Source organism: Pelodiscus sinensis, chromosome 30, assembly GCF_052426305.1.
Source record: "Pelodiscus sinensis isolate ZL-2025 chromosome 30, ASM5242630v1, whole genome shotgun sequence".
Taxonomy (NCBI): domain Eukaryota; kingdom Metazoa; phylum Chordata; order Testudines; family Trionychidae; genus Pelodiscus; species Pelodiscus sinensis.
In genome coordinates, this window is record NC_143081.1 from 13,641,128 (window position 1) to 13,711,795 (window position 70,668).

The 70,668-nt window shown below is 48.2% G+C and overlaps 4 protein-coding genes across 4 annotated transcripts; all 4 read left to right on the top strand.

Moving 5' to 3' along the window:
- The first annotated feature begins 7,061 nt into the window (after positions 1 to 7,061).
- Positions 7,062 to 8,000, top strand: LOC102449011 (olfactory receptor 5BS1-like). The gene has a single exon (XM_006135650.3). The coding sequence runs from the start codon at positions 7,062 to 7,064 to the stop codon at positions 7,998 to 8,000; it is 939 nt and encodes a 312-aa protein (XP_006135712.3).
- Positions 8,001 to 18,169: 10,169 nt separating this feature from the next.
- Positions 18,170 to 19,102, top strand: LOC102449254 (olfactory receptor 5V1-like). The gene has a single exon (XM_006135651.3). It carries the CDS (start codon positions 18,170 to 18,172, stop codon positions 19,100 to 19,102), a length of 933 nt encoding a protein of 310 aa, XP_006135713.2.
- A 13,009-nt stretch (positions 19,103 to 32,111) lies between these two features.
- On the top strand, positions 32,112 to 44,489 carry LOC142821304 (olfactory receptor 11A1-like). The gene is made up of 3 exons (XM_089774412.1): positions 32,112 to 33,070; positions 40,809 to 40,891; positions 44,431 to 44,489. Exons 1-3 carry the CDS (start codon positions 32,112 to 32,114, stop codon positions 44,487 to 44,489), a joined length of 1,101 nt encoding a protein of 366 aa, XP_089630538.1.
- Positions 44,490 to 55,278: 10,789 nt separating this feature from the next.
- On the top strand, positions 55,279 to 70,484 carry LOC142821187 (Fc receptor-like protein 5; the record flags this gene model as incomplete). The annotated part of the gene is made up of 7 exons (XM_089774322.1): positions 55,279 to 55,837; positions 56,673 to 56,975; positions 61,395 to 61,700; positions 63,437 to 63,757; positions 64,476 to 64,586; positions 65,986 to 66,098; positions 67,797 to 70,484. Coding segments are annotated over 7 exons (1,851 nt in total), but the record flags the coding sequence as incomplete, so codon positions are not given.
- Between the last annotated feature and the right edge of the window lie 184 nt (positions 70,485 to 70,668).

The window sequence follows — 70,668 nt, forward strand, 5'->3', positions numbered from 1 at the left end:
ACGCACAGGACAGCGTAGATGCAATAACGCCTTCTGACAACAGAACTCTGTCGACAAAAGGCGTTATTCCTCGTTGAATGAGCTTTACCGCTGTCGACAAAACTGCCAAATTCTGTTGACGTTACGTTGACAGAACTCAGCGGTAGTTTAGACGCAGGTATAGTGTTGTTGACAAAAGTCCACTTTTGTCGACAAAACCCTGGAGTCTAGACACACCCTAACAGACCGACAAAGGACTTTTGGACAACTAGCTTTAGTCAAAATCAACCCAGGGAATTCCTTTGGTCCAGCAACCAGGCAGGACCTCCTGTTTCAGGGGAGCCTCCATCACTCCTGGCAGGAGTTGGAAGGACTTTGTTCTACTGATGCTCCACAGGTGACCTTTGGTAAGTCTGTCACATACAAATAGGAAATTTGATTTCTCTGTGTTTTTCTCCATAATGCTTTCACCTTCAAAATAAATGTACTTGCTTAGAAAGCGGCGTGGTGCCTTTTAACTGCTGTCAGTGATGATGCTTATAAGCAATTGGAGGGAAAGCAAAGCACAGACGCAGGCTTGCTTAGGCAGCCTGGGAGTTTGTATCCAAGGGAGGCAAATGACAGAAATTGGACCCAAACAGGGTTACGCGCTGGACAGTTCCCTCTCCTCATTCCTCATAAGGTAGAACATAAGAACAGCCGTACTGGGTCAGACCGAAGATCCTTCTAGCCCAGTGTCCTGTCTGCCGACAGTGGCCAGCACCAGGTGCCCCAGAGAGGGTGGACTGAAGACAATGATCAAGCAATTTGTCTTCTGCCATCCTTCTCCAGCCTCTGACAAACAGAGGCCATGGGCACCATTTCTATCCCCTGGCTAATAGCCTTTTATGGACCTAACCACCATAAAATTATCTAGCTTCTCTTTAAACTCTGTTATAGTCCTAGCCTTCACAGCCTCCTCTGGCAAGGAGTTCCACAGATTGACTACGCGCTGTGTGAAGAAGAACTTCCTTTTATTAGTTTTAAAGCTGCTACCCATTAATTTAATGTGGTGTCCTCTAGTTCTTCTATTATGGGAACTAATAAATAACTTTTCTTTATCCGCCCTGTCCACACCACTCATGACTTTATAGCCCTCTATCATATCCCCCCTCAGTCTCCTCTTTTCTAAACTGAAAAGTCCCAGTTGCTTTAACCTCTCCTCATAGGGGACCCGTTCCTAACCCCTAATCATTTTAGTTGCCCTTTTCTGAACCCTTTCCAAGGCCAAAATATCTTTTTTGAGGTGAGGAGACCACATCTGTACACAGTATTCAAGATGTGGGCGTACCATAGTTTTATACAGGGGCAGTAAGATATTCTGGGTCTTATTTTCTATCCCTTTCCTAATAATTCCTAGCATCCTATTTGCCTTTTTGACCGCCACGGTGAATCCGTAGGCGGTGTGGAAGAGGAAGGGGCATTACAGAGTTAGAAAGATGTTGGGAGACGTAAGAGACATTCTTGGCTTTGCTGTGCAATGTTCACCAGGTTGCATAGGGCCAGGTTTTCGAGGGTCTCGGAAGTTGCCGGTAGGTGCCTGGTGAGGTTTTCTCATTTGCCAGCAACCAGATTTAAGCACCGAGAGCCCAGTAGGATATTTAAAGGCATCCGAGCAACTCAACAGCGTTAGAAACGGGGTCACTATGTGCTTTTGCAAACCTGCCGAGGCACCTCGCTGCCTTGGGAGGGGAGGTGCTCGGGTCCCGCCCTTGGGAAGCTAATACAGGTGTCTGCCATGGACTGGTAGGCGTGTTTTGAGGAGTAGGAGTATGTCTACACTGCAGCGAGCCCGTAAGCTGAGATGGATGGTTCAGCCCAAGCCGTCCGTCCCTGCCACCCACACCTAAGTCACTTTGGCCTTTTTAAAACCTGCTGCCTATTCATTTCATGTGGTGACCCCTAGTTCTTCTATTGTGGGAATAAATAAATAACTTTTCTATATTCACCTTTTCCACTCCCGTCATGATTTTATAGACCTCTATCCTATCCCCCTTAGGGTACGTCTACACTTGCTCCCTATCTCGTGATAGAGATGCAAATGTAGTGTACCGAAATAGCTAATGACGCGGGGATTTAAATATCCCACGCTTCATTAGCAAGATCTCACCCGCTAGCTCGAATCACAGTTGATTCGAACCAGGAAGAGCGCTCTGAGAAGAGGTAGCTTGAACCAAAGCCCTTTGAGGAGTAACATTACTCCTCAAAAAATCTTCTCCCTTGTTTCGAAAGCTTTTATTCTGACATAGAAATGCCACTTAGTCATTTCCCCCCGTTCCTTAAGCCACATTTATTTATAAGTGAAGATTAAGCCTAGGTGGTCCTGTTTCCTTCTTGTGGCCATTATATAGAGGATGGGTAGAAGGTACAAAGTACCTTAGGGGAGGTGACATGATGTGAGGTTGAGGTGTCTAGCTTTTTCAGCCGTTTTGAGCCTAATGTGCATAGGGACATACATTTGCCCAATGAGCCCAACTACATGCTTTCTTATTGGCTGTTGCTGAGGTTGGATACCAAATCCTGTGGTAATCCAAGTCTCATTGCTCTTATTCTTACGCATTACAGAGCCCAGCCCAGAGTGCATGGGAACTTGTTATAGAGCGTGAACTTCTGGGATCTTCTCCCAGGGGGACCAAAACAGCACCTAAAACGTTCTCAGGAAGTCAACTCTTTGTCTTATAGTCAATTTCTGGGCTCTACTTCCACAGATAGCCCTCCATACCCAGACTGGCTTCACTTCAGGGTGTAGAGGTTATATCCATCGACTCATTAGATGATATTCCACAATACTGCATTGGGTGTTCCAGGCGCAGACCAAGAGACCAGACAGACAAATCAATATGTAGGTGGAGAAGGAATGCCGAGAGAAAGTCACCGATTGGAAGAGTCTCAATATAGGTTCGTGTATGGTTTTTATGTTTAAGTGGCAGGTGAGTAGATTAATAATTTTATTCCTTTTGTGTCTTCACATTGGAATTCTGCCTGTGTTGATCCTCAGGCTCAAGATCTCACTGGGCTACGTCTAGATTGGCATGATTTTCCGCAAATGCTTTTAACGGAAAAGTTTCTGTTAAAAGCATTTGCGGAAAAGAGCATCTAAATTGGCACGGACACTTTTCCGCAAAAGCAGAAAATTCAAGTGGCTAGTGTAGACAGCTGGCAAGTCTAAACTTGTCAGTCTAGATGCAGCCACTGGTGTGTTTGTCTGAGGAGTGAAAATTAGGAAAAGATTTTGATTGAGACTGAACGTAGTTTTCACACGGGCTTGACTTCCATTTCCACTAAAAATCAAAACAGCCACTCACTTTCAGATGGCAGGAGAGATTCTCTTATATATGGAATTAGGAGATTTACCTGACATTGCTTGGGTCCATAATACAATTAAGTTTTTTTTTTAATTAAGGGAAAATGTACATGCTTTATTTAAATGATTGCATTTTTTCAAAACCACAGTGTTATTTTAGGAAGTTAATTGTTATTTCTGATTTCTTTAAAAAAATTGGTAAAATTTTTCCATTTAGTTTTAGTAATTTTTTAAAATGGGAATTCCATCAAGTGATTGTTTCCTTCAGTCCTATAAACTCTTATCATTCACTATGTTTGAACAACAACAAAAAAATGACTAGAGCCAATTTGGTTTCCAATAACATTTTTTTCTAGTTTTCAAATTGTGAGCTTTGTTTCAGCTGTCCCCAAACAGCAGAGCGCTACTCCAAATTTCTGTTTTTTCTCTTTTTTCTGTAAGGTCCATTGAGAAGCAATCCCATTCCAGACACATCCCATTATCTTGGCAGAAGCAAACCCTCATATTGTTTTAAGCTGTGATTGGAGTAAGCTGCTTACCGCATTTGGTGGTATTAGTTCTTTCCGGTTCGGAGGAGTTCTTGATCAAAAGAGACAAACGGACAAACGCTCTACAATACATAGTACATTCAGAATTCCCAAACACTGCGTCCATAGTCCCATTGAATGAGTTTTTTCAAAGTAATTTAAGTGATTTAGGCACAAAAATCCCATAAACTCCCATCAGCATTGTAGAGGATGTTTTCTGGACAAAGTCCTTTATTATAATTCGTATTATTGTTCCTCCGTATTATATAAGGAGGATTTAAAAAAAAATTGTTAACAACATATGAAAACTTTCAGCTTAAAAAGGAGAAAGCTATTGTCAAAAAGGTATCCCCGTGAGTTGCATTTAAATCCCGGCTGAATCGACCGGGTAGGTTTGGGCATTCTGGTTTTTTGTGAAACCTGCTGCCCAATTCCTGAATTTTAGATCCTCAACTTCGTTCATCTGCCTTTCATTTTCCTTCACATTCTTACACTGCTGAAGAATGCTATCTGCCGGAACTCACTGACCATGATGCCTTGCACTCTTCAGCTGTTCTTGAGCTCTTTGTCCGTCCGTCCACATCCTCTAGTCACTGATGGGATTGTCCTTGTTCTGGTTTTCAACAACTACTCCCATCCAAGACGGAGTTATTCACATTCTCTGTCTTCTCTCCAAGGCTACGTCTACACTGCAATTCTATTTTGAGATACAAGAGTATCCCAAAATAGCTATCCCGTGGCTTAACAGCAAGGACATTATTTCAGGCTCAATATTCAACGTCCCTGTAAATCTCGTCCTATGAGAAGTAACCACCCTGACTGGTAGGAAGTTTTTCCTAATGTCCAATCTAAACCTCCCTTGCTGCAGTTTAAGCTCCTTGCTTCTTGTCCTGTCCTCAGAGGTTAAGGAGAACAATTTCCCCCCCTCCCCTCGTTCTCTCTGTAACACCCTTTTAGACACCTGAAAACTGCTCTCATGTCCCCTCTCCATCTTCTCTTTTCCAAACTAAACAATCCCAATTCCTGCAGTCTTCCCTCATAGCCCATGGTTTATAGACCTTTAATAGTTTTGCTCTTCTCTGGACTTTGTTGCTCTTCTCTGGACTTGTGTTGCTCTTCTCTGGACTTTTTGTCCTTAAAGTAGGTCTTACATGTCTATAATATTCTTTCTTCAGTTTTTCTCTTGGTTTCTTTTCTTGTAATCCTGACTGTCTCTTGATGCCAAGGCATTAGTAGCGTTCATGCTGAGCTTTTATAGATAATTACTTCATTACTGTGTATTCCATAGGATGGTTTCACTCTGGCTCTCTTTAGAGATGCTGATACATCGACAGCTAAACTAGTTGGTCACTTTATTTCTCCACCAAAATTTTCCACACATTATCCATCTTCATAGCCCCTTCTCATGACTGCTCCAATTTTTCATTCCTCTCAGTATGGGTATGTCTAGACTACAGGGTTTTGACGACAGAAGTTTTGTCGACTGATACTGTCGACAAAGCTTCTGTTGACAAAGAGCGTATAGACTACAGCCAGTTCTGTCAACAAAGCAAGCCGCTTTGTCGACATCACAGTGTGGACGCAAAGGACAGTGTAGATGCAATAATGCCTTCTATCGACAGAACTCTGTCGACAAAAGGCGTTATCCTCGTAGAATGAGCTTTACATAAGTCGACAAAACTGCTGAGTTTTGTCAACATTATGTCGACATAACTCAAAGGCAGTGTGGATGCAGGTATAGTTTTGTCGACAAAAGTCCACTTTTGTCGACAAAACCCTGTAGTCTAGACACACCCTATCTGACCAATTTATTTAATTGATTATTTGGTTGCTTCCCTTGTGGTGGTGTTTGCACTATGTTTTCCACTTGTTTTTAATCTGGTTCATTGTGTGATTATGTTCCACACTCTCAGACCAGATTTGCTTCCAGTAGGAGGATGCTTCCACATCATTTATTTGCCCTCTATTTCTGTATCTAACTTCCATCAGAGCAAAGAATGTCCTAGAGCAACAGTTCTCAAACAGATTGTGACCTGGCTTGACCAAGCTCTGGCTGGGATGATTGAGTTGGGGTTGGTCCTGCTTTGGACTTCCAGCCCTAGGATCTGTGATTCTCTGATTCCAGACTGCTGCTGTAGGCAGCACAGCATGGGGAATGGGTGGAGAAAGAACAGGTTAAGGACTATTTAGAAAAGCTGGAGGTACGCAAGTGCATGGAGCAGATCTATTGCATCTGAAGCTTGTTGAGGGAGTTGGCTGATGTGATTGCAGAGCCGCTGGCCTTTATCTTTGAAAACTCGTGGTGATCGGGGGAGGCCATGGACAACTGGGGAAAGGGCTAATGTAGGGCCCTTCTTTAAAAAAGGGAAGAAAGAGAATCCTGAGAATGACAGGCCTGTGAGCCTCACCTCACTTTCCCCAGAAAAAAAAAATCATTGAGCAAGTACTCAAGGAATCCATTTTGAAGCACTTGAAAGAGAAGAAGTTGGTCAACATGGATTCTCTAAGGGCATGACCAGGCTCTTTGCCTTCCACGATGAGCTAACTGGACATGATATACCTTGACCTTAGCAAAGCCCTGGCTGGGTTGGTTGAGTTGGGGCTGCTCCTGCTTTGGACAGGAGACTGGACTCGATGATTCCTGAGGTCTCTCCTGACCCTAAGATGCTATGATTCTATGATTATAGCCCAACATCTATTTAAAGAAACAGTAAGAACAAGAATGACTTTATAGGCCGGCATTGGTGCTTGGTCCTGCCGTGAGGGCAGGGGACGGGACTTGATGACCTTCGAGGTCCCTTCCAGTTCTAGTGTTCTATGAGTCTATGGTTCTACAATTTAAGGCAATCTCCCGCTGGTGCATCATGTCAAATTTACAGTCCCTGTGTTCCAATTTTTAATATTTAGCCACAGTGGAACAGCTTCCAAAGGAGATACTGGAAAAGTCTGTCATCGGGGTCACAGCTGAACAGGGTTGTTCTGAATGTGCAATCGGGCTTAGATTCTGGGATGTAAGCGCCTACAGTGGTAGGCAGCTGCCGAAGTCCTTTTGTGTAGCTAGCTCCTTTTGTCTAAAATACACACGTTATGTTGGAGGCACTCGGCCTTGCTTTATATCCATCCTACTGATCGGATGAGTTCCACAGACCACTTCAGTGTGCTTACTCATGTTAATTGCATTATTTTTTTTCTCCTCAGACAGGTCAGCACCAATGGAGAACAGAACCAAAGTGACTCAGTTTATTCTCCTGGGACTTTCCAATGACCCACAGCTGCAGATGCTCCTCTTTTTGGTGTTTTTAATTGTTTACCTCGTCACACTTTTAGCCAATGGGGTGATCATGCTGGTGGTAAGGGCTGATTCTCACCTTTACACCCCCATGTACTTCTTCCTCTTCCACTTAGCCTTCGTCGATATCTGCTATTCCTCAGCTGTTGTTCCAAAGATGTTGGTGAATTTCTTATCGGGGCACAAAACCATTACTGCCAATGGCTGCCTTGCCCAGATGTTCTTCATATTCCTCCCGGCTGTTACTGAAGTTTTTATTCTCTCGGCCATGGCGTATGACCGCTACGCAGCCATCTGTGTCCCCTTGCGCTACGTAGAAACCATGAGCAAAAGGACCTGTGTTCTGCTAGTGAGTGGCTCATGGACCATAGGGTTCACAGATGCTCTGCTGAACACGGCTTTGTCCCTCCGGCTGCATTTCTGTGGGCCCCATCACATCCACCATTTCAGCTGCGAGCTCCCGCCTCTGCTCCATCTGTCCTGCACGGAGACCACCACCAATGAAGTGGTGCTTTTCACTTCTGTTGTCATCCTTGGATCAAGCTCCTTCCTCTTCACCCTCATGTCCTATATTTACATCATCTCCACCATCCTGAGGATGCGGTCTGCCGAGGGCAGGCGGAAAGCCTTCTCCACCTGCAGCTCCCATCTCATGGTGGTTGGTTTGTTGTACCTGACGGGTTTCTTCCAGTACACCAAACCCAGATCCATCTCCTCTGTGGCTCTGGATGAAATGGTCTCCATCCAGTACAGCATCTTGACCCCCATGTTAAATCCCATCATCTACAGCCTGAAAAACAAGAAAGTGAAAACAGCCATAGGGAAAATGTTGGGGAAATTCATGTTTCTCAAGTACTGCTGATCTTAGTTTTAAAAAAATGTGGGTAACTAATGTTTGGAGAGTCCCATTAGGTATCTCCACCCTTGTCTAGAAGGCTATGTCTAGACTGCAAGCCTCTTTCGAAAGAGTCTTTTTCGAAAGATACTTTCAAAAAAGCCTCTTTCGAAAAAGAGCATCTAGACTGCAAGCAGTACTTTCGAAAAAGCAAGCCGCTTTTTTGAAAGAGAGCACCCAGGCAGTCTGGATGCTGTCTTTCGAAAAAGCCCTGTTTGCATTCAAGAATGCCTTTTTTCGAAAGAGCACTTTTGAAAAAAGGCGTTCTTCCTCGTGAAATGAGGAGTACCGCCGTCGAAAGAAAAGCCACGTTCTTTCGATTTAATTTCAAAAGAACGCGGCTGTAGTCTAGACGCAGGTGAAGTTTTTTTAAATAAGGCTGCTTTTTTCGAAAAAACCCTGCAGTCTAGACACAGCCCAAGGGAGTTATTTCGAAATAACCGCCTTTTTTAAAATAAGTGGAACGTCCACACTCTCAAGCCCTTTATTTCAAAATAACGGGCTGGTTATTCCGAAATCTGCGCTCTTGCTGTCCTTGGAAAAAAGCTTAGCCCTAAACATAGAATTCAGAGTTTATTCCCCAAGGACAGCAGGCCCTAAACATTTTCCATGGTGAAAATCAGCCAGCTGGTGGAAAGCAGATTAGCTCCACTGATAAAACAGGGCTACACTGGTATATGCCAGCTGAGGATATTGGTTCTCTAATAAAGTTACGCCTCTGAATCCACCTGTTATCAAAATGGGACCGATAGATCTGTGGTCTGGTGTCAATGAAGAATCAATCCATGACCTGGAATTTTCAAAGAGTTAAGATCAGCACTGGGCAACCCAGGTTAGTAAATGGGCCAAAGGAGTGGCCGTCCTTCATCTCCGTGGGTCTCAACAATGTCATACCCAAAACGATATTCCGGGACAGGGTAGTTTTGTTGATTGTGCTTGTGTACCTAGAATTTTAGGGCACGTTGATTGAATTGTAGTAGCGCTGTGATTGGCTGCAGAGGGAGCGCGTGGCTCTCGATGGCAAAGATCTGGGCAATGCATATGCACCTCACTTCACGTGCCCTGGCTGAAAGTGCGTGTCACTTGCGTAATGCTGGTCTTTTTTCTATATGAAGGATAAAATGTAGTCTCATTAACATGCCCAAAGATGGCCAGAAAGTCAGAGGAATCCTAGAATCCCAGGGCTGGCAGGGACCTCAGGAGTCATCGAGTCCAACCTCCTGCCCAAAGCAGAACCAACCCCAACTCAATCATCCCAGCCAAGGCTTGGTCAAGCCAGGACTTAACCACCTCTAGGGACAGAGATTCCACCCCCTCCCTAGGGAACCCATCCCAGTGGAGAACAAGACATTGATGCCTGATCTCTTCCATCCCTGCCCCTAGCTGAATCATGTTATTGTTCCCCTGGAGGTCCCATATCTCTTCCCATGCCGGCCTGCTACTGACCGAATGCAGCCCAGCTAAGGAAGACACCACTCAGTTTCAGTGGGAGACGTTCTTCTTTCACAAGGGATGAATAGAGATGGTTGAGAAATTTGAATATTCTCAAGAAAATCCATCTCCCTCTTCCTCATCAAAATTCAACCCTGGAAACCATTGATTGCCTGGAAAATGCCATGATTTAGCTTCTTCCGTTTCTTGCTTTGGCAGGGCCCCTGCCAATTAAGCATCACCCTGAAGGACAGTAATTTTTTAAGCACAGGAATGATGCTTCCTGCTCTGTCAATTCTGAAGATTAAGCAGGAAAAAGCGGCGTCATAACCAGGGTAGAAATTTTCTTTTGGAAAAATCTGACGTTTGAAGAAAAATGTTTCCTTTTTTGGAGGGGATGGAATTTCATTTCAATGTGATGTCTCAAAAATACACTACAACAGCTTGGACCTCCCTCGTCCGGCACCCTCAGGATCTGACCAGTCCGGAATGAGGGGATTTGCCAGACCAGGGAGGTCCCTCCCAATATGATCCATGATGAACCACTGCCTCCTGCTACTGCCCAGCCACAAGGCCCAGAAATCCCTGTTGTGCCACCCACCCCTCAGTGCCACCTGCCACTGGGTCCCCAGCTGTGTCTCCCCCACCCACTTTGCTCTTGCCCCATGCCCTGACCTCCCTATACCTGGACTCTATGGTCCAGGAACATCCGTGCTTCTGCCAGACCACGGATGTCCCCAGTCCTGGTTAAGGGAGGTGCAATCAAGCGCAACTACTAAATAATGCAGCTTCCCACCTGCAGCCTGTCTGGGGCTGGTCCTTGGTTCCTGGCCCCAGGTTCTGCTGAGCAAGGGGCTCCTGGATGGGACTGATGGGACCCAGGCAGGGAGATTGGGGGGAGTGAGTATAGGGGGGAACCAGGGCCTGTAGGCAGAGGTGGGAGTCATCCCGTGGGGTGGTGAATGGGTGGGTGCTTCCCCCCAGCTCTGTTTTAAGGCAGGGGGGCCAGGTGCCTGCTCCATTGCAGAGCCCTGGCCCCAGCTGGCCACTCTGTTACTGGTGCAGCTGCCCCAGTGGTCTATACTGCAGTATAGCTATCCCCTGCGCGTGCTGCCCCCAGTGGTGACTGTGCGTATTACATCACTCCTCCCTTTGCCCCCTCCCTTTCCATGTTTTGGAAACCAGTCCCATTCCTGGCACTTCCTGTTTTCCTGGCACAACCACACCCTGACCTTGCATTTAGTCCAGGTAAGAGGAAGCTTCCTACTGAATTTGGTGACCGGAGGTGTACTATTTAAAGATTCGTTTTTTATGGTTCTTGAGTATGAGGACTATTGACCAAGGGCTAAGTAAAACTCCCCAGCCTACAATGATGAAAGCCATGCATGCTTCCTATAAAATGTAAATGAATGACTGTGATTTGCTTGGGAATCACTGTCTCCTCCCCCCTCAATGGGGAACTGCCCCCCTCAGCCAGAGGGGCTGCTGTAGCATTTGCTGGGGAGACAGCTCTGTCCCACCCCCGCTCATACCTGCCTCCGCCCTCACATGTGGAGGGCCTCCCACCCTCAACATGTAGATGACATTGAAGTGCTTGATGGTTTTATCTCTGAGTAATTGGTTGACAGCAGGAGGGTCTCTATCCGAAGAAGTGAAACATAATGATCAGTCTAGTGTCATTGGCATTTTAGCATCTTCTAAGGCTTCAGTCTGGGCAACAGGATGTCCATGTGGCAACTAAGAGAAGAGTATTCAGTCTGGTAGCAATGGCAACTCTGTTATATGGAGCTGAAACTTATCCACCGAAAACAGCTGGGGAGAGGGGGAAATAGTCAGTTTTCACTGTGAACATAATGGAGGAATGCTTTGGGCAGGGGGCTGGACTCCAGTGGGTGTGTCTAAACTAAATGGCTCCATCGATGGAGCCATGTAGATTAGGCTGATCGGCAGAGGGAAATGGAGCTGCAATTTAAATAATCGTGGCTTCATTTAAATGTAAATGGCTGCCACGCTGAGCTGACAAACAGCGGATCAGCTGTTTGTCGGCTCAGCGCACTAGTCTGGACGCTCCCCTGCTGACATGAAAGCCCTTTATCGACCTCCCTGGTAAACCTCATCCTAGGAGGCATAATGGGGAGGTCGATAAAGGGCTTTCAGGTCAGCGCGGGAGCGTCCAGACTAGCGCGCTGAACCGACAAACAGCTGATTAGCTGTTTGTTGGCTCAGCGTGGCAGCCATTTAAATTTAAATGAAGCCGCGATTATTTAAATCGCGGCTTCATTTCCCTTTGCCGATCAGCCTAATCTACATGGCTCCATCGATGGAGCCATGTAGATTAGACACACCCAGTGACTCCTGAGGTCTCTTCTAGCCCTAGATTCTATGAGTCTATGATTCAATGGCTCAGTATTCTCATAAGCAAGGACATGCTTCTATGACCCCAGAAAGTTGCAGTCTTGCATCAGTTGAGAAGAAGACGGCCACCATGGTGGGGCCATGTCCAAAGAACAGAAGCGGGTACGCTTCTACTGAAGGGTTATAAACCTGGGGACAAAAGAAGTAACAAAGGATGGTCAGGAATAGAACGGGGAGTTGCAATTTTGAGGATTTTAGGAAACCTAAAACCTCCTCTACTGACTCTTGTGGAGGTAGCAAGTTTCAGAAGGGGTCATGCAAGATGGAAATCCATTCTACATGCACCATAGTCTCTGCTACTGCTGTGCTAAACTGTCTCCTACCGATTTAGACACTTTGAACAGCTTCAACAGGAAAGCTAAGAAAGTTCCGCCTTAACTGATTTTATAGCCTGAAGATTAAAGTATTTTCCCAAGAGATGGGAGATCTACCTACACATCTCTTGTCCACAGCAGACAGAGGTGGGAAGTGAATGAGTTTCTCCCCCATTCGAGTACCCCAACCAATATGTTACAGGTATTGAGAGTGGGTCTTAGGTTTCCATATGTTGAGATGTCATGTTAGACTTAGCCAACACTGGTTCCTTTTTGGTGAAGACACTATAGGGTATGTCTAGACTACAGAACTCTTTCAAAAGAGGCTTTTTCAAAAGAGCTCTTTCGAAAAATATCATCTAGGCACTTTCGATCTGCTTTTTCGAAAGACAGCAGCCAGGCAATCTGGACACTCTCTTTCAAAAGAGCCCTTTTTGTATTCAAGAACGCCTTTTTTTGAAAGCGGTCTTTTGAAAAAAGCTGTTCTTCCTCGTAAAACGAGGTTTACCGCTGTCGAAAAAAACTGCCGCGGTCTTTCGATTTCATTTCGAAAGAACGCAATGGCAGTCTAGACGCAGGTGACTTTTTTTTCAAAAAAAGGCCACTTTTTTCGAAAAAACCCTGTCATCTAGACATAGCCTTTCTGTGTAAAAAAAAGAATTTTGTCCACCTCTGCAAAGAATAACTCTTTCCCCCCCACCACCGCCTACAGTCTATTTGCTCCTCCCACACTCATTAGCATCTTCCAAGGAACGTTGGTGAGATGAGGTTATTTACTTCTGGGGTGTCTAGCTCCTTGGGAGCTCTGCAGATTAGAGCCTAAATGTGCATCTTTGTTATTGACTGTCACTGCGATTCGGTTCCTCAATCCCTTGGGTTCGTTTGGAAATCCAAGCTTCAGTCTTCTCTTTCTTATGCGTGGTAAGTTGCTGTTTAAGGACTGACCCAGACGGGTGTTATTGGTTGCTTGTTACAGAAAATGAACGTCGGGGATCTTGTCCCAGGAGGGAGAAGACGGCATTTAAACAGCTCTTAGGAATCTGTTTTTAGTCTAGGATTCAGATGAAGAAAGGCTTTGTGCCCCAATCGCAGGGATAACGGTATCGGCCTTGTCAGATTTAAGTGTCGGGAGTAACGAGGAATTGGTATCTTAAGACACTGGGTTGCAGACAGACAGATGAACCAATCAGCTGAGAGGTAAATGGACTGAGACGACAGCAAGAGAAAACCTCGCGCCGGAATGAGCTCACCATTTTTATGAGCCACCGTTAAACGACAGGTGAGTTAACTCATATTTTTATTCCGCTTGAATCTCATTTTACCCTTTTCATTTCAAACAACCAGATTCGCCACCTGGAAACAGCAGTCTGCTTACACAGATTCAAGGTGGGGAGGTAAAATCTTTAATTGGACCAACTTCTGTGGGTGAGACCACATGCTTTTAACCCCCTGCCCCCCAGTTCTCTCTCACTCACAGAAGATGGTCCCGTGGAAGGTATTATCTCACCCACCTTGTTGCTCAAATATCCTTGGACCGAGACATTAACAACTACTCTGTGAACATAAGAACGGCCATACTAGGTCAGTCCAAAGTTCCATCTAGCCCAGTGTCCTGTGTGCCAACAGCGGCCAATTCCAGGTGCCCCAGAGGGAGTGAACAGAACAGGGAAACATCCAGTGATCCCTCCTCTGTCGCCTATTCCCAGCCTCTAACAAAGGCGAGGGACACCATCCCTAGCCATCGTGGCTAATAGCCATTGATGGACCTTTCCTCCATGAATTTATCTAGTTCTTTTTGAACCCTGTTCAAGTCCTGGTCTTCACAACTTCCTCTGGCAAGGAGTTCCACAGGTTGACTGTGTGAAGAAAATCTTCCTTTTGTTTGTTTTAAGCCAGCTACCTATTCATTTCATTTGGTGACCCCGAGTTCTTATGTTAGAGGAAGAAGTAAATAACTTTTCCTTATTCATTTTCTCCACACTGGTCATGATTTTATAGACCTCTATCATATCCCCCTTAGTCTCCTCTTTTCTAAGGTGAAAAGTCCCAGTCTTTTTCATCTCTCTTCATACGGGACCCATTCCAAACCCCTCATCATTTTTGTTGCCCTTTTCTGAACTTTTCCCAATGCCAAGAGATTTTTTTGAGGTGAGGTGACCACATCTACACGCAGTATTCAAGATGTGCGTGTCCTATTGTTTAACATAAGGGCAATAAGATATTCGCTGTCTTATTCTCTGAACCTTTTTTTTCATCCTGCAGTGTCCCCGGTAGACCTGATGCCTGTTAGTTTCATCGGGCGACCCCTAGTTCTTGCATTATGTGGAAGAATAAATAACACTTCCTTATTCACTTTCTCCACAACAGTCACTCGGTTTAGACGTCTATCATATCCCCCCTTCGTCAACACTTTTCCTAGCCAGACAGTCCCAGTCTTTGAAATGTCCCTCCCCACCCGATACAGAGGCTATTCCATACCAGAACCAGTTTGGTTGTGCTTTTTCCAATTTGAATACAGGCAGTCCCCGGGTTACATGGATCTGACTTACATCGGATCCCTACTTACAAACGGGGTGTAAGTAGCTGCTTCCCCCCAGCAGACCAGGGAGACGCGGAGCTAGCGCCCCCCCCCAGCAGACCAGGGAGACACGGAGCTAGCGCCCCCCCCCCCCCAGCAGACCAGGGAGACGCGGAGCGGCTCTTCTCAGCAGACACCTCAGCTTGAGAATAAAGGACTGAGGGAAGTGAGGTGTGGGAGAATAAAACTGAGCTCTGGAGAAATGTTTGGCTAGAGTTTCCCCTACAATATGTACCAGTTCCGACTTACATACAAATTCAACTTAAGAACAAACCTACAGTCCCTATCTTGTACGTAACCCGGGGACTTCCTGTATACCATTTTTGAGATGGAACTACCAGAACCTCCTGGTGTCGGCACACCATGAATTTACATACAGGCATCATGAGACTTTTTCTCTCACCATTTCCTAACGCTTCCTAAGCATTGCCTTGGCTTTTTTAACTGCCGTTGTACATTCAGCAGCTATTTTCAGGGAACTATTGGCAAAGCCTTGAAGAGCTCAGTCTGGTTGGCTAACAGGTAATAGAGACAGGCTTGCGTGTCTAGTTCAGAATATGTTCTCCAATGTGATTCACTTTGCCTTTATGAGCATTTAACTTCATCTGCCTTTTTCTAGCCCAGTCACTCTCTTTTTGAGATTCCTTGGTAACTTTTCAGAGTTTCCCTTCTATTTAATTATCTTGAATTATTGTGTATCCTCGACAAAATTGCTACATAATTATTTAGCCCTTTCCCTGCTCCATTTATGGTTATGTTAAAAACTACCGGTACTGGATAAATCCAGCTATTTACTTCTCTCCACTATGAGTTCTTCCCTTGCACAGAATGTGTTTACATTAGCATTTATATTCTGTTACAAGCTACATCTCTTTTTTTCTTCACTCAGTGCACAGTCAACCTGTGGAACTCCTTGCCAGAGGATACGGTGAAAGCTAGAACTTTAACAGGGTTCAAAAAAGAGCTAGATAGATTCATGGAGGTTAGGTCCATCAATAGCTATTAGCCAGGATGAGTAGGAACGGTGTCCTTAGCTTCTGTTTCTCTGGAGGTAGGTGACAGGGGAGGGATCACGTGAGGATTACCTGTTGTGATCCCTCCCTCTGGGGCATCTGGCATTGGCCACTGTCGGCAAATAGGACACTGGGCTGGATGGACCGTTGGTCTGATTCAGTCTGGCCATTCTTATGTTCTGTGCTTTGGTATGTCTCTCTGGGTCTGATAATGGAGGAAAGGGTTAATTTGTCTCTAGAGTCACCTTGGACATGAACAAAGATCGGACATTAGTGAGACTATTAAAATGGAGGAAAAAAGTCACTTGCTTCCAGTAGGGCAGAAAAAAATGTGACACTCAGTTTTACAAATCAATTAATCAAAGGTGGCTTTTCATAGGAGCTTAAGTGATGTAGGAAAAAAAGGCCATTGAATTCCTGTCTCTTTTCAACATGTTCTCATTCGGACTGGAGAATATTTGCTGGGCACATTCCTCTTCATCATCGTCTTCGTCTTTGTCTTCGTCTTCTCTTTTTTCTTTTTTCTTACGTCTTTCTTTTTGTCTTTTCTTTTCTTTTTTTCTTTTCTTTTTTTCTTTTCCTTTTTTTGTTTTTTGTTTTTTTTATTTTCTTTTTCCTTTTTTCCTTTCTTTTTTCTTTTTTCTTACTTTTTTTCTTTTCTCTTGTATTGTTTTTTCCACCTTTTTTCTTTTTTCTTCGGATCTCAGAAGACTAGGGTTGGAAGAGACCTCAGGAAGGCATCAAATCCATCCCTTCTTCTTCTTCTTCTTCTTCTTCTTCTTCTTCTTAGAAGATTAGGGTTGGAAGAGACCTCAGAAGGTTATCAAATCCAACCTTCTTCTTCTTCTTCTTCTTCTTCTTCTTCTTCTTCTTCTTCTTCTTCTTCTTCTACAGCTATTACTACTACTACTATTACGATACTAGTGAGTTTAATAGGAATGAACCCAATAAGTTACTACAGATATTAAATTAAATTTTCAAAAACATAGTCTAAAACACTAGATGGAATCTAATAAACAAAGTGTTAATGGACCAGCTCCCCAGTCGGTATAAACCATACAGTTATTTTGGTGTCACGGGGCCAGATCCTTTACTGCTGGAAATTTGTTGTGGTCCCAACAAAATTATTGGGCCAGATAAAGGGAGGTTAGGATAGAAGGAGTGGATGATGTAGAAAGCGAGAGAGAAAATGAATAACTCGCCTATCGCCTCCCAGCTAAAGCGCTTATTCTGCAAGAGAAAGACCCAGTATACAATAGGAATGCTCCATTTCTGGTCTATTTCTTGAGCTTCAGCTTCAAGAGCAGAGATAGAGGAACTTCTCTTCAGTCTGTCCCACCATCCCAGCCGAGTGAATCCCATCTGTGAATCCTGGGGTTGATTCTGGGTATTGGACATCTATAATGGCAAAGTTTGGTTTCTAAATCCATCTGTATATGCAGACATTTTGTCTATTTCAAATTAACAAATTCCATCATAAGAATATAAGAATGGCTGTACTGGGTCAGACCAAAGGTCCATCTAGCCCAGTGCCCTGTCTGCCAACAGTGGCCAAAGCCAGATGCCCCAGAGGGGGTGGACGGAAGACAATGATCAAGTGATTTGTCTCTTGCCATCCTTCTCCAGCCTCTGACAAACAGAGGCCAAGGACACCATTTTATCCCCTGGCTAATAGCCTTTTATGGACCTAACCTCCATAAAATTATCTAGCTTCTCTTTAAACTCTGTTATAGTCCTAGCCTTCACAGCCTCCTCTGGCAAGGAGTTCCACAGGTTGACTATGCGCTGTGTGAAGAAGAACTTTCTTTTATTCGTTTTAAACCTGCTACCCATTAATTTCATTTGGTGTCCTCTAGTTCTTCTATTATGAGAACTAATAAATAACTTTTCTTTATTCGCCCTCTCCATACCACTCATGATTTTATAGACCTCTAGTCGTTTTAACCTCTCTTCATAGGGGACCCGTTCCAAACCCCTAATCATTTTAGTTGCCCTTTTCTGAACCCTTTCCAAGGCCAAAATATCTTTTTTGAGGTGAGGAGACCACATCTGTACACAGTATTCAGGGGCAGTAAGATATTCTGTTTTATTTCCTATTCCTTTCGTAATAATTCCTAGCATCCTATTTGCCTTTTTGACTGCTATGCTGCCATCCACTCACCCACCTCTCTGTCTGTTCATCCATCCATCCTTCCATCCTTCCATCCTCTCTCTGAATTCAATCTATGTAGAGCACTCTTTTCACAGGAAGGAATAGGGTTCTCTTTATTTTCATGCTACTGATCAGATTGTATCAACATTCTATTCGTATTTATCTTAATCATAAATATTCAATTGACATTTTTTTCTCATTTCCCAGGCCACAGTTTCCCTGACTACACATCAATGGAAAACCAAACCACGGTGACTGAATTTATCTTCCTGGGACTTTCTAGTGACCGTCAGATACAGATTTTCCTCTTTGTGGTGTTTTTCATTATTTACCTAGTCACCATGCTTGGGAACATAGTGATGATGGTGCTAATAAAAGTTGATTTTCACCTTCACACCCCAATGTATTTCTTTCTCTTCCACTTGTCCTTTGTTGACATCTGCTATTCCTCAGTCACAGTTCCCAATATGCTGATGAACTTCCTGGTGGAGTCTAAAACAATTTCTGTCAGGGGCTGCCTTTCCCAGATGTTCTTATTTTTCCTCTTAGCTGGCACGGAAGTTTTCCTTCTCTCAGCCATGGCTTACGACCGCTATGCTGCCATCTGTGACCCCTTGCATTACGTGGACGCAATGAACAAGAAGATCTGGGTTCAGCTGGTGAGTGGTGCATGGACCACAGGCTTCTTTTACGCCTTAATTAACACTGTTTTTGCCCTTGACTTGCACTTTTGTGGACCCAATGAAATCCAGCATTTCAGCTGTGAGCTGCCTCCTCTGTTAAGACTCTCCTGCAGGGACATTCTCGTCAACCAGGTCGTGCTTCTGTCTTCTGTTGTCGTACTTGGCTCAAGCTCCTTCCTCTTCACCCTTATCTCCTACATCTACGTCATCACCACCATCCTGCGGATGCGGTCTGCCGAGGGCAGGCGGAAAGCCTTCTCCACCTGCAGCTCCCACCTGATTGTGGTTGGTTTGTTGTACCTGACGGCTTTTTTACAGTACACGAAACCCAGATCCATCTCCTCTGCAGTTCTGGATGAAATGTTCTCCATCCAGTACAGCATCCTGACCCCTATGTTAAACCCCATCATCTACAGCCTGAAAAACAAGGAGGTGAAAACTGCCCTAAGGAGTATATCAGGAAAATTCAGGTTTCTTAACTAGCTTGAAAGTTCTTGTGGTTTTTTTTTAGAGAGACCATCGTTCCAATGTTTAGAACATTCTCAGTTCAGACATTTGATTGACCCTTTGGGCCAAGTCCTCCAGTAGTGTATATCAATGTGGATCCATTGCAACCAATTGGCCAGATCCTCAGCATTTGTAAATCATCATAGCTACTCCAGAAGAAGTAGATTAAACTGGGATTAAAGTATCAAGGGGACTTGAACAGGGAAAACTGAGAGAGATTTCCCATATTTCAGTGGTCTTGGAACACATCTGAGAGGTGTTTAAATCATTTCTCCTCTTCAAACACATGGGCACATCTACACTACACAGAAGATCGAAGCTGCCCTGGTCAAAATTCTGGGGTTCGATTTAGCAGGTGTAGTATAGACCCACTAAAACAAACTCAAAAGGTACGCCCGTCACCACTGGTATTCCTGCTCCTTATGAGGAGTAAAGAAAGCCGATGGGAGCATTTTCACCAATCAACTTCCCATTGTGGGGATGGTAATTTAAGGTAGGTTGACTCCAGTTATATAATTAACATAGCTGGATTGGTTTATCTTCGGTCAAGCTTCCACTATAGTGTAGACCAGGCTTTAAAGTTGGAGTCTGCCATTTTCCATTTGGCTAGCCAAACCACTGGGAAGAAAGTTACGGGGGAGGTCCAAGATAGTAACATCAGTATTATTTGCCTGAGAGAGAATTCTAGGGTTTGGTTGCCCATTTGATTTTTGATACTTTTTAGCCTTACTAACATGTGTAAACAAAGGACAGAGACAATGGCCGTGTCCAGACTCAGGGGTTTTTTCGGGAAAAGTAGCCTTTTCCCGAAAAAACTTCCCCTGCGTCCAGACTCAAGCCGCGTTCTTTCGAAATTATTTCGAAAGAACGCGGCTTTTCTTTCGATGGCGGTAAACCTCGTTTCACGAGGAAGAACGCCTTCCTTTGAAAGTTCCTCTTTCAAAGGAAGGCGTTCTTCAATGTAAAGAGGCCGTCTTCGAAAGAGAGCATCCAGACTCGCTGGGTGCTCTCTTTCGAAAAAGCGGATTGCTCTTTCGAAAGATCCGCCTGCAGTCTAGACGCGATCTTTTGAAAGAGACTCTTTCGAAAGATGCTTTCGAAAGAGCCTCTTTCGAAAGAAGCCTGCAGTCTAGACATAGCCAAAGTGTTGCATCTGCCCACAATCAGACAGGGTGAGAAACGGCGAGGAAGAGCGTTAGTGTTGCTAGGGATGGTGGCCATGTAATATATAGGCATGCAGTTGAGGATACCTTGACCCCTCTCCCAAGCCAATGTCAATCAAGTTAGGAAGGGCAAAGCAGAGAGGCATGAGAAACACTAAAAGCTAAAGAAAAATTAGGCCTTGGCTAGTACATGATTTCATTCTTCACCCCTCACGAGGCTACGCAAGAGGAGGTTTCAAAGCCCCCAGACTCAAGACCCACCCAAAAGGAACATGACTATACATTGAAAAGGGTCATGACAAGATAGGGCACTATAGATACAATTATTCCTGTTAAGAAGAGGAAGGAAGAAGAGGTAAAAAAAATGGACTATAGTACAGAGGTGTAAATATTCTTGTTTCACTAACCCCAGTAAATCCTGAATTGCCTGCACTTTGAACTCTGGTCTTCTGCTTTTGTCTGCATGTAAAGAACTAAGGGAGAGCAAAGAGAAAATCCTATCAGTCGACTGTCTTTGCCTTGTTGGCACAAAATTAAATGGGTATAACAGGCCATGAAGAAATTTCAAGGTGGAAATTAGAAGATGGTTTTTCACCATCAGAGGAGAACGTTCAGGAATAACCTTCAAATAGCACTAGTGCTAAGGATGTGGACACATTGGAGAGCGTCCAGCGGAGGGCAACCAAAATTATTAGGGGGCTGGAGCATATGACCTAGGAGGAGAGGCTGAGGGAGTTCAGTCTATTTAGTCTGCAGAAGAGAAGAGTGAGGGGGGATTTGAGAGCAGCCTTCAGCTTCCTGAAGGGAGATTCCAAAGAGAATGGAGAGAGGTTGTTCTCAGTAGTGATGGATGGCAGAACAAGGAGCAATGGTCTCAAGCTGTGGTGAGAGAGGACCAGGTTGGATATTAGGAAAAAGTATTTCACTAGGGGTGTGTCTAGACTACAAGGTTTTGTTGACAAAACTATACCTGAGTCTACACTACCACTGAGTTCTGTCGACATAACGTTGACAGAACTCAGCAGTTTTGTCGACGACGGTAAACCTCATTTGTCGACAGAGTTCTGTCAACAGAAGGCGTTATTGCATCTACACTGTCCTTTGCATCTACACTCTCATGTCAACAAAGCGGCTTGCTTTGTCGACAGAACTGGATGTAGTCTAGACGCTCTTTGTCAACGGATGCTTTGTTGACAGTATCTGTCGACAAAACTTCTGTTGGCAAAAGCCTATAGTCTAGACGTACCCTAGGAGAGTGGTGAAGCACTGGAATGGGTTACCTGGGGAAGTAGTGGAGTCTCCATCCCTAGCGGTGTTTAAGTCTCAGCTTGACAAAGCCTTGGTTGGGTTGATTTAGTTGGGATTGGTCCTGCCTAGAGCAGGGGGCTGGACTTGATGACCTTCTGAAGTCTCTTCCAGTTCTATCATTCTATGAGTCTATGAATCCCCCCGAAAGATTGCTTTTAATGAGTACCTCATGAATAAGAGTCACTTCCGGGTAGAGTTGAGCATTCCTGTTAAATATAGATTACAGCAAATAGAAAATGATTGCTGGATGAACCTTAGACATTTTCATTGTCCCAATGATCCATGATCCAGTGGTCTATGGCTATGCTTATTTCACTCTGAGTAATCATGACTTTTATCTGTTCTCTAGGGAAAACATTGAATAGAATAACTGTTATGCTTAAACAAAGCACACAAGACCTTTTATAGAGGAAAGGGCAGTACACCGCATTTAGTGAGAATACAACAGTACATATGCTTTTCAATCATTCACATACACAGACACCACACACACACAGTCCCACCAGACGATGTTATAGTTACTAGTCCAGAGTCTGGATCAATCTAGTGGCCAGCCAGATCGATCACAAACAGGGAGCCGGGCTCTGTCGGTTGCCTGATCCTGTGCTCCTGGAGTTAGTGGCAAGACGAACCCAAAATTCCATATTGTAGATGCAGGCCATACAAGGCTTGAAAGTTTGGTCAAAGGACTGGGCCTATACGTGGTGAGTGCTGCATCAGAAGCGAGCCTTCTGAGTGAGCTGAGTTACAGCAAAGAAACTGCAAGGTTTGCCAATAAGAAAAATGTACTCACTGAGAACTAACAGATGTAACCACTTAAGTACATATGGTTCTAGTTTTCTGCTAAATTCCATTATGTGCTCACGGGAATTACAAAGGTATATGAACTCTGAGATTTCTTGTTAAGGCAGAGTACGTCTTTTTGCATCCTCTCCCGTGATCACAGTAAATGCTTCTGTCCGACCTGAATCTGTAAATCAGACTGCGTGTTTATTCCGCAGCAATAGCAAAGCACCCTACATTTATAATCCTTTACTCTGTCGATGTCTATGGATTTCGCTGTGTCAGTCTGTGACCGATGTGTTATCTTGTTGATGTCAATCATTCTCAAAACATCTCCAAAGGCTCATCCTATAATCAATCATCTTTTAGGGGTGCCAGCTCTACTTTAAAGCCGTCAATCTGCCAATCTGATCACTCCTTGACCATGGGTATGCACTGGTGGTTACTGATGGCTCCTCTGACGCTGATCAGTCTGTCTTCTTTTTCTTCACCCATGCTTTGCCCCTCCTTCCTTGGCCATCTGAATGACCTTCACACCTTTATCTCGATGCACACATACCACTTTCATACATAAACAATCCTCTACAAGGACTTCAAAAGAAAAAGCATAATACAACAGTATCTCATATTGGGCAAAGCAAAAAGGCCTTGTAAATCAACAATTAAGACTTCAGCCTTCAGCATTCCTCCAATCTTATTAACTAAGGGTGTGTCTAGACTACAGGGCTTTGTCGACAAAAGTGGACTTTTGTCGACAAAACTATACCTGCGTCCACACTGCCTTTGAGTTATGTCGACATAACGTCGACAAAAACTCAGCAGTTTTGTCGACATATGTAAACCTCATTCTACGAGGAATAACGCCTTTTGTTGACAGAGTTCTGTCGATAGAAGGCATTATTGCATCTACACTGTCCTTTGTGTCCACACTGTGATGTCGACAATGCAGCTTGCTTTGTCGACAGAATTGGATGTAGTCTAGACGCTCTATGTCGACAGAAGCTTTGTCGACAGTATCTGTTGACAAAACTTCTGTCGACAAAACCCTGTAGACTAGACATACCCATAGAAACAACACCCAAACTCTGTCTCTTTGTTTTAAAGCTTAGTGAGTTTAATAAGTAAAGGACTACATATAACTTACTAAAGGGTTTAGTTTGATAAAATATCAAATGTGATAAGGTGTCACCTTACATTAATACATTATAAATCCTAAAATACAAATATAAAAAGAATAAAACTTTCAATCCCAACAGAACACCATGGGATGTCAACACTGCACCCTTAACTTGAAAGAAGCTATGCAATTTGAACTACGCAAATTCTGTATCTTATTTCAATCTTATTTCAAAATAGCTTATTTTGTAATTTGGCACCGTGTACACAGCACCGAATTTCAAAAGAACCCACGATTCTGAAACGTCCCTTACTCCTTGAAGATTACAGGGACATCGCAATAGAGAGCCCACCGTACGTTGAAAAATAACAGGCTTGCTTGAAAGATGCAGAACAGCTATTTCGGGATACCGGAAGTATCCTGAAATAGCACCACAGTGTAGACCTACCCCATGTGAATATGGAAATGAACACTTACGTTTCCAATAAGCCTATCAGATTGAAATATAAGAGTGTAATTAGGTCTATATTTTGTCAGAGAGGCAAATGTTGGGAGCTGAAGAAGAGACAGGAGCCAATCTTGAATACAGTGGGCATGAGAATATTAAAATGGGTGCTTGGTTGTACCATGCAACTCTAGGAATTATACCATGTAATTACATCACTTCTGTGATTATAGAAGTGAAGCGGGTCTGTTAGAGCAACAATCCAGTTGATGGTCATAAGACAGCGAGGGCATGTCTACACAGCAACGTTAATTCGAAATAACAGCCCTTATTTCGACTTAACTTCAACAGCGTCTATATATGCAAACCACTATTTCGAATTTAATTTGAAATAGCGGAGCGCTTAATTTGAATTTGGTAAACCTCATTCTACGAGGAGTAACGCCAAATTTGAAATAGCTATTTCGAAGTAAGTGCTGTGTAGACACTTAATTCGAAATAGGGGGCCTCCAGCCCTTCCCAGGGAGCCCTGGTGCCCACTCTGGGCACAACCAGGAAAATTAAGTCTCCTTTCCCACAGCCCCAGAGACATTAAAAAGGTAGAGCCTGACCACAGTTCCTGTGCCAGCTTCAAGCCTGCTAGCCCAGAGCCAGCAGTGGCCACCAGGGCCCCTGACCCAGTGGCCCCAAAACATGAGCCAGCAAACCACTGGCAGTCTGCCAGCTCCCAGGAGCCTGGCAGGGGCTGGAGAAGGCGGGCGCCTTCCTGGTCCAGGGTGGAGATCATGGACCTTATTCAGGTTTGGGGGGATGCCCCCAACGTCCATGATCTCCGCACTAGATGGAGGAAAACGGCCGCCTATGGCAGGATAGCTGCCAGCCTGGCCACCAAAGGCCACATGCGAACCCAGGAGCAGGTTTGCATGAAAATCAAGTTGGTCCGGCGAGACCCCCAACCCTGGGTCCTGAGCTTCCCCTTCCCCTTCTTCCCCTTGCTTCCCCCTTCCAGCTCCCTTCTCCCAGGTTTCCTCCTCCCCTCTCCCACCCTCTCTCTTCCCCTCTCCCACCCCCTTTTCCCAGTCTCCCCAGAGGTTCATTCCCCCCCCCCCCCGTTTTGTTTCTATTTTTGAACATACATGTCTTTTGTTTGACATCAGGAAGGGGAGCTAGAGAGGGGTAAGTGGAAGGACGTGAGGGAGGAAGGGGGCACAAGCCCCTGGTGGGGAGGACCGGGGTGGCTCTTAGGGCTCCTTGGGATGGACGCTCTCCTGCAGGGCCTCCTGGATCCTGACAGCCCCCCAATGGACCCCCCGGATGGCAGCCTGCAGCAAGTGCAGCCGGGCTGATGGCAACGACCCCATGAAATGCATCGATGTGCCATGGGGAAGCTCTGGCTCCATGTGGCCAAGTGCTGTGGTGTCCCGAGTGCGGGCGCTCAGGGCACTCCAAGCCAGGACTGCTTTGCTGTCCCTCATCGAGGTAGACAAGCAAGCGGGGAACCCTGAGAACTGTCTGTGCGGGGTGGAGGTCGGGTCCCTTTAGGCACGGAGGTCAGTTAGCCTCAGGCAGCAGCCCCACACACTAAGTCCTAATCTGATGCTCTGCTGGCCGTGGTTCCGGCCAGCCTTAACTTCGGTTCAGGGTCCACTCAGTGTGAACGTGCTATTTCGAAATAGCCTTAACTTCGGTTCGGGGGTTGGGGGCTGGGCCAGGCTGGTCTTCCAGCCTCCCTCCCCTGCCTTGCTTCTCAGGTTCCCAGCTCTTCCAGCATCTGCTGTGGGTGTAGGGGCTGGTCCATGGTTCCTGGCCCTGGCCTGTGTTCCAGAGGTAGAGGCCAAGGTGGACTGTGGCTCCTGGCCCTGGCACTGGCCCAAATTCTGGGATGGGCCAGGTCAGGCCATGACTCCCAGCCCTCCTGCCTGTCCTCCAGGGCCAGGGCCAGGCTGCTTTCTCTGGCCCCAGTGTGAGCCCTGGGGTGGGGATGGAGACCAGGGCCAGGATGCCTTGTTTACACTCAGCCTTATCTCCTAAAGATGAGGGGCTGGCCTTCCTCTGCCTGAGTCCTGGGGAAGGCTGGGGCTGGGCTGTTTTTTCCAGTCATGGAGTAAGCTCGGGGGTAGAGGCCTCTTTCAAACCCTCTGCCAGGACTGCTGCACTCCCACCCACAGCCCGGTGCCCCTCTTCCCCTTCCCTCAGCACCCAACCCCCCGCTCTATACAACCATTACACACACTGCCCAACCCCCATACAATCATTTAAATAAAATTGATACATTCTTCTTTTATTTAAAAAAGAAACCTTATCACAGTTAAGGACCCGAGCAACGCCCGGTAATTATACTAGTTATTATACATTTATAGCACTAATGGTGAATTTTGGGCAAGGCGGGTCATGTAGGGCGTCATTGAAACGTTATGATTTGCTGACTAAGATTATCGCCTTTAGGTGCATGTGCTGTTTTTGTATCTGAAATGATGAGTCTGTGTCTGTATTTCAAAGGGGCTTAAAAATGAGTAACTCCCACTCATCGAGATGTTTTCTGTCTAGACCACTCTTTGGCAAGGGCCTGTTCAGGGTAATTGGCCATTTGGGGAAAACAACAGCCCTTGGGAGAAGCTGATTTCCCACCTGGCAAGCCTTCCTGAGAAAAGTCCACAGAGCTTATCATTAATGGTTGTTATGCCTCTACAAGGACAGGTGACCAGGTCCCAATTCCGTGGACTCTATCTGAGGATCTCTGTATTTTTTCACAAACTGTTTGGAGAACCAAGTCTGGAAGCAAACCAAAGCTATATAAGACGAGGTGTTAATTCATCTGTCCTTTTTCACTCCTCACACACAAGGTTTCCACAAAGACCTGAGGAGCAAAGACTGAAGTGGGAGAAGTGCTGGACCCAAGGCTAAAGGTATTTCTAGCCTGTTTAAATACACCCAAGAAAACTAACCACAAAGCAAATACAGCCTGTGCCTTGAGAATTTGCCAGACGGCTGGTATCAACAGTCAGGTTGAGAAACTGTTCACTTACAGCTGTAGCCAGACATGAACTCCCGTTTTAACATCCATCTATGTCTGCTTGAAAGCATGCAGGGCACACAGAGCAGTAAAAACAGCTTGATCTTTGAAAACCTTGGAGCAGGAGGTTTAGATATGCTGGCTCAGTGACCATGGACAACTGTAAGCAGAGATAAGAGGGTGGTCAAACTGATCGCTGACCAAGAGGCTGCAGAGGAGTGCCCTTGACTTAACCCATATTGATACGAACACACAGCCGTCCGTGGAGGGAGGAATCTCCCGCCCAGCAAAGAACATCCGGCACTCCTAATTTAGCTGTCTTCCTCTCTTACAAGTGTAAATTATTTTGAAACTCCCTTGTAAGAACTGGCGCCACAAAACGGACCAGTACAATTTGGCATCTTAAAATAAGAAAGAGAATACGGGCCCCCAGGGGTATAAAGATGGGTCCAGCAGCACACTTACTCTGAGTGTCAATCTACCACCTATCTGCTGGTTGAGTTTGGTGTTTGGCCTCCTGAGGTTCCAGAGGGGACGCCCACCTCGTATTCGTCTTTCCGAGGTATTGAGGGACCGACCCTGGCCTGACACGCTGGAGTCGAGAGGCACAGAAGGGGGTAAAAATTGTACCTGGATGTGGTCCTTTGTTTAAGTATATATACATAGTGTTAGAGCTCTTTAAAGATTAAGCTGTCACTTGGTACCATTATTTCTATTTTCTATCTTTACTTTCTTTGTAACCATTTTTAAAATCTATATTTGCTAGCAGTTAAGAAATAGAGCAATAACCATTGTAACCATATAATTTATAAGCTTCTTTAATAAACCTGTAACTGTTTAAGCTTTAACCTGACTCCTTCAGTTGCTGTAACAAAACCAAGCACAATTTAAAAAAACTTCAGCCGGTCATAAGGGACAGGTATAGGAAGAGCTTGGGCGTTTGGATCGTGCCACTCCCAGGTGACAGATCCGTTGGGACATCTCTCAGTCTTTCCTAGACTGCCTGCTGCGAAGGGATTCTGTATCCTAGCAGCTAAAATCTGAGGTGTAATGAGATCTTCCTATAAATAAAGGGGCATCTGTTGGCCTGCTGGCTGCCCTCTGCGACGGGACCCCGGTCCTAGCAGTAAAGACACAGACATTAAACTTTCGGGGCTCCCTTCAGCCTCCTAGGCTGCCCGCTGCGACGAGACCTTGTGTCTTAGCAGTTAAAGACTTGGGTGTCACACACACCCACACTGCCCTGACCGTCAGCTGACAACAGCCCGTCTAACCAGTGTATTAATCTTAGCTGGCATTTCTTGTTTATTTGCTGGTGTTCAAAAAGACACGAGAAGTCATTCTTCTGCTCTACTCTGCACTGATTAGGCCTCAGTTGGAGTTTTGTGTCCAGTTCTGGGCACTGCATTTCAAGAAAGATTAGGAGAAATTGGAGAAGGTCCAGAGAAGAGCAATAAAAATGGTTAAAGGTCTAGAAAACATGAGCTATGAGGGAAGGCTGAATGAACTGGGTTTGTTTAGTATGGAGAAGAGAAGACTGAGGCTGTGTCTAGACTACAGAGTTTTTTCGAAAAAAGTGGTATTTTTTTGAAAAAATTTCCCCCGCATCTAGACTGCTTCCACATTCTTTCGAAAGTAAATCGGAAGAACGTGGCAGTTTTTTGACCTTCGAAAACCTCATTTTACGAGGAAGAATGCCTAGTCTAGATGCTCTTTTTTGAAGGAGGCTTTTTCGAAAGTATCTTTTGAAAAAACCTCTTTTGAAAGAGGCTTGCAGTCTAGACATAGCCTAAGAGGGGACATGACAGTGGTTGTCAGGTATCTAAAAGGATGTCACAGAGAGGAGGGGAGAAATTTGGTCTCCTTGACCTCTGAGGATAGGACAAGAAGCAATGGGCTTAAACTGCAGTAAGTGAGGTTTATGTTGGACATGAGGAAAAATTAGGGTGGTGAAACACTGGAATAAATAGCCTAGGGGGGTTGTGGAATCTCCATCACTGGAGATATTTAAGAGCAGGTTGGACAGAGACCTGTCAGGGATGGTCTAGACGGTGCTTGGTCTTGCCATGAGGGCAGGGGACTGGACTTGGTTGACCTCTCAAGGTTCCTTCCAGTTCTAGTGTTCTGTGATTCTATAATTCTGCATTGGTCTGTTTATAATCCCTTAAAATCAATCTGTTGTAGTTAATAAAATTGTTTGTGGTTTCTCCAGGATGCCTTATCTGAGATGTTTGGGGAAATGTTTCAGCTTGGTTAACAGAAGTGTGTAAATTCCCTACCACATAGAGGAAGAGGCAAACCGGGTAAGTAACTTCTACCGGCCTGTGTTTTGAGCTGACAGGGCACTACAGCTCTGGAGTCCTAGGCTAGGAGCCGGTGGTGATCTTGACCGTAGCTTCTTTATTGTTGGTTCATGCAGTGGAAAGTCAGGGAGCCACTGTGCGAAGGCTGGAGGAAGTGTAGGATGGGCAGCAGGTTTGCGGCTTTCCACAGCAGCACAGTGTGAGAGGGGGCCCGGCTTGGTAGGTCAGAGGGCTAATTGGAAACCCCGTTCCAGCACAACCCAGGGAGAACCCATCTCCTGAGGGGTGTTAAAAAATGTGCTCGAGTTAGAGCAACAAAAGCCTTTCTGATTTAGAACATCAAAACGGCCAGACTGGGTCAGACTAAAGGTCCATCTAGATCAGTGTCCTGTCTGCCAACAGTGGCCAATGCAGATGCTTCATAGAGGGGAACAGAACAGTTAAGGTTAACATGAAGGTTAAGGTTTAGGGTAATCCTTAACGTTCACCTTAACCTTAACTCTATATCTAACCCTTAACCTTAACCCTAACTGTAACATTCTATTACTTTTTCTCAAACAGGCGTTCTGTTGCTTGTACAAATTAAAAAAACAAACAAGCAGTCTTTCTTCAGTCTGTGTGCGCTTTTCTCTGGATTTCCACTTTTTACCATTCATTCACGTTGCACCCGGCTCCATGTACCGACTCTCTGCGGGTGCAGACATGGTTAATATGGGCACATCGTAGGTCTGTAGACACAGAGATCAGAAGAGAGGGACTATCAAAAAATTGAAAACAGGAAAAGCAAGGAAGAGGTTTCAGACTTACTGGTCCTGATGCCTTGTCTTTTAGCAGCAACAATTTCCTATTTCTCTTTTAAACAATCTGCATTTTGATTAACTGAAAAAAAAAGAGAAATGCGCTGGTAGCACTTTATAGACTAACAAAACATGTAGATGGGATCGTGAGCTTTCGTGGGCACAACTCATTTCTTCAGATGAGTGGAGAAATAAACAACCTCCGTCTCCCTCTTCCTCCCTCTCTCCCCATTTTTATTTTTATCTCATTCTGTCTATATAGCTCTTCCTTTTCTTTCCAGTTTCTCATTTTTCTCCAGACACATCCTGCCTCCTGGATCAAATGTTTCTCTTCATTCCGTTCTCTCTTCATAAGTCTTCATTTTTATTTCACGTGCGTGTCTTTACAAGGGGTAGGATGCTAACCTGAGCTGCACTTGTGTAAACCCGCACGACGCTAAGGACCTTTACCCGGGCGTACGTGCAGGGCTGTCTCTACCAATCGGCAAAACACCAAGCCGCATAAGGCACCATAAAATTTGGGACACCAAATTGCCCCAACTTTCACAGTGGCCTATGCCACCCTCTGCCCCAGATCTTGGCCACCCCCCAACGCCTAACCCCCGCTCCATCCAGTCTGGGAGAGTTGGCAACCCCTTTCCCCCATAGCTTCAGCCTCCCTTGGTGAGTACCAGTGTTGGTCTGCGCAGGGCACCATCCCTGGTAGGGATGGCCCAGGGTACGTGACTCAGTCAACCACCTATCTTCTCTGTTTAGTTTTTTCTGTGTCTGCCTCTGTCTCTCAGCTTCAGCTATTAACTGGTGCAATTTTTTCTTTGAACCCGCTGCGATAGGGGGCTGCTGGCCAGACCATCATACAAACCTTTGGTGTTTCCGTACGTGTGTCATGGGATGTGACCATGATGCATCAACGCAGTGAAATTCTCTACATGCCCTGGCTTTCCTTGGGCTGTTATAATTAACAGAGCAGCACGGCCTCTACAGCACAGACTAGCTGCCTGAGCATAATCCCCTCTGTGATCTGAGGTATGTCCACAGGCATCTCTTCTAAGCCACTGCCTGGGCCATTTTTTTCACACTACTAATGTTATCCAGCTGGCTTCACCAAAGCTAGCTGATGTGCCTCTACCCATGCTTGGAATTACACCTCCCCTCTGCTGGGTAGATGCACCCATGTTTGAAATCTGAATATAGACTCCCAGGGCTGGCAGAAACCTCAGGAGTCACGGTGTCCAACCCCTTGCCCAAAGCACGACCAACCCCAACTCAATCATCCCAGCAAGGGCTTGGTCAAGCCGGGACTTTAAAACTGTCAAGAGATGGAGATTCCACCCCCTCACTAGGGAACCCATCCCAGTGTTTCCCCACCCTCCTAGGGAAATAATTTTTCCTAATATCCAACCTAGACCTCCCCCTATGCAAGTTGAGCCCATTGCTCCTCGTTCTGCCATCTGTCACTACTGAGAACAGCCTCTCTCCAGCCTCTTTGGAACCTCCCTTCAGGAAGTTGAAGACTGCTCTCAAATCCCCCCTCACTCTTCTCTTCTGCAGACTAAACAGACCCAAATCCCTCAGCCTCTCCTCATAGGTCATGTGCTCCAGTCCCCTCATCATTTTGGTTGGACTTTCTCCAATGCGCCTCCATCCTTTCTGTAACGGGAGGTCCAGAATTGGACGCCGTACTCCAGACGTGGCCTTTCCAATTCATTGGTTTTTGTGATGTTTTAGAGATGCCTTGCTGTGACGCTGACATGATGAAGGTGTTGAAAAACCCAACCTGCAAGTCATCATGTCAATTTCTAGAGTGCATACAATAGTCAAACGTGACACGGATGTAATTCAGTAGTGTTCCATGCGTCTGGTTTGCCTGTAATGGGAGCTTACCCTCCTAATGATATCAGCCCTCCTTTGTTTATTGGACATTTCATTCTTCCAGGGGAGAGATACAGGGGTACGAGGTTACCTGCTCCAGGTTTCTGCCAGTGGAACCTACAGCACAGCCTGACAGAGTGTTCTCCATCCATATTGAATGGTTTTATGTATCCAGATAACTATTATGGAGAAAGTGGAAGAAAGGAATCAAACGCCCATCGTGGAATTCGTCCTCTTAGGATTTGGGAATGGCCCTGAACTTCAGCCCCTTCTCTCCCTTGTATTTCTAACGATCTACTTTGTGACGGTGGCCGGGAACCTCCTCATCATTGTCTTAGTGGTGGCTGATCGGCACCTTCACATCCCCATGTACTACTTCGTGGGGAATTTGTCTGTCCTGGAGATCTGTTACACCTCCGCCATCCTGCCCAGGCTGCTGGCCAGTCTCCTGACCGGGGACAGAACCGTCTCGGTGAAGAGCTGCATTGTGCAGATATATTTGTTTGGTACCATTTCAGCATCAGAATGTCTGCTGCTCACGGCCATTTCCTACGATCGGTATCTAGCGATCTGCCACCCCCTCCATTACGCTGTTCTGATGAATGGGCAGGTGTGTGCCTGGCTTGTGGCCGGCTGCTGGATAAGTGGCTTTCTGGGCTGCACCATCGTCAATATTTTTATGTCCCAATTACAATTCTGTGGTTCCCAAGAAATCGACCATTTCTTCTGTGATTTTTCACCCACGATCAAGCTGTCCTGTGACGACACCCGGACTCTGGAGCTGTTGACTTTTATCATCGCTGCCCTAGGGGCACTTGTGCCCTGTCTCCTGACCCTGGTGTCCTACATTTGTATCATCACAGCCATCCTGAGAATCTCGTCCAACATCGGGAGGCAAAAGGCCTTTTCCACCTGCTCCTCTCACCTCACTGTGGTGACAATTTACTATGGGACTCTTATTACTATCTATGTGTTTCCAACAGCCAACGCTCCCGCAATCCTAAACAAATTATTTTCTGTCTTTTACACGGTCCTGAATCCCATGATCAACCCCATCATCTACTGCCTGAGAAACAAGGAGGTTAATGAGTCCCTGAGAAAAGCTGTTATGAAACTGTCGGCTTTCCGACAGAGGCACAGAATGTGAAAAGAAGCATTTTGACGTGTATGAGAATAGACAGGAAGTGAAACATTTGAGATTGGTCCTGCCTTGGGTAAGGGGCTGGACTTGATGACCTCCTGATTCTATGATTCGTTGAGCATAATGTTAACCTTTCTTTCTTTCTTTCTTTCTTTCTTTCTTTCTTTCTTTCTTTCTTTCTTTCTTTCTTTCTTTCTTTCTTTCTTTCTTAAAAGTGGGCTTTTTCCCCCAGATACACATTTTAGTAAAGCTCTCTGCTTCATTCATTCATACATGAACACTAATGCCCACATTCAGAAGCACTTCCCCCCATCACTGAAGTCAATGATATTCATTAACCTTTGATGAGGAATCTCCACTGTCAATTACACCTCTGAAAAGTAGTTGAAAATGTTTCCACCGCTGTGAGTGTAAAACTATTAAGTTGGGATTGGTCCTGCTTTGGAGGGGGCTGGACTCGATGACCTCCTGAGGTCTCTTCCAGCCCTCGGATTCTCTGTTTCTATGAACTATGATTTGGTACTTGTGATGGCAAGTTGTAGCTGGATAAACCAAACCTAGAATTCTGTAGAGGTGTTGGGGAAGTCTCATTTTTCTGTCTTGTGAAGTTTCTTGCCCATTCATACATCTTTGCAGGCTCGAGACAACATTAAAACATCTATAACTCTATCAATACTGATTTCCATATTGATATTGATACAGACATACACAACGAAAACAGGAGATGAATGGCCAAGAGTTTCAAAGCACAGGAGACCCATCTGTCTCCGCCTACCCCAGCAAAAAGAAATTAATGAATTAAAATGAATAGGAAATAAGCACTCAAAAGCTGAAGGCAACTTTGCAAATTTCAGCCCACATAATGTCATGGAAGAATCTCTCTCGCCGCAGACAGAGCTGTGCTACATGCAACCAAATACCTACCACCGACATTGACCAAAACATTCACTAAAGCAAGGGTTCTCAAACTTGTGATACCGCAACCCCTCGCTCAGTTGCTCGTGACCCCCTCTCCATTGCTGCAACCACCCTCTCAGTTGCTCAGTCACTCCCCTCTAAGTTGCTCATGACTCCCCTCCCCCCCCCGGGGGGTTGGGACCCAGAGTTTGAGAAACGCTGCACTAAAGAATAAAATCTCCCTGCATCTCCCTGGTATTTTTGTTCTTCCTCCAAAATTTGGGGCCCTGTCTTAAGCCCCAAAATACTAAACTTCCCCTGTCTAGGCATGGTGGCCGACGCTGTCTTGGGATGTAGACAGGAGGCCCCCAACTTGCGACACAATTCATTCTGGAGGAAGCATTGCAACTCAGGGGTGTCGTAACTTGAACCCGCAGTTACGGCAGGCACCGTGCATCGTTGTAAATGCAGGCCAAGGATGTAAGTTGGGGGGTTCCGGCCCCTTCCACACTTACATAAATGATTGTAAGTGTAGGGGTCGGAACTCGGGCGGTCGCATCTCGGGGGCCTCCTGTAGTTGATTTGGGGAGCCTGAAGGGATGTGTGAATTTCACTCAAATTAGCTGGATATTCTCAAGAAAAAACAATCAAAATGACTCAGGACTAACATGCTGGGTTGCAGCCAGACCCCGCTTTGTAACATTTAACTAGGTGGTTAAAGCACTCATGTGTATGTATGGAAGACCCAAATTCATACTTTCATCTCCCATAGTGGGAATAAATGCGCCAGCCTACGAAACAACCTCTCTCTCTCTCTCTCTCTCTCTCTCTCTCGCTTTCACTCTCTCTCGCTCTCCTTTCTCTACAAGTGGTTCCATTGTTGTAAATAATTAAAGGATTATTAAAACGGAGAGCTGAACTTCCATCCCCCAAGCCAGAAATGTTGTCACAAACTAATTCTGCCTTATCCTGAATGTGGTGCATTGAAAACCATTAAAAGTACCAGCTTTCAATCTGGGTGCAAGGTGTTTGGGGGGGGGGTCTTTTGTCTCTGGGTTTGTGTTCTTACCTCTCATGAGTTTCCAGAAATACAGGACTGTGAAATTGTGTCCTTCAGGCACGTCTGTTTCATGTTTTGTTCATCTGTGAACACAACCCTGGGATGGTGGGAATAAGAGACTCGGTGTGTTTTTTTTTCATGGGTGGGATTGTTTTTAATTTGATTTTTCCAACAGACATACGAGGGGGCTTTGAAAAGTAAAGACAGGAGTTGAGCATGAGAAAGCCAACAGGAGATGGGCACCTAGGTGAATGAGAAGATGTCCTCATGATAGACCTTTTCCATGATCATCCAGGAGACCAGTGATAAGAGTGGGGATTGAATGCTATTTCTCTAAGCTCTAAGCTCCGCCTCTCCTACATCATCAGTAAGGGTCTGTCTACACTACAGCACTAATTCCAACTAACTTAATTCAAATTAGTTAATTCGAAATAAGCTAATTCAAACTAGTGCATCTAGACTTAAAAACTAATTTGAATTAGCGTTTTGCTAATTTGAACTAGCATGTCCACATTGAGTGGACCCTGAACCGAGGTTAAGGCTGGCCGGAAGCAGTGCCGGCAGGGCATCAGAGTAGGACTTAGAGCGTGGAGATGCTGTGTCAGGCTAGCCGAGGGCTGTGCTTAAAGGGACCCGACTCCCAGCCCGGACAGACAGTTCTCAGGGTTCCCCGGATGCTTGTCTAACTCAATGAGGGACAGCAAAGCAGTCCTGGCTTGGAGTGCCCTGAGTGCCCACACTCGACACATCACAGCACTCGGCCATCAGCCCGGCTGCACTTGCCGCAGGCTGCCATCCAGGGGGGTGAATTGGAGGACTGTCAGGATCCAGGAGGCCCTGCAGGAGAGCTTCCACCCCGAGGAGCCCGCAGAGCCACCCCAGTCCTCCCCATCGGGGGCTCGTGGCCCATTCCTCCCTCATCTCCTTCCACTTACCCTTCCCTAGTAAGCAGTAAATGCTCACCGGCCCTCCCTGAAGAACTACAAACATGAATCAGGGATCACTGACATCCCACTCGAACCACTGGGCTGAAAGAGACAAGGGAGTCTCTCCTGACACCCCTACTTTTTTGGTGAGCTCACCTGCCCCATTGGGCCCCGCTGGTAAAGTCAGTGAGGAAACTCTAGGACATACATGTGCAGACTCCTGGTCTGAGTCCACAGTGCACATGCTCAGAGACAGAAATCTAAATCCCTTAGACTGCACAAAGGAGACTAAGTTGAGTTTAGATGCTCGGGCCACATTCTGGGATTTAGGTGCCTCTCAGTGGTTAGGAGCCAACGTCCATTTGGTGTATCACGCCCCTTGCTGCTTTTGAAAAGCTCACCAGGTTCTTATCTGCACATTGTTGCCTGGGGTCTTTGGCAATAAGGGACCAGGGCTCCAATCCCAGTTCCCCAGCTCTGTGCTCGTGTCTCTCATCTGTGTTGTGACCGTGCCTCTCCTCCATGTGCAGCACGGATTGGTGACAATAGGAGGGTATGTCTACACTACAGGGCTATTTTGAATTAACTTAATTCAAAATAGTTCATTCGAATTAAGCTAATTCAAAATAACATATCTATATACAAAAACTATTTCGAAATAGCAATTTGCTATTTCGAAATAGCACGTCCACACTGAGTGGACCCTGAACCGAAGTAAAGGCTGGCCGGAACGAGTGCCGGCAGGGCATCAGGTTAGGACTTAGTGTGTGGGGCTGCTGCCTGAGGCTAACTGAGCTCTGTGCTTAAAGGGACCCGACCCCCACCCCAGACAGACAGTTCTCAGGGTTCCCCACTTGCTTGTCTACCTCGATGAGGGACAGCAAAGCAGTCCTGTCTTGGAGTGTCCTGAGTGCCCGCACTCGGGACACCACAGCACTCGGCCACATGGAACCAGAGCTGCCCCTGGGCACGCCGGTGCATCTCATGGGGTCGTTGCCATCAGCCCGGCTGCACTTGCTGCAGGCTGCCATCCGGGGGGGTCTATCGGGGGGCTGTCAGGATCCAGACGTCCCTGAGGGAGAGCGTCTACCCCATGAAGCCCTTGGAGCCTCCCCGGTCCTCCCCACCAGGGGCTCGTAACCCATTCCTCCCTCACCTCCTTCCACTGACCCCTCCCTAGCCCCCCTCCTGATGTCAAATAAAAGACACGTATGTTCAAAAATAGAAACTGGGTTTATTGAACAAAACCGAGGGGGGAAGGATGGACCTGTGGGGAGACTGGGAAAAGGAGGTGGGAGAGGGGAAGAGAGAGGGTGGAAGAAGAGAGGGGGAACCATGGCGCCTGCATGGGCATTTGTCTGTGCCCGCCAAGTGCTCAGGGCTGGCCTGGCCCCGGGCACGTGGCGCACGGTGAGCGCCGGCCCCGGGGGCGCCGCGGATTGACCACCTGCACTCTGGGCACGTGGCGCATGGGGGGAGCGCAGGCCCCGGGCGCGCGGTGCTTGGGGGAGGGAGGGGGAGAGAGCGAGCACCAGCGCTGGCCCCGGGCGCACGGCGCTTGAGGGGAGAGCACCGGCCCCGGGATTGCGGCTATAGGGGGCCCCGCCCCCGGGCGCCCGGCGGGCAAATGGCCACGCCCCCTGGCGCCTGGCAACCCCAAATGGTTGGGGACCACTGGTCTAGACCATCCCTGATAGACATTTATCTAACCTTCTCTTACATATTTCCGGAGATGGGGATTCCACAATCTCCCTGGGCAATTTATTCTGGTGTTTAATAACCCTGACAGGTAGGAACTTTTTCCTAATGTCCAACCTAAACCTCCCTTGCTGCAGTTTAAGCCCATTGAGTATTTCTGGAATACCAGCCCTGTTCCTGCCAACTTCTGTGAGCAGGGCCTGCCTCTCGCTTACAGCTTCACTCTGCTTTCTCTGAGCAAAGTCTTGACCATGGCTGTGTAGGCCTCACACCAGGCTTGTCATGCATGGGCTTGTGTTTCAGCCCCTCTTCTTGCTACATTCCCCCACATTGTTTTTTTCTGATGAGGATGTTTACCCATTGTCCCAGGAAAGCACAATGCATGGCCTGAAGGCAACCCAGGGTATGTCTACACTACCCTCCTAGTTCGAACTAGGAGGGTAATGTATGCATACCGCACTTGCTAATGAAGCCCGGGATTTGAATTTCCCGGGCTTCATCAGCATAAGCGGGGAGCCGCCATTTTTAAATCCCCGCTGCTTCGAACCCCGTGTAGCGCGGCTACACGGGGCTCGAACTAGGTAGTTCGGACTAGGGTGCCTATTCCGAACTACCGGTACACCTCGTTTCACGAGGAGTACCGGTAGTTCGGAATAGGACCCTAGTCCGAACTACCTAGTTCGAGCCCCGTGTAGCCGTGCTACACGGGGTTCGAAGCAGCGGGGATTTAAAAATGGCGGCTCCCCGCTTATGCTAATGAAGCCCGGGAAATTCAAATCCCGGGCTTCATTAGCAAGTGCGGTATGCATACATTACCCCGCTAGTTCGAACTAGCGGGGTAGTGTAGACATACCCCCAGAGAGCTAAACTCTGTGGTCATCTGACTTTGCTGTTCACACACTCATGCCCATCTGTCCCTCGGTGTGTGAATTCCCTTGTACAAGTGATGGATCGATTTTATTTGCCAGGACTATGCAGCACTTTAAAGACTAACAAGATGGTTTATTAGGTGATGAGCTTTCGTGGGCCAGACCCACTTCCTCAGATCCTTTGATCTGAGGAAGTGGGTCTGGCCCACGAAAGCTCATCACCTAATAAACCATCTTGTTGGTCTTAGAGTGCTACATAGTCCTGTTTTTTGTTTCAGCTACACCAGACTAACACGGCTACATTTCTATTAAATAAACAACTAACAAAATCATCCAAAGTGCAGGATTTGGTGGTGATGGGGGACTTCAGCTATCCAGACATCCGCTGAGAAACTAACACATCGGGGCACAGACTATCCAATAAGTTCTTGGACTGCTTTGGAGATTTTTTTTTTCATTTGAGAAGGTTGAAAAAAGCTACTGTGGAAAGCAGTTCTAGATTTGATTTTCACCAATAGGGAGGAACTGGTTGAGAATTTGAAAGTGGAAGGCAGCTTGGGTGAAAGTGATCGTGAAATCAGAGAGTTCATGATACTAAGGAATGGGAGAAGGGAGAACACCAAAATAGAGACAATGTATTTCAGGAACATAGATTTTGGTAAGCTCACAGATAGGTTAGATATTTGGTAGGTAAGGACTAGGTTGGATATTTGGTAGGTAAGGTCCCATGGGAAGCAAGACTAAGGCAAAAACAACGGAAGATATTTGGCAATTTTTCAAAGGGACATTATTAAGGACCCAAAAGCAAACGATTCTACTGTGTAGGAAAGATAAAAAGTATGGGAAAAGATCACCTTGGCTTAACCAGGAGATCTTGCAAGATCTAAAAATGAAAACAGAGTTCTATAAAAACTAGAAACTAGTGAGGAGGGAGAAACAATAACCGGAAACTTGGTAATGGCAGAGTTGCTTAATGACTTCTTTGTTTCGGTCTTTACCAAGATGTCTGGCAATGAAGGAATGCCTAATTTAGTGAATGCTAGTGGGAAGGGGGTAGGTTTAGAAGATAAAATAAAATACTTAGAAAAGTTAGATGTCTTCAAGTCAGTAGACCCTGATGAAATGCATCCTAGAATACTCAAGGAGCTGATAGAGGAGGTATCTGAGCCTTTAGCTATCGTCTGCAAATATCTGGAAGAAAATAAGGCAATAGGTAACTGCCAGCATGGATTTGTAAAGAACAAATCATGTCAAGCCAATCTGATAGCTTTCTTTGAAAGAATAACAAGTGTTGTGAATAAGGGAGAAGTAGTGGACGTGGTAAACGTAGACTTTACTAAGACATTTGACATAGTCTCACAGGACTTTCTTATCAATAAACAAGGGGTATACAACCTAGATGGGGTTACTATAAGGTGGGTGTATAACTAGTTGGATAAAAATTCTCAGAGAGTAGTTATTCATGGTTCACAATCATGCTGGAAGGGCATAACAAGTGGGGTTCTGCAGGGGTCTGTTTTGGGACTGATTCTGTTCAGTACCTTCATAAATGCTTTAGATATTGGGATCGAGAGTACACTTATGAAGTCTGCAGATGATACCAAGCTGGGAGGGGTTGCAAGTGACTTTCAGGATATGGTCATGATTCAAAAAGATCTGGACATACTGGAGAAACGGTCTGAGATAAATAGGATAAAGCTTTATAATGACTAATACAAAGTATCCCACTTAGGAAGGAACAATCTGTTTCACACATAGGCTGTGTCTACACTGCACCCCTTTTCCGGAAAAGGGATGCAGATGAGACAAGTCGGAATTGCAAATGCAGCGGAGATTTAAATTTTCTCCGCTCCATTAGCATGAACATGGCTGCCGCTTTTTTCTGGCTCAGGGCTTTGCTGGAAAAATTCGCCAGTCTAGACAGGGATCTTTCAGAAAATAAAGCCTCTTCCGAAAGGTCCCTTATTCCTGATTTTAACAAAAGCAAACATGACTCTGGGCTGCATTAACAGGAGTGTTGTGAGCAAGACACAAGAAGTCATTCTTCCGCTCTACTCTGTGCTCATTAGGCCTCAGTTGGAGTATTGTGTCCAGTTCTAAGCACCACATTTAAAGAACGTCATGGGAGAAATTGGAGAGGGTCCAGACAAGAGCAACAAGAATGATGAAAGGTCTAGGGAACATGCGCTATGAGGGAAGACTAAAAGAATTGGGCTTGTTTAGTTTGGAAAACAGAAGACTGAGAGGGGACATGACAGCACTTTTCAAGTATCTAAAAGGGTGTCCCAAGGGGGAGGGAGACAAATTGTTCTCCTTGGCTTCTGAGGACAGGACAAGAAGCAATTGGCTTAAACTGCAGCAAGGGAGGCTTAGGTTGGACATTAGCAAAAACTTCCTAACTTTCCATTTGGTTAAACACTGGAATAAATATCCTAGAGAGGTTGTAGAATCTCCCTCAGTGGAGATCTTTAAGAGCAGGTTGGATAGACTTCTATCAGGGATAGTCTACATGGTGCTTGGTCCTGCTGTGAGGGCGGGGGACTGAACCTCAAGGTCCCTTCCAGTTTTAGTGTTATATGATTTTACAATATGGCAACGTCTGCATTGGCCCCCTATTACGGAATAGGGATGCAAATGTAGCGCTTGGGAAGAGGCAAATGCGCGGGGGATTTAAACATCCCCCGCGGCATTTGCATTTTCATGGCCGCCGCTTTTTTCCGGCTTGGAGATAAGCCGGAGAAAAGCGTCCAGACTGGCGCGATCCTCCGGAATAAAGCCCTATTGCAAGTAGGAATAAGAGATCCTCCGGAATAGGGCTTTATTCCGGAGGATCGCGCCAGTCTGGACGCTTTTCTCCGGCTTATCTCCAAGCCGGAAAAAAGCGGCGGCCATGAAAATGCAAATGCCGCGGGGGATGTTTAAATCCCCCGCGCATTTGCTTCTTCCCAAGTGCTACATTTGCATCCCTATTCCGTAATAGGGGCCAATGTAGACGTAGCCTGTGTGACAATGTGTCCGTTCACACTCCAGACCTCTGTCCAAATGCAACCATTTTCAGAAAAGCTTTTCTCAGGGACTGATTGACCTCCTTGTTTCTCAGGCAGTAGATGACCGGGTTGATCAAGGGTATCAGGACTACATACAACACAGACAATATTTTGTACAGGACCGGGGGAGGGTTGATCACTGGAACCACATAGGTTGTAACTACACATATGTTGTACACTGCAACCACAGTGAGGTGGGAGGAGCAGGTGGAAAAGGCCTTTTGCCTGCCGGTGCTGGACGGGATCCTCAGGATGGAGACGATGATACACACATAGGACATCAGGGTCAGCAGAAGGATTGCAAGTGTCAATACAATCGACAAAAAGTTTGTCAGAATTGTCAGTCTCTGGGCGGAACCACAGAACGGATTTGTCATGGGAGCAAAATCACAAAAGAAATGGTCAAATGCTTTGGGACCACAATATGTTAATTGTAACATGAAAATATACGCCATGATGAATATCAGAAAGCTGCTTATCCAGGCCCAGCCCACCATGTGGCAACAGACCCGGCCGGTCATCAGAGCAGGGTAACGGAGGGGATGGCAGATCGCTAGATACCGATCGTAACACATGGCCGTGAGCAGCAGAGATTCTGCATTGGAGAGGATAATATAGAAATAGAATTGCACAAAGCAATTGTGAAGAGAAATGGTTCTGTCCCCGGTCGCCAGACTGCCAATCAGCCTGGGCAGGGTGGTGGAGATGTAGCAGATCTCTACAGCGGACAAGTTGGCCACGAAGTAGTACATGGGGGTGTGAAGGTGCGGATCAGCCACCACTAGCACAACGATGAGGAGATTCCCAGCTGTAGCCACAATATAGATCGCTAGAAACAGCAGGAAGAGGAGGGGCTGCAGTTCAGGGCGGTTCCCGAATCCTAAGAGGATCAGTTCCACGACGGGTGTTTGATTCCTGCCTTCTGCCTTCTCCATAATTTGTATCTAGAAACAGAAAGACATTCAATATTCATGGGGCACATTCAGACAAGTTCCTCATGGCCAGAAACTTGGGATTGGCAACCACATACTGCTGCATCTCTCCCCTGGAAAAGTTATGTTGTTGATAATCAGAAGACGACTTATTTCATTAAGAGGTCGAGCTTCCAGTATGAATCAACCAAGAGCATGGAACCTTAGTGAGTTTCCAGAAATGTCCCATGTAGCAGCCTTGCACCCTCTTGAAATCGAAATAAAGTCGTGGCTGGGATTTAGAAATATTTTCGTGTCAGTGTCATTTCAGCCAATGATGAAGACATAACAAAAGTCAGCGGTTTGGAAATGGATGCTATTTAAAGTTTAAACATGGGTATGGCTATTCTGCAGCTGGGAGATGTCATTCCCAGCTGGGGTAACATACAATAACTTTAATCTAGCTACTAGGGTAAAATTAGCTGTGAGAACACGGCAGTGGAGGCGGTGGTGTGGGACACACACCTGTGTATGTCCTTTGGATCTCAGATGGGATTGGGTGGGAGCAGCTCGTCGGTGCTGCCGATGCTACATGGCTATTTCGAGCACAAGAGCGGAATCCAAGGTTGTGTGTGAAGGTCTAGCAGAGCAGGAGATTACATCGATCTCCCCCATAAGACAAAAACGGAAAGACCAAAGAGGCCACGGTTTGCATGTCCTCTGTCACAGTCAACTGAAATAAAATCAGTTGCACCCTTTGAAAGATGCGGCTGAGAAACAGGCAAAGACAGAGAAAAAGAACCCCACCGCAAACCGATCATGCCACTCGTCTCCGAGAGCGGTAGGTAAATCGCACCAGGTTTACGTGACTTCCCAGGGGCGGAATTGAGATCCAAAGCCAAACCCAGACAAAGACATGGAAGTGAAACTAGAAACTAGAAGGATGAATCATTATTTTATCCAGAAGAGAGAAAGTGCCTAGAGAACACTGAAACATTGGAGACAGATCTGGATACGACATAAAAATTGAGAGAGAAATAGAGTTGGTCTGTTTCTCCAAAGTCGATGAACATTTCATGGACAGATCTGCTTAAATATACTCCCTCCCAGCACTTCCTTGTCTGGTTGCTGTTACTTCCCAAAATGCACAAATATTCCCCGTAATTTTATGCTTTCAAACGGCTGTGGTTACAGTTTTTTGACTGCTCTATGCAAGTCACAATAGTACTGCGCTCTTGTGCTTAATTTAAGCCATGAGTTCCGAAGTGCCGAACATCTCCTGGGTGGTGTATGTCTGTATCCCTCGGTTCACATCAGCAAAAACATTTCTACCATAGATAGGGCTGTTTTCCTTAATGTGGGCCCACACAACTAAATTATCTCCGCACAGAAATTAAAAAAAATAAAGGAAACGTGTCGAGGAACAAGGTGTGTATATGGGATGGGAAAGGAGGAGATGGACAGGTGTATTGTTAAACATAAATGATTCCCCCAGTCTGGGACTTGGCACTGTACAGCCCTGTTGTGGTCAAATCACTGGCCAGTTGGAAAATATTACTGAGTTTGCCCTCTCTCAGTGTGGAGAGGAATAAGCCCCCTTGTGCTAAACAAGCTGAAATTCCCCCTCCCCCCCCCCGACACTTTAAAGGCACATTAGATTAAATTACAAATGAGTTTATTAAGTAGATGTCAGTGATGCTAAAGGCTGAGAGAGCCAAGCAGCTCACCAGCAAATAAACCAAACCAGACTCTAAGCATAACACAGGTTACACTGACTGCGAATGAGCAGTTCCTCACCCTGACAGACGAAACCAGTAGATGAGCAGGCTCTCAAGGCACAGGTGACGTTTGCTTTGCAACTCGGCTTTCTTGGGTCTCCAGACACAGGCTAGAATGTCCGATTGTCTTGGTCAATCAGTTTCCCCGTCTCACTCTGTTTCGCTGATGTTTTCAGGAGTCCTCTTGTGTGAGGAACAAGAACCAACCGATGAGATCACTCCCAGCCTTATGTAGGGTGAGGATGGAGCGGGAACCCTTTGTTTTCAAATTTGATTCCCAGACTAGGTGCGGAAAAATGGAGAAGTCCCAAGATGGAGTCCAGCATCATTTGTTCTTGGAGAGTCACAACAACCATTATTTACTAGCTCTCTGCAGTGTCTCCGGCAGCCTAACCTGGGGGGAGATAAACTTCTCTTCAGGCCTATTGATTCCCCCATGGCTCATTAACATGAACAGGCCCTTCCCAACCCCCTATCTCCAGTGAAAGCATCTCGCCTCGTGGGAGCTACCCAGGTGTAACTACATTGGCAATACAGACACATCGTCAATATTTGTCACTTGAGAAACAACCATGAGCCACGCGTACCTATGGGATCATCACGTTCAGAAAACCATCACTTTCCATGTCACTTTCCATGTCAGTTTGCAGGAAGGGACGTAAGATACGCCGCTCCTTTGTTATACTGTTCTTCCAGTTGTAGGGCACAGCTGTTAGCTGTCAGGAAATAAACTGCTTGTGTTTGACAGATACCTGTGTAGCATCCTTTGTACTTTGAGAGCCCAGTGTCGGACCTGAGACTTACTCTTGCCGACTACAATAATTGGTACTGGTCATAAGGGGAAAGCACATGGTACCACCAGCTCTTTCAAAAAGACCTTGGTACCCACTCCTCACATAGCATCATAGAATCATAGAGCTGGAAGAGACCTCAGAAGGTCATCAAGTCCAGCCCCCTGCTCGAGGCAGGACCAATTCCAACTAAATCAGCCTGGCCAGGGCTTTGTCAAGCCGAGACTTAAACACCTCTAGGGATGGAGACTCCGCTACTTCCCTAGGTAACCCATTCCAGTGCTTCCCCACCCGCCTAGGGAAATAGTTTTTCCTAATATCCAACCTAGACCTCTCCCACCACAACTTGAGCCCATTGCTCCTTGTTCTGCCATCTGTCACTACTGTGAACAGCCTCTCTCCATCCTCTATGGAACCCCCCTTCAGGGAGTTGAAGGCTGCTCTCAAATCCCCCCTCACTCTTCGCTTCTGCAGACTAAACAGACCCAAGTCCCTCAGCCTCTCCTCATAAGTCACATGCTCCAGCCCCCTAATCATTTTGGTTGCCCTCCGCTGGACCCTCTCCAATGCGTCCACATCCTTTTTGTAGCGGGGGGCCCAGAACTGGACACAATACTCCAGATGTGGCCTCACCAAAGCTGAATAAAGAGGAATCATGACACCTCTGGATCTGCTGGCAATGCTCCTCTTAATGCAACCTAATATGCCATTAGCCTTCTTGGGTACAAGGGTACACTGTTGACTCATATCCAGCTTCTCATCCACTGTAACCCCCAGGGCCTTTTCTGCAGAACTGCTACTTAACCGGTTGGTCCCCAGCTTGTAACTATGCTTGGGATTCTTCCATCCCAAGTGCAGGACTCTACACTTGTCCTTGTTGAACCTCATCAGATTTCTTGTGGCCCAATCCTCCAATTTGTCTAAGTCATTCTGTACCCTATCTCTGCCCTTATGCACATCAACCTCTCCCCCCAGCTTAGTGTCATCTGCAAACTTGCTGAGGGTGCAATCCATCCCCTCATCCAGGTCATTAATAAAGATATTGAACAAAACCAGCCCTAGAACCAAACCTTGGGGCACTCCGCTAGAAACCGACCCCCATCCTGACATCGAGCCGTTGATCACTACTCGCTGGGCCCGGCCTTCTAGCCATCTTTCTATCCATCTTACCGCCCATTTATCCAATCCACAATCCCTTAACTTGCTGGCAAGAATATTGTGGGAGACCGTATCAAAAGCCTTGCTAAAGTCAAGGTATATAACATCCACTGACTTCCCCATGTCCACCGAGCCAGTTACCTCATCATAGAAGCTAATCAGATTGGTCAGGCATGACTTGCCCTTTGTGAATCCATGCTGACTATTCCTAATCACTTTCCTCTCATCCAAGTGCCTCAATATGGATTCCTTAAGGATCCCTTCCATGATTTTTCCAGGAACCGAGGTAAGACTGACCGGCCTATAGTTCCCTGGATCGTCCTTCTTCCCTTTTTTGAAGATGGGCACTACATTTGCCTTTTTCCAGTCATCTGGGATTTCTCCCGATCTCCATGACTTTTCAAAGATAATAGCCAAAGGCTCCCTAAGGGTGTGTTTAGACTACAGGGTTTTGTCGACAAAAGTGGACTTTTGTCAACAAAACTATACTTGTGTCTACACTGCCTCTGAGTTCTGTCAACATAATGTAGACAGAACTCAGCAGTTTTGTCAACGGCTGTAAACCTTATTCTACGAGGAATAACGCCTTTTGTTGACAGAGTTCTGTCGCTAGAAGGCATTATTGCATCTACACTGTCCTTTGCATCCACACTGTCATGTTGACAAAGCGGCTTGCTTTGTCTACAAAACTGGCTGTAGTCTAGATGCTCTTTGTCAACAGAAGGTTTGTCGAGAGTATCCGTCGACAAAACTTCTGTCGACAAAAGCCTGTAGTCTAGACATACCCCTAAGTGCACAAGTTGACCCAGTACACGCCATTGAGCGCACACGCAAGCAGCCTTCTGGTTATCCGCATTGATGGAGCCAGAGACCCATGAGGACAATTCAGCAGTAAATAACACCACACGCTTCTTCCCATGCGTCCTCTTGCCCCACCTGCCCCACCTGACACCCCTGAGTGATTTAAAATCCATTGGAGGCCAACCCCATCATCCTGGCAGTGCCGTGGGACTACAATGGCTTCTAGGAGGCAACAGAGGAGGTGTGTGCAGAGCCGGCCCGTCCACAGGTGCAGGTGTGAACCTCTTCACTCATTCTGTAAAACTGGATCAGCTCCCCTGATCACAAGTCTCCTGAAAACTGGGCCTTTTATCTTTTTCCAGAATGTCCAAGCCACGTTATTAGAATTAAGCCAGATCCGGGAACTTCACGACCTGCTGCCCCCTGCAGCGATCTCAGCTCTGATCACTCTGGCTTAGCAGATGATGCTTGTGTGTTGGTGCAGGGTATTAGCAGAGAGCTCCGGCCTTCTTTCTCTTTTTTCTTTGTCCTTGTTTTCAAAGGAAGACTGTAGGTCTCACAGTTTGCGGAGACAAGCTGGAAAACACAAGGTCAGCCCAAGACGTCCTACACCACGTACACACTTGTATTTGTCTCCATGATTTTCAGAGGGGAAATTGGGGCTGATTCAGGTGTTTTGAGCTCATGGGGTAGGCAATACAAGACTTGCAAGCGGATAGGGTCTCCCCTTGTGTCCAAGAGCCCAGAGACAAGGATCCTACAAAACTGTCCTCACCATGACACCTTCATGTTCTCGCACTGGGTACCTCCCCCACCAGCCAAAATCTACACCCTCACAAAGGATACTGCCTGCCCCACTAACAGCCAAGTCCTCACACAGGGATCCCCCAACCCTGCGTGGGGTAAGTAAACGTGTAACCTGCTGGCCCCACAAGTGTGTCTGATTGGATGGCTCATTGGCCAGCATCTTTGGCATTGGGGTGTACGCAGCAGAACCCTCTCTGGCCGGGACTATGTTGGTGCTGAACATATTATGAGAACAAGTAAATAACTTTTTCTTATTCACTTTTTCGACACCAGTCATGATTTTATAGACCTCCATCCTAACCCCCTTTAGTGTCTTCTTTGTATCTTAAAGTATCACTCATTGGGTTTGTAAACACATTTGTTATGGAAGGGCTATTGCTTGTGAGCGTCTAACTTAGATGTGTGTGAATAAGCATGACGTGTGACAGTGGACAGAGCCGGGTGCTTCAGATGAAGGAACGAGAGACTCTGGTTTACACCAGGTGAGGGAGAAGAAAAGGAGTCCCAATCCTTCAAGTGGAGTGACTCCTGCTTGACACCATCTGAGTGAAAAAAAATCAGCTGTAAGTTCAAATAAGGCCCAGGCTCCCAAGGGATTGGACACTGTTTTAATTCACACACGTTTCCTTCATTTTAGGGCAAGGAGTGAGATCTCTCTGGTGAAATTTCATGTGCAAACGTGGGCACGGCCACAGCTTAGATTGCCCCCACCTGTTTTTCAGCTCCCTGCCAGCTGCCGCCATGGGGTGGCCTGTGCCCACTAGGAAATAGGCCAAAGAGTCACGCTGTACCAGCGATGGGAGAGCAGACAGCCCCTGGTTTCATCTCGGTGAAAGGCCAGGGGATCAGTTTGCTCTCCTGTTTGCAACAGCTGGGGGATTCGGGATTTAAATAGAACAGAACACACGAATTCCTGGATGGACTCTAAACTGTGGCTTCACTAATGTATCCCCCTGGGGATGGAGGGTGTGTAATTAAGACCCTTGGGTGTTAATTAACAGCAACACTGATTGGCCCTGTCCTCTGATATATTGCAAGGAAGTTGCTTCATTTTTTGAAGAGTGAGGTGCAAATTCTTCCCGGGTGTAATGCCTCTCATTTCCCTGCTTTTACACCAGGGCTGCATCAGCCCGGGTACGTCTACTCTTGCACCCTATTTCAAAATAGGGATGCAAATGAAGACATTCGAAATTGCAAATGAAGCTGGGATTTAAATATCCCGTGCTTCATTTGCATAATCGGGTTAGGGCGCTATTTCGAAATAGCGCTATTTCGAACTAAAACCCACTGTGTAGACGTGCTATTTTGAGAGAAAACCCTTCTGTCAAAATAACCCTTATTCCTCATAAAATTAGGTTTAACAGTTATTTCGAGAGCTATAATGCGTCTACACAGTGCGTTTTATTTCAAAATAGCGCCATAACATGATTATGCAAATCAAGCATGAGATATTTAAATCCTGGCTTCATTTGCAATTTCAAATGTCTTCATTTGCATGCCTATTTCGAAATAGGGTGCAAGTATAGACATATCGCCCTAGTGATTTGATCGGTAAGGGTATGTCTAGACTACAGGCTTACATCGACATAAGTTTTGTCCACAGAATCTGTCGACAAAACTTATGTCGACATAGAGCGTCTAGACTACGTCCAGTTCTGTCAACAAAGCAAGCCTCTTTGTCGACATAACAGTGTGGACGCAAAGGACAGTGTAGATACAATAATGCCTTCTATCGACAGAGCTCTGTCGATAAAAGGCTTTATTTTGTGTAGAATGAGGTTTACATACGTCGACAAAACTGCTGAGTTCAGCACTGCAGCACTGTTCTGGGTCTTTGGCGCGTGCCCGTTATTTCCAAATGTAACGGGCTTGCCGTTCCAATGTTCCCACAAACCTCGTTCCACGAGGAGTAAGAACATTTCGGAATAGCGGTTTAGTTTGAAATAAGCTATTTCAAAATGAACGCGAAATCAGCTACGCCATTGGTGTAGCTCAAATTGCATCATTTATATCAAGCACCGGGCACAGTGTAGACACACCCTCAAATGGCAGAGCATGAAAATGGTTAATGAAGAAGGGGATTGCAGACCGGACGCCCCAGTTCCACTCCAAGTTCTGAGAAGGAAGTGGAGTCCAGTGGTTTGGAGATGGGACTTAACCCAGCTGCTCTGTCTTCTCTTAATTTTCCAGCCCCGTTAGATTATGGTTACCCTTTATGCTTGTTCCTGCCATGAAATGCCCAGAAAGCTCGGGAACTTACATCCTCAGTGTTTATGGGTCATGCAAGATGTGAATCCCTAATACTCAGAGGGTATGTCTACACTACCCCGTTAGTTCGAACTAGCGGGGTAATGTAGGCATACCGCAATTGCAAATGAAGCCCGGGAAATGAGGAGTAACGGTAGTTCGTGGAATGAGTAACGGAAGCTCGTGGAATGAGGAGTAACGGTAGTTCGAACTAGGAAGCCTAGTTCGAACTACCTAGTTCGTGCCGCGTGTAGCCACGCTGCACGGGGTTTGAACCAGCGGGGATTTTAAAATGGCGGCACCCCGCTTATGCAAATGAAGCCCGGGAAATTCAAATCCCAGGCTTCATTTGCAAGTGCGGTATGCCTACATTACCCTCCTATTTCGAAATAGGAGGGTAGTGTAGACATACCCAGAAAGTTCAGAAAAGGGTAACAAAAATGATGAGGGGTTTGGAACAGGTCCCATATGAAGAGAGATTAAAAAGACTGGGACTTTTCAGCTTAGAAAAGAGGAGACTAAGAGGGGATAGGACAGAGGTCTATAAAATCATGACTGGTGTGGAGAAAGTGAATAAGGAAAAGTTATTTACTTATTCTCACAATATAAAAACTAGGCATCACCAAATGAAATGAATAGACAGCAGGTTTAAAACAAATCAAAGGAAATTTTACTTCACTCAGTGCACAGTCAATCTGTGGAACTCCTTGCCAGAGGATGTGGTGAAGGCGAGAACTTTAACAGGGTTCCAAAAAGAGCTAGATAGATTCATGGAGGTTAGCCAGGATGGGTAGGAAGGGTGTCCCTAGCCTCTGTTTGTCTGGAGGTGGGTGACAAGGGGGGGGTCATGTGAGAATTCCCTGTTCTGTTCCCTCCCTTCGGGGCATCTGGCATTGGCCACTGTGGGCAGACAGGACAATGGGCTAGATGGGCCTTTGGTCTGACCCAATATGGCCGCTCTTATGTTCTTATGCTCCTGGTCATGAGGGAATAGAAATCTGACTCCTACAAAGGTTTGAAGCTCAAACGTTAGTCATTGTGCGAGCATAGCTTGTGTCTATATCTAACCTTAGGAATATTGACACTGTGCCTTGGGCAGGGGGCTGGACTCCTGAGGTCTCTGCCATCCCTATGATTCTATGACTCGGGCTCACTCTTGTCTCCTTACGGTCCCTGGGCGACCCCCCCTTCCATGGGACTGCCCTTTGAATTGTGTTTGTGCAACTCCTTTCCTCTGGCGGGGGGGGGGGGGTAGACCCCCCCCCTTCTCTTTGAAGAAAACAGAAGTTTCGGGCAGATAAGATGCAGAAAAGAGGAACCACGGCGGAAGGGAAAAAAGGGGAAGTCCCTGGCACAGTGCAGTGAGTGTTTCTGGCAGGCACCAACTTCTGACTGGGAGGCTGCCTGCGTTTGGATTGAGATGCTACAGACGGTGAGTTTCTATCCCTGCGCCTGCCTCGGGGTCCCTGTTTGGGCTCCCAAGCTGTAGTCTGAGCCGAAGACTCCCATAGCTTCCTCTGAGAGCTGACAGGTCCTCATCCCGAGATCAGGCCCAGTAGCATTATTAGTTCAATTACTTTATCGTGGGGGACCCCGATGTGCACAGAGGGAACACTCCCAAGAGAGGGGCTCTTTTCTGTGTACAGAGAAAGCGTTAATTTACAGCTGTCCACGCCGACTCAGTGAGAGAGCGTGAGATGCCACAGAGGGGATATGGAAAGAGCATTGGAACATCCATACTCACCTCAGGCCTAGCAACCCATGTCCCAACCGGGAGATTAGCCCTTATTTTCCTCATTATTGTCACCTTCCTCGTCTTCAACCGTGGCACCTTCCTTGTCTTCAACCGTGGCACCTTCCTTGTCTTGAACTGGGGCACCTTCCTCGTCTTCAACCGTGGCACCTTCCTTGTCTTCAACCGTGACACTTTCCTCATCTTGAACTGGGGCACCTTCCTTGTCTTCAACTGTGGCACCTTCCTTGTCTTCAACTGTGGCACCTTCCTTGTCTTCAACCGTGGCACCGTCCTCATCTTCAATTGTGGCACCTTCCTCGTCTTCAACTGTGGCACCTTCCTCATCTTCAACCGTGACACTTTCCTCGTCTTCAACCGGGCCACCTTCCTCGTCTTCAACTGTGCCACCTTCCTCATCTTCAATCGTGGCACCTTCCTCGTCTTCAACCATTCTGGCCCCTCCCAAGGTCTACATCTCTCCTGCCCTAGGACACTCCTTTTATAAGCTACAATTCTAACTTTTCCATGATTTAATAAGGAGAGACCCTTATGCTTTATTTGAATTTCCTCCCTTTGCCAATGCTAAGCTGCCCCTTTTCTGAGTATATCTATGACTTCACCGCATTATCGTTTCGGTCAGTCCGTGGCCATGGCACCTTTGTGGTCGGTTCCAGAACCTTCCAGAAGCTGCCGTCAGTCCTTGTCCTGTGGCCATTGGGTATCCTATGCCCAAGACTCCCCCGTACATCTTGCTACCTTATAACTGGCGAGTGACTTAAGTCAATCTTAGCCAAAGGTCATAGATCTTCAGCCTCAAGTGAGCTGCTAAAGCCAAAGTCTTACAGGAATCAAAACTTAGGTTCCTTGCATTACGGCTGAATGTAAAAAATGGAAATATATTGCCAAGCAATGAATGGTAAGCTGGCAAAATGGGCCACGTAATTGGGTCATAATTCAAAACGGTCTGGACAAGCTGGAGAAATGGTCGGAGGTCAATGGGATGAAGCTGAATAAGGACGAACGCAAAGTGCTCCACTTCGGAAGGAACAATCTGTGTCCCACACACAGAATGGGAAGAGACTGTCTAGGAAGGAGTCCTGCAGAAAGGGATCTAGGGGTCAGAGTGGACCACAAGCTAAATCTGAGTCAACAGTGAGACGCTGTTGCAAAAAAAGCCAACATGACTCTGGGAGGCATTCCCAGGAGTGTTGTGAGCAAGACACGAGAATTAATTTTTCCACTTTACTCTGCACTGATGAGGCTTCAGTTGAAGTCTTGTGTCCAGTTCTGGGCCCCACATTTTGAGAAAGATGAGGAGCTATTGGAGAGGGTCCAGAGAAGAGCAACAAAAAAGGTGAAAAGTCTAGAAAACATGAGGCAAGGCTGAAGAAATTGGGCTTGTTTAGTTTGGAAAGGAGAAGACTGAGGGGGGACATGAGAGCGGTTTTCAGGTATCTAAAAGGGTGTCACAAGGAGGAGGGAGAAAAATTGTTCTCCTTGACCTCTGAGGATAGGACAAGAAGCAACGGGCTTAAATTGCAGCAAGGGAGGTTTAGGTTGGACATTAGAAAAAATTTCCTACCTGTCAGGGTGGTGAAACACTGGAATACATTGCCTGGGGAGGTTGTGGAAGCTCTATCACTGGAGATATGGAAGAGCGGGTTGGACAGACACCTGTCAGGGACGGTCTAGACAGTGCTTGGTCCTGCCGTAAGGGCAGCGGACTGGACTCAATTATTTCTCGAGGTCCCTTCCCGTTCTGTGATTCTATGCCTGGTGTTTATGGGGCTTGTAAGGGAGGAGAAAGCAAATCCAAACGCTGGTTGTCATTTAGGGCATGTCTAGACACTGCATCCTTCTGTTGGCAGAGGGATGCAGATTAGGCAGGTCGACATTGCAAATGAGGCAGGGATTTAAATATCCCGCACCTAATTTGCATAAAAATGGCTACCGCATGTTGCAGACTCAGCACTTTGTCAGGAAAAAGCAGCAGTCTAGAGGGGGATCTGTCGAGAGAGAAAGCCTTTTCCCACAGATCCCTTACGCCTCCTGCAAGGAGGTTGACAAGATCGGTCAAAAAAGGCCAACGGAACATGCCAGAACGTTTCAGTCCCGAGACGTGGAAAACTGCCCCCCGGGGATGGGTCTGGCTGTGTGGGGAGGTGTCAGCTCCTGCTCCGTCACCACCCCCTATGGACAAGCCCAGGAAACGGTCAGTTCTCCTCCCCACACCCGGCACAACACGCACCAGTGTCTCTCCAGCCCCTGAGCCGAGCGGTGACCACGCCTGAGACTTCCTCTGCTGAGCCAAGCACCCAGCTCCCAGCCCAGAGACACCGGCTCAGCATGGAGCTAACTCTGTTCCTGCCGCTGCTGGGTAAGTGCCCCCCTCGGCCTGTCTGCCTGAAGGCTCCCCCTCTCCCTGCCCCACATCTCCCTCTGCACCCAAGAACCCTCACCCCCTCCCTGCTCTTCTCTTCCAGCCTTGCTCCAGAGTCTCCCCCGGCCGGTCTCCCCCAGAGGTAACGGGGCCTCCTGGAGATACTCGCCGTGGGGCGGGAGTCCTGGCTGTGGGGCGGGGATCCCGCTCCTCTCACACCGGGGTGCTTGGAAAGGCGAGGAAGCGGGGGGAAGATCAACCACTGGTGCCCCCATGCCCAGCCCCTTCCATCCAGGGAGGTGGAAGCCACCCCGTTGGTGCCTGCTCAGAGGGCCTGTTTGGTGGGTCCCAACCCAGGCCATAGGGGAGAAGCTGCCCCTGTCCCCGTGGGCGTTCCCCAGCCCCTCGCTGGCAGCCCGGGGCAAGGCAGGCGGGTTTTGCAGAAGCCCCAGAGGAAACGTGGAGGGTGGGAAAACTCCGCCCTTCCTTCCCCCACCGCCCCCACAACTTCCTCCTTTCTGCTCGGTGCCCGGCAGCCGCTGCTGGGCAGAGCCAACGGGTTCCCCTCTGCTCCTGTGTCCTGGGAGGGTGGAAACCGTGGGGGGAATGTCCTGGTGGGAATGGGGGTGGTTGGGTTGATCCCCTGGTCTGCTCCCCATTCCCCTGGATACAGAGTGAGGGGATTTGGGGATTCCTGTTCCCTGGAGGGACAGAGGGGAGGTCCCAGGGGAACGGAGGCCCAAGAAGGACCCTTCCTGCCCCGGCGTTTCTCCTCACGCCTCTAATTCCCGGCGGGAAAGGCAGGATCTCTCTGGCACGTCTCCCGGAACAGCACCAGACTGGGCCCTGCTCGCCCATTTCTCTCCTCTGTGCAGGGCAGGGAGGGGTAGCCGACTGGGGTTGACTGGGGGAATGTGCGGGTGGGGCAAGGTGGCTGTGGGAGGCCAGATGGGGAGCGGTTTCCAGTGGGAGATGCCAGGGGCTCAAGCCGGTAAGCAAGGCACCGAGAAGGGCACCATCGAACGGACACAGCTCTCGGAGCAGCCAGGGCCTCGGAGCCGACCCCAGCCCGATCAGCCAGGGAACCAGCGGCCGAGGGGGATGAACTCCGGTTACGTGGGGGGTTCTCCAGCGCTGGCGGGTTCTGAATGAGCCTGAATGTGTCTCTCAGAGCCCGGCTTTAGGTCACGGAGGGAGCAGTTCGGGGCAGCCCCACAGGGATGGAGAGAGCCAGGGCCTGGGTATTGGGCAGGGTGGGGGGTGTTTCCCCCAGGCAGGGAGCTGGGGCAGGCCTGTGCCTGTGTGTGTCTGCGACTCGTCACGTCTCCCTGCCTGTGCTGGGCTGGTCTCTCCCTCTGCCTCTCTCCTAGGTCTCCTGCCGGCCCCCACACTAGCTCTGGAACATCAGCTCACAGTGCTTCTGCCTGGGCAGACGGCCGAATTTACGTGCACAGCTCCTAAGAGTGAGCACGCTTCAGGATACAGATTCTTCTATCAGAAAGGGCAGCAGGGCCCCAGCACAGTCCCACGTGATGAGATAGGAGACGTGCTGAAGGTCACAGCTCAGAAGGACAATGTGGGGACCTACACCTGTGCGTACTGGACAGACGGATCCAATGGTCCGGTCTCTGAGAACAGCAGCTCCATCTCCTTCTCCATAGCAGGTGAGCCCCTTTTCCTGCTCTTGGGCGGGCGAGTCCCTGGGAATCCAAATCCCACCCCCCAACCCCATTCTGCCCAGCACCCCGTGTTCTTGATCCAGACCACTCCCAGCATCTCAGAAATTCAGTGATGCCTCCACAGGTCCCACCAGGGCAGTGGCAGAGCACTGCTGTGGGGAAGCTCACAGCACTACGGGCCTGTCGGTGCTCAGCATGCGGGGCTGATGCATACAAAAGGACACACAGCAGGTACAAAGGCTCTTGACTCCCTGTGGAGTGACTGGCTGGTGTTCACAGCTGAGAGAGATTCCCCCTCTCCTCCTGTGGCCACCAAGGAGCCTGCAGGTAGAGCCGGCCTCCATGGGGCCATGTCCCCAGCTGGGGTCAATGGGCCTCCCTTTGACCTGGGATCTTCCTTGAGCAGATCCCATCTCCCCAGGGGCACCCAGGGCTGTGAGGTGCGTCGCTGACTCCTGCCTTTACTGCAGGGCAGCCTGATCCGTGCCTGCTGGGGGCAGCCCCCGACAGCCCTGGCCTCAGCTGCACAAGTCCCACCCCGCCCCAGCCACTGCAGGCTGAGCTGGCCTAGGCAGGAGCTGCCCTCTCAGATACCCAGCATGGGAGGCTGGTCCCACTCTGTTCCTGCAGGGAGATCTCTGCTGCTCAGGGGTTGCCTGGTTTGGTGGGGACGTGGTTCCTGGCATGGAGCTGGGCCTGGCTGGGGTCTGTGCCAAGGATTCCTCCATCCTCTGCCCTCCCCTGGCTCCTCCTCTGCCTCTGGGCCTCCAGGCGACCACATCAGAGCCATCCCCTCCCCTCATCCCTTCTTTTTTTCCAGCCCCCCAGCTCACTGTGTCTCCGCTGCAGCCTGTTTACATCACCGGAGAAAATGTGACCCTGACGTGCTCAGCTGCTGGGGTGGACAGCCTGATCGAGATCCAGTTCTATAGGGATGAAAAGGAAATCCAGTCCGATGAATCTATTTCACACCCGTACAAATATGCAGCCTCCATCCAGCTGTCACCGGTGGTAATGTCGCATGCTGGGGTGTACAGCTGTCATTACAAGCGCAGGGAGAAAGCAGAGCATGGGCGAGAGTTTGCATCAAAGAGGAGCCAAAAGATTCCCATAACAGTGACAGGTGAGCCCCCCAGTTTGCTGAGGTTTGCTGGGCCCATGGTCAACGGGTCTGCTCCGTGCAGAGGGTGCAATGGAACTATTCCCTGAGAGGAACACCCACCATTGAGGGTGTGTTTAGACTACATGGCTCTGTCGCCAGAGCCATGTAGATGAGTTTACTAGACATACCCAAATGAAGCCACGATTAAATAATCAACACGCCTCGGTCGACAGGGAAGTCTCTGTCAACCGCTCCGTTATGCTTCATGAAATGAGGTTTACCGGAGCAGCCAACGAGGCTTCCCTGTCGACTGCAGCACGTCTAGACTGCCCCGCTGTGCTAAGACAGCTGGTTCCTGGCACAGCGCGGCAGCCATTTTCATGTAAATGAAGCTGTGATGATTTAAATCGCCGCTTCATTTGGGTAAGTCTAGTAAACTAATCTACATGGCTCTGGCGACAGAGCCATGTAGTCTAGACATACCCTCAGATTCAACCCCCAGGTCTGCCTCCTTCAGTGGGCTGGGACAGGCATCAGTGCCGCCTTGGGGCTGTGGGGTCCTGGCCTGCAGGCCTGTTAGAAACCTAGGGGGTATTTAACTAATCAAATCCCAACACCTCCCTGGTTCTGGTCAGTGTCAGGCCCTTGTGTCAGACACTCCAGCAGCAGGGAGAGACAGATGGGGGGTCTGCTCACAGCCCCAGGCACTGCCCTGTGGGTGAAGCTCGCAGCCCTGGGCACTGCTGTGGGAGAAGCTCGCAGCCCTGGGCACTGCTGTGAGAGAAGCTGAGAGCCCTGGGCACTGCTGTGGGAGAAGCTCGCAGCCCTGGGCACTGCTGTGGGAGAAGCTCGCAGCCATGGGCACTGTTGTGGGGGGAAGCTCGCAGCCCTGGGCACTGCTGTGGGAGAAGCTCGCAGCCCAGGGCACTGCTGTGGGAGAAGCTCACAGCCATGGGCACTGTTGTGGGGGGAAGCTCGCAGCCCTCGGCACTGTTGTGGAGAAGTCTACAGCCCTGGGCACTGCTGTGGGAGAAGCTCGTAACCCTGGGCACTGTTGTGGGGGAAGTTCGCAGCCCTGGGCACTGCTGTGGGAGAAGCTCGCAGCCATGGGCACTGTTGTGGGGGGAAGCTCGCAGCCCTCGGCACTGTTGTGGAGAAGTCTACAGCCCTGGGCACTGCTGTGGGAGAAGCTCGTAACCCTGGGCACTGTTGTGGGGGAAGCTCGCAGCCCTGGGCACTGCTGTGAGAGAAGCTGAGAGCCCTGGGCACTGCTGTGGGAGAAGCTCGCAGCCCTGGGCACTGCTGTGGGAGAAGCTCGCAGCCCTGGGCACTGCTGTGGGAGAAGCTCGCAGCCCTGGGCACTGCTGTGGGAGAAGCTCACAGCCATGGGCACTGTTGTGGGAGAAGCTCGCAGCCCTGGGCACTGCTGTGGGAGAAGCTCGCAGCCCTGGGCACTGCTGTGGGAGAAGCTCGCAGCCCTGGGCACTGCTGTGGGACAAGCTTGCAGCCATGGGCACTGCTGTGGGAGAAGCTCGCAGTCTTGTCATCCAGGCCTGCAGCTTCACTCATAATTATGGCCAAGGGATGGGTCATTTTCTAGCATCCAGCCCCTGCTGGCCCCGATACATGAGGTGCCCGACAGCCTGTGTGCACTGGGCAGGGTGGAGGGGGGCTGCAGGGACGGGCGCTCTGTGGGTGACACTGCTGCTGTGGGCGGTCTCTGCAGAGGTGCCCATTCCAACTGGCGTGCCCGGCTGGTGGTCCCAGCTGAGACAGAGACCTGCTCCCCCCCCCCATCCTGCCCTCCTGCTGCTCCCTTCGCAGCCCAGCCCAGCCAGCGGATCCCACCCACAGGCCCTGCCCCTGTGGGGGAACACGTGGGCCCAGGGCAGGGTGGGGCTCAGAGGGGGGCAGGGTGTGTCCCATGGACAAGTCTCCACCAACTCCTAACTCCTGGGATGACTTTGAGCTGGTGACCTCGGCCCCTCCCCTGCCAGGTGAGTCCATTGATACCTGCAGAATGTGGGGGCATTACTCTTTGGAAACATTTCCCAGAGAGTCATGATTAGTGGCCATGCTGGAACGGCCTAACCAGTGGGGCTACATAAGAACATAAGAACGGCCGTACTGGGTCAGACCAAAGGTCCATCTAGCCCAGTAGCCTGTCTGCCGACAGTGGCCAGCACCAGGTGCCCCAGAGAGGGTGGACTGAAGACAATGATCAAGCGATTTGTCTCCTGCCATCCCTCTCCAGCCTCTGACAAACAGAGGCCAAGGACACCAATTTATCCCCTGGCTAATAGCCTTTTATGGACCTAACCTCCATGAAATTATCTAACTTCTCGTTAAACTCTATTATAGTCCTTGCCTTCACAGCCTCCTCTGGCAAGGAGTTCCACAGGTTGACTACACGCTCTGTGAAGAAGAACTTTCTTTTATTAGTTTTAAACCTGCTCCCCATTAATTTCATTTGGTGTCCTCTAGTCCTTCTATTATGGGAACTAATAAATAACTTTTCTTTATCAGCCCTCTCCACACCACTCATGATTATATAGACCTCTATCATATCCCCCCTCAGTCTCCTCTTTTCTAAACTGAAAAGTCCCAGTCGCTTTAACCTCTCCTCATATGGGACCCGTTCCAAACCCTGAATCATACATGGCAATCAGTTCTGGGTCCACTCCTGTTCCACATCCCCGTCAACGATTTGACAATGGTAGGAACAGAGTTTATTAAGTTTGCAGATGATACCAAGCTGGGAGAGGCTGCAAGTGCTTTGGAGGATGGGTCACAATTCAGAATGATCTGGACAAGCAGGATGAAATGGTCGGAGGTCAACAGGATGAAGCTGAATAAGGACAAATGCAAAGTGCTCCACCTAGGAAGGAACAATCCGTGTCACACACACAGGGTGTGTCTAGACTACACCGCTCTGTCGACAGAGAGATGTAGATCAGGCACAGCAAAATTGCTAATGAAGCCGGGATTTAAATATCCCACACTTCATTAGCATAAACATGGCCACCGCTTTTTTCGAAATGGACCTTTTTAGAAAAAAACTGCAGTCTATCAAAAATACAACCCTTTTTCAAAAGATCCTGTACACCTCACTTTATGAGGGATAAGGGATCTTTCGAAAAAGGGTTGTATTTTCGAAAGATCGCGTCGAGACTGCAGGGTTTTTTTTGAAAAAGCTCTATTTCGAAAAAAGCGGCAGCCATGTTTATGCAAATGAAGCATGGGCTATTTAAATCCCAGCTTCATTTGCGCTTTTTAAGTGCTTGATTGGCATCCCTCTGTCGACAGAGGGATGCAGTCTAGACATAGGCACAGAATGGGAAGCGACTGTCTAGGCAGGAGTCCTGCAGAAAGGGATCGAGGGGTCATAGTGGAACCACAAGCTAAATAGGAGTCAACAGGGTGATGCTGTTGCAAAAGAAAAAGCCAACCTGATTCAGAAATGGTATTAAGAGCAGGGTTGTAAGACGGGAGACGTGATTCTTCCGCTTTACTCTGTGTCGATTAGTCCTGGACTAGAGCGCGGTGTCACATCTCAGGACGGAGGTGGAGAAACTGGAGAGGGTCCAGAGAAGAGCAGCAAGAATGATGAAAGGTCTAGAGAACACGAGCAGTGACTGACATAGGAGACTGACAGAATTAGGTTTCTTTAGTTGGGGCAAGAGGAGAGATTTGTGACCGTTCTCACGTACCTGAAAGGTTGCTACAAGGAAACAGACAAACCCCAAGGGACCAGTGGGCTGGTTTCAGGATCTTCACCCTGAATAAATGACATCCAAGTTGGTGCGAATCAGCAAGATCTAGAGGACTCTGTTGGCACAGCCCGACCAATTCCATAAAGCGCTGTTCCATTGGAGTCCATGGGGAAGATCCCAGCTGGGTCAATGGGCCGTAGCTCCACTGGAGTCCATGGGGAAGATCCCAGCTGGGTCAATGGGCCGTAGCTCCACTGGAGTCCATGGGGAAGATCCCAGCTGGGTCAATGGGCCATAGCTCCACTAAAGCCAATGGGGCAGATCCCAGCTGAGTCAATGGGCCGTAGCTCCACTAAAGCCAGTGGGGCAGATCCCAGCTGGGTCAATGGGCCGTAGCTCCCTTGGAGTCCATGGGGCAGATCCCAGCTGGGTCAATGGGCCGTAGCTCCCTTGGAGTCCATGGGGCAGATCCCAGCTAGGTCAATGGGCCGTAGCTCCCTTGGAGTCCATGGGGCAGATCCCAGCTGGGTCAATGGGCCGTAGCTCCACTGAAGTCAATGGGGCAGATCCCAGATGGATCAATGGGCCGTAGCTCCACTGGAGTCAATAGGAAGATCCTAGAGGGGGTGTGACTCTCCCCAGAGCTTCCCATGGCGCTGAGGTTCATCTCTACCACCTGCTTCCCAAGTTGGACCCATCTTTTCTCCCTCCCTCTTGTGCTTTCCAGCCCCACTCCCGACCCCTCAGCTCAGCGTGTCCCCGCAGCAGCCTGTCTACGTCACTGGAGAGACGGTCACCCTGACGTGTTCGGCTGCGGGGGCACCCAACGACTCCATGATCTGGTTCTACAAGGACGGCCAGAAAATGCTCTCCACAGAACTCTGCCTCCGGCCCTCCAATGCCACCGCCTCCCTCCAGCTGTCGGCACAGCCTGGGCTGCAAAACAGCACGTTCACCTGTGGGTGCTGGAGGGCGGAGTCCGGGCGAGAGATTGAATCGAAGAAGAGCCGGCCCGTCTCCATAACAGTGACAGGTGAGCCCCTCTGTCTGCTGGGGTCTGCTCGCCCTGGTAGGGTCCCCTCTCCAGCCATGGGGGAGATGCAGTTCGGTCACTCAGCTCCGGACAGGACCCCCACTGTGCCAGTTCCTACCCCTGTCGGGTCAGCCTCACGCCCTGGGGCTCCGCTGGGCTGGAGGGAAGCATCGGAGCTACTGAATGATTCGGGGGACCCCGGCCGGCAGTGACCTTGGAAACCTTGGGGAGGTTTCAATGAAACAAACTGTCCCGTCTCTGCTCCCTGTCAGACCCACCGGGGGGCCGGGCCCCTCAGGAGCAGGGAACAGCTCCCAGACGACGAGTGATACTTGTCACTCAGAGGGCACTGCTGGGGGGGAAGCTCGCAGCCCTGGGCACGGCTGTAGGGGAGCTTGCAGGGCCGTGGGTTCTGAGCTCCCGTCTCTGCCACTGAATGATGATTTCACAGAGAGTTTCTGATGCCAGCCTGACCCGGCGCCGGCACCAATACCCCAGGGTCCCTGTGCACGGACAGCGAAGCTGCTACACTGAAAGCACCACAGGACTCAGACTCTCCTCCCAGAGCCGGGATTTGGTCTGTCCCATGACCCTCGGTCCCGGGGGAGGGACAGGATGTTGCCCACGGGTGAGACAGAGACCCCCCCACTCTTGCTCTGTGTAGCGCCGGCAGCAGAATTGAACCTGGGACCTCTCAGCTTCAGCGCTACCCCATGGGGCAGAGCCCCACCCCCAGCTGGTGGGGGCATTCCTTGTGCTCTGGGCAGCCCCGCCCAGCCAGGGCATCCTTCACAGAGAGGCCCTGCCCCGCTGCGGGGTAACGTGGGCACTGGACAGGGCCGGGGATGGGGTGAAGTGCAGGGCGTGTCCCACGGAGAATTCTCCATCCCGCTCTGACTCTGAGGTTCATTTGTCCTGGAAACCTCTGCCCCTCCCCTCCCAGGGCCTCCAGAGACCCAGCCGGGCGCCCCTCCCTCTGGATCTCACAGTGCCCCCCTGTTCTCCAGATCCTCGTCCCTCTCCCGGAGCCCCTCGGGTACCTGTTCCCCCCCACACGCTGGGCTGCCCCGGATCACAGAGCTGCAGGATCCAGCATGGGGACACTTGAGGCATCTCAGCTGGGGGATCGTTCAGGGCAGCTTCACTCAGCCCTAGAGCGTCAGAGAGCCAAGGTCTCTGTGCCCACCACTTCCCAGTGCCATGAACCTCGCCCAGCCAAGGGCTCCGGGCCTGGCACCACCTTTTGCCACAACCACCACCCAGCCAGGGGATCCAAGCTGGGAATCACCTGCCCATCTCCACGAGCCTGGACACGGACATGCACATCCAGCATGGCCTCCTCTCCTCTGCGGCAGAATCCCAGCAGGGCCCCCAGCTCTCTGCAAGTCTGGGAAGAGGGGGTGGGGTCCGCACACACCCTGAGATCTCTCTGTCTGCGGAGGGGTCCGTGCATCTCAGGGCTGGGGTATTAGCAAAGAAGGGTGGCAGGAGATGATTCATGTCCTGATGTTCATGGCAGCTTCTGGCCTCCCGTTCCAGCTCCATGTTGGATCTGTGGGAAGCCCTCCCGCCCGCCCCCGGAGCCCAGCTCTCGCCCATGTCCAGGTCAGGAGGTGAAGCAAGAGGTTCTGGAGACAGAGCCCGGGTTAGCTCTGAGGAAACTGAATTCTGGGCACCAGCTCCACTTTGCCCCCTGCCCTGTCCTTGCTGACCCCTCCCTTTCCTGCTCCCCACAGATCATCCTCCCCCACCAACACTGAGTGTGGATTCCCCATCTGGAGACCTGAAAGAAGGGGTCCCCGTGTTCCTCACCTGCACGGCCCCGGAGGATGCCAGCGAGCGGAGGCTTCCTTCCAACAAAGATGGAGCTGAGATGGTTCCTAAGGACACAGGGCCTGAGATCAAGGGAACCGAGCCGAGGACTGGCTCTGTGAACGTCTCTGTGACCCACGTCCTCAGTGCCAGCAGTGTGGTTGAATTCGCCTGCAAGAACAAGGAGAATGTGAGTGGGACGTGGAGCCAGGCTGTGAATGTCACCGTGGCTGTCCCCATGGCAGGTGAGGCGTCCCTCACTCCTTCGTTCAGCTCCCTCTGTTGCTCCCATGGGAGGAGAACCCTCCTTCGGGGCTTTCCTGGGAAAGGGAGGTGGGATGAGGTGTCAGATGCCACCTGCGAATGGAAAACCAAATGGAGATGAAAATTCAGTTACCCCCGGAGTCTAGCTAGGAAAATGAAACAAAATACAGAACTAAGCAGCACTTTAAAGACTAACAAGATGGTTTATTAGGTGATGAGCTTTCTTGGGCCAGACCTTCTTTGTCTATTTGATATGTTCCCTTTTTTTGATTGTATCCCTTTGGTATATACGGTCATGCCAATTCTCTTCCACAATCTGATCTGAGGAAGTGGGTCTGGCCCACGAAAGCTCATCACCTAATAAACCATCTTGTTAGTCTTTAAAGTGCTGCATAGTCCTGTCTTTTGTTCCAGCGACACCAGACTAACACGGCTACATCTCTAGAGCTGCCCTCCAATGTATCCACCTCTCCCCCCAGCTTAGTGTCATCCGCGAACTTGCTGAGGGTGTAACCCATCCCCTAAGCGCTGGATCATCTTTCCCCGCCTTGGAGCGAGGAGCAGGCTGGTGCAGAGAGAGGCCACAGTGAAGGGCTGTCTCTGAGCAAACTTGTTGCATTGACAGATTCCTTTGTGGGTCCCAGGTCTAGTCTGGCTGTTCTCATGTCCCCTTCCCTCCTTTTCCATTGTCTGCTGTAGGAACAGCGTCACTCTCTACCCGAGATATTGTGCTGATAATAAGTGGTGTGGCCCTGTTTCTGCTTGGAGCCCTGGCTGCTCTCCTCTGCTGGGTCTGGAGGAAGACAAGAAGTGAGTGAAAGCTGTTGATGTGTTGTGATTTGCCATCTGTTCTCTCCATATTGTGTAGCCAGAAACAATTCCATCCAGGCCATACTCACCATGGGTGTGTCTAGACTACCTAGTTTTGTCAACAAAAGTGGACTTTTGTTGACAAAACTATACCAGCATCTACACTACCGCTGAGTTCTATCGACATAACGTTGACAGAACTCAGCAGTTTTGTCGATGCTGGTAAACCTCCTTTTATGAGGCATAACGCCTTCTGTCGACAGAACTCTGTCGACAGAAGGTGTTATTGCCTGTAACACTGCGTCCAGACTACGGAGTTCTGTCAACAAAGCAGCTTGCTTTGTCGACAGAACTCAAGGTGTCTGGACGCTCTTTGTCGATGGAAGTTTTGTCGACAGTATCTGTCGACAAAACTTCCGTCGACAAAACGCGGTAGTCTAGACGTACCCCATAAGTCCAAGGTACGTTCCAAAAAATGTGGACTTTCAGCGAAACAACTTACCGTGGGGAATTTTTTTCCCGCAGCTGACTTCCATTTGCACAAATTAGGGATTTTTTGCACAACTTAAGAGCATGGAACGGGAGGACTTATAACGCCTCCATTCCTACCAGCGTCAATGACTTCAGTGTGGAACGGATGTACACCAGGGCGATGTATAGCGGGGATACCCTGTAGGTAAACCCTTCACCCCCAAATCACTATGCCACAGCTTGGGCATGGAAACCAAAGCTAAGATATCCCTGGTAAAAGAGAGATTCGCCTATGAGAGGATTCAAGCTATAAAAAAGGACAGAGCTGTAAAAACCAATGTGTTTTCAAACACAGATTGGTCCACGTTTGGCTGTAATCACACGAGATGTCACAGAACCAACTCAGTGGCAGTTTGATTTCAGACAGTCAACCCGTCCTTTCTACAGCACTGTCCAGAGAAATGAACGGAAAACGTCCAAGCCCTCTGAGAGTGGAGAGATTCTGGCACCTTTCCTCTCTTCTATCACATGCCCCCAGATTTGTGCTTCACATGCTGATGTAAAACAAAGACAGCCCTTTTTGATGGTTTGATTTCAGTTTGATTAAAAAAGCCAGTGACTCCGGTGACCAGTTTCTCACCACCGGGACTGTCTGTGACCGCAATTAGCATTGAATGACTTTGCCATTAATCATCGCTCAATGTTTTGTAGCTATGCTTGATTAGAGGATACATCTGTTGTAGCAAATCATGCCTCTAAATTGTGGTCGTTACAATTTTTTTCTCAACTACAGTGAGCGTTTCTTAGCATCCTGTGTAAACAACACCTTCTAATCCATTACATTTCACGTTCTTTGCTGTCTGTTGCTTTCTGGGCATCCTCATGAGACTTCCTATTTCAGCTCAATTCTTCTCTGGTTCTGTTTTAGTTGTGAAGCCTGTGGAGGGCCCTGCAGCATCCGAGCCCAGAGAACCGACCAGGGACAAGGACCCCAGGCGTGATAAGAAACGATCAAAAGCCATGGGGGCTGGAACAGAGCAGGTACGGTGCGTGGGTTCATGGGCCCCAATCTTTTGCCCAGGTCTGGGAGGCAGCTGCCTGTTTGGGGTGGGACCGCCAGAGAACAGCCACAAAAGGATAGTGGACAAGGTTTGGTCAGGCAGGGGGGAGGGCTGAGAACTGGTCACCCCTGTCCCCATCCCCCAATTCCTGCACTGAATCATGTCAACGCAGGGCTGGAAGGGACCTGAAGAAATCATCTAGTCCAGCCCCCCTCTGCTGAGCCAGGATTCCTTAAACCTAGCCCATCCCAATGGCCGGTTGTCCAACTTATCTCTAAAATGTCCCAAGATCATCTGGGTCACCTGGTCCAGATCTTAAGCTGTTCTTAGGTTTGAAAGTTTTTCTTCACGTTTCACCTAAACTTCCCTTACCACAGATTAGACCTTTTGGCTGTGTCTAGACTGGCAAGTTTTTCCGCAAAATCATCTGCTTTTGCGGAAAAACTTGCCAGCTGTCTACACTGGCCGCTTGAATTTCCGCAAAAGCACTGACGATCTCATGTAAGATTGTCAGTGCTTTTGCGGAAATACTGTGCTGCTCCCGTTCGGGCAAAAGTCTTTTTCCGAAAGACTTTTGTGCAAAAGGGTCAGTGTAGACAGCACAGGACTGTTTTCCGCAAAATGGCCCCGATCGCGAAAATGGCGATGGGGGCTTTTTTGCAGAAAAGCTCGTCTAGATTGGCCATGGAGGCTTTTCCACAAAAAGTGCCAATCTAGACGCTCTGTTCCGAAAATGCTTTTAACGGAAAAGTTTTCCATTAAAAGCATTTCCGGAAAATCATGCCAGTGTAGACGTAGCCTTTCTGTCTTGTCCTACATTCCCTGGACAAGGAGAACAATTGGCCAGCGTCCTGCTTATAACATTGTCCTAGAAGATGTTTGTCATGCCCCTAGCTTTCCAGCCTCCTGACTAAAACGTCCCGCTGGCTCACCCTTCCTGCTTAGGTCATGTTTTCTAACTATGGCTGTGTCTCGACTACACCTCTCTGCCAACAGAGAGATGTAGATTAGGCATGTTGAAATTGTTAAGGAAGCAGGGATTTAAATATCCCACGCTTCATTAGCATAAACATGGCCACTGCTTTTTTTCGAAATGGAGCTTTTTTGAAAAAGATGGCCATCGAGACGCAGATCTGTCAAAAATAAACCCTTTTCCGACAGAATCTGTATTCCTCAAAAAATGAGGACTGCTGGGCATTTGGGTTGTTTTCCGCTGGACTCTGCAGTTTGTCCACAATTTTCTAAAAAGTGTGATGCTGAGACCCGGACATCCTTACCAGTGCCAAATGGAGAGGGGTCATTATCTCAGCTGTCTTACGTACAACACTCCTGTTCCTATAGCCCAGAGGAATGATAGATAGTTTCATAGCAGTAGGGAGCTATTGACTCAAATGCCATTTGTGCTTCATTGTGGCTCTTTTTCAGAAGTATGGCTGCTGTGCCAGTTACACCGACTTTGGTACAGCTGCTTTAATGTTTCCTTCCTCAGTGGAGCACTCACACATCCCTGTATTGCCCCTTGCTGATTTCAGGGCAATTCGTTTTCAGATCCCTCCAAACCTGCCCTCCTCTGTCCTTGTTATCTGCGATATCAGAGCTGTATTCTCCACATCATTATCCAAATAGCGAGTGTCCATGCACCCGTTCCCCTCACTGTTTCTTTGTCCTTCCTCACCAGGACTCAGACGTCACGTACGCACAAATAGCCTTGGAAGCCCACACCACCCGGTCGAAAACCAGAGCCAGGCCTGCCAAAGAGGAGCATGTGTTGTATAGTGAAGTGGCGACTAAGCCCACCCAGAAGGTAGCTAAATAAGGAGAGGAAACCTTTTCAGTGTTCCTCCACATCTTCTTCCCCTCCTCCAAGGATCTGAAACCCTCTACACCCCAACCGCATGTGGCAAAGAGCTCACCCCAGCCACTGTTGTCAGGATATTTAGCCAGTCACCAACCTGTGGGGTATCATAGAAAAACTAGAGACCTCCTGCTCATGCCTATCACCACCTTGTAGAAAGGGTTTGGGCCTGCAGACTGGAAATGCGCGGTGAAGGCAGGTGATGAACCCACACAAAGGAGCGAGGATTCGTGCGTCTTCCTGGACCAAACAGATCAGAGACACGGGACACCAGCTGCAGAGATTCGCTAAGAATGGCTGGAGACGATTCCAGAGTGCCTGGGTGTTTGTTTTGTCGATATCCACATCAGGCTTCAAAGAATGTCCTCTGTATTTAAAATATAAAAAGATAAACAAAAAAACCCACCCTCTGGCATGTTCCCAGCCGCACTAAACCAAGTGATAAAGCTCACACCCGCTGTTATCAGGTGATATTTAAGTGTTTGCTCTGAAGCTGTAAAAACCACCCAATTCAGAGAGAAGCCTGACCAAGTGTGAGAGAGGAATTTTCCATGGGAGGGGCTATTTCCTGCCCAGTAAACCCCCTACACGTCAGACAAGCAATTGTGGAACATCAGAGCACAAAACACTTTGCTCTTTGCTCCGCCGTGAACTGGTCCCATCCTCCCGATCTCTGGGGGAAAGGGATCAAAATCCCTGGAAAGAAGAAACCGGCTGTTGGCTGGTAGAACTCTGAAGGGTCAGAGACTCTGAAATGAAACCAGCCGTCCCCACATCGGCCCTTTCAATGGACCAATGGCTACAGCTCTGTTTCTCTTTAGGACTGAGGTGGTGACTCCTTGCTGGGCATCTGTTTGTGGCTTTAACCTGCAGATAACTGGCTTGTTCCTTTCTCCTAGTTAATAAAACTTCAGAAAGATGATCACAGCTCTGGCTGCAGGTATTGTCTTTTGGGGTAGGATCGGGGCGGCAGGTTTGTACGATTTTTGGTGGTGCCCCATTAGCTACACCCACTGACCCCCGTTAACCACGTCACCTGACCCCCATAATCCAGGCCTCTGGAGGTAACACACTTGAGGCAAGATGGACACGTGAGCAGAAGTATAAGGAGTCATGTCACCCCTCGCGAAGCACTTTTCCCACCAGACTCCTACTAATAGGGATTAGTTTGGCCCCCACCAATCTCCCTGTAACAGACCGGGCCGGGTCTGGAAGAATGACTCAAATTCGGGGCTCCTTACAGCCCCCAGACTGGAGACCTTCCCAAATAGGCCACTAACCAGGCCCACAGAGCACTTCAGCTGCCTGCCTGGCCAGCCAGAAACCTCACAAGCAAAACCCCTCAGACACGGCAGCAATATCCCTGCCCCAGATGGCTCTGGGCCTGCCCACAAGTGAGGGGTCTTAGAGCCCAATTGCACCTCCCCCAGACAAGTTCTGTCCGGTTCCAAGAAACCAGCCACAGATCCCAGGTCAATTTACCCGCTGGACCTTACCCAGAAACCACGCTGAGCCCATCCTTAGAATCTAAACGCTGAAGGTTTATTACTACCAGAAAGAAAAGCATAGAAAAACTGGGAACCTCCTGCTCATATAACCACCTTGTAGAAAGGGTTTGGGCCTGGAAATGCGCGGTGAAGGCAGGTGATAAACCCACACAAAGGAGCGAGGATTCGTGCGTCTTCCTGGACCAAACAGATCAGAGACACGGGACACCAGCTGCAGGGATTCGCTAAGAATGGCTGGAGACGATTCCAGAGTGCCTGGGTGTTTGTTTTGTCGATATCGGCATCAGGCTTCGAAGAATATCTTTTTATATTCTAAATACAGAGGACAAACAAAAAAACCCACCCTCTGGCATGTTCCCAGCCGCACTAAACCAAGTGATAAAGCTTACGCCCGCTGTTATCAGGTGATATTTAAGTGTTTGCTCTGAAGCTGTAAAAACCACCCAATTCAGAGAGAAGCCTGACCAAGTGTGAGAGAGGAATTTTCCACGGGAGGGGCTATTTCCTGCCCAGCAAACCCCCTAGACAGCAGAGAAGCAATTGTGGAACATCAGAGCACAAAGCACTTTGCTCTTTGCTCCGCCGTGAACTGGTCCCATCCTCCCGATCTCTGGGGGAAAGGGATCAAAATCCCTGGAAAGAAGAAACCAGCTGTTGGCTGGTAGAACTCAGAAGGGTCAGAGACTCTGAAATGAAACCAGCCGTCCCCACATCGGCCCTTTCAATGGACCAATGGCTACAGCTCTGTTTCTCTTTAGGACTGAGGTAATGACTCATTGCTGGGCATCTGTTTGTGGCTTTGATCTGCAGATAACTCACTTGTTCCTTTCTCCTAGTTAATAAAACTTCAGAAAGATGATCACAGCTCTGGCTGCAGGTATTGCCTTTTGGGGTAGGATTTAGGGCACCGATTGATCCGCAGAAAAAACCTCGTTTAAGGCCTGGAAGCAACCTACACAAGATGTGAAATATAAAACTATGGTACGCCCACATCTTGAGTACTGTGTACTGATGTGGTCTCCTCACCTGAAAAAAGATATTTTTGCCTTGGAAAGAATTCAGAAAAGGGCAACTAAAAGGAGGTGGGAGAGGGGAAGAGAGAGGGTGGGAGAGGGGAGGGCAACTAAAATGATCAGGGGTTGGGAACAGGTCCCATATGAAGAGAGGCTAAAGAGACTGGGACTTTT

Excerpts from the sequence above, each read along its gene's own strand:
- LOC142821304 (XM_089774412.1), top strand. The coding sequence starts at position 32,112 with ATGGAGAAAGTGGAAGAAAGGAATCAAACGCCCATCGTGGAATTCGTC. Across the intron at positions 33,071-40,808 it reads TTCCGACAGAGGCACAGAAT|GGGGAGGGAGACAAATTGTT; the intron begins GTGAAAAGAAGC and ends GGGTGTCCCAAG. Across the intron at positions 40,892-44,430 it reads CTGCAGCAAGGGAGGCTTAG|GAGTCCTCTTGTGTGAGGAA; the intron begins GTTGGACATTAG and ends TGATGTTTTCAG.
- LOC102449011 (XM_006135650.3), top strand. The coding sequence starts at position 7,062 with ATGGAGAACAGAACCAAAGTGACTCAGTTTATTCTCCTGGGACTTTCC.
- LOC102449254 (XM_006135651.3), top strand. The coding sequence starts at position 18,170 with ATGGAAAACCAAACCACGGTGACTGAATTTATCTTCCTGGGACTTTCT.